Source organism: Metopolophium dirhodum, chromosome 1 (genome assembly GCF_019925205.1).
Source record: "Metopolophium dirhodum isolate CAU chromosome 1, ASM1992520v1, whole genome shotgun sequence".
Lineage (NCBI taxonomy): Eukaryota > Metazoa > Arthropoda > Insecta > Hemiptera > Aphididae > Metopolophium > Metopolophium dirhodum.
Window position 1 is genome coordinate 69723809 of NC_083560.1, and position 72089 is coordinate 69795897.

General features: G+C 31.3%; 7 protein-coding genes across 8 annotated transcripts in view; 4 read left to right on the forward strand and 3 right to left on the reverse strand.

The window, feature by feature from the left end:
- Positions 1 to 5321, reverse strand: part of LOC132935051 (eukaryotic initiation factor 4A-III) — a 7738-nt gene extending 2417 nt beyond the window's left edge. The window contains exons 1-10 of the mRNA XM_061001502.1: positions 5006 to 5321; positions 4372 to 4574; positions 3418 to 3550; positions 3229 to 3362; positions 2126 to 2214; positions 1923 to 2061; positions 1738 to 1853; positions 1559 to 1666; positions 1268 to 1395; positions 1 to 849 (exon numbers count right to left, since the gene is read on the reverse strand). The exon at positions 1 to 849 is cut by the window's left edge and continues 2417 nt beyond it. Of these exons, the coding sequence (XP_060857485.1) occupies positions 833 to 849; positions 1268 to 1395; positions 1559 to 1666; positions 1738 to 1853; positions 1923 to 2061; positions 2126 to 2214; positions 3229 to 3362; positions 3418 to 3550; positions 4372 to 4574; positions 5006 to 5144 (1206 nt within the window). The 5' untranslated portion in view covers positions 5145 to 5321 and the 3' untranslated portion in view covers positions 1 to 832. The remainder of the gene's footprint in view (positions 850 to 1267; positions 1396 to 1558; positions 1667 to 1737; positions 1854 to 1922; positions 2062 to 2125; positions 2215 to 3228; positions 3363 to 3417; positions 3551 to 4371; positions 4575 to 5005) is intronic.
- A 6433-nt stretch (positions 5322 to 11754) lies between these two features.
- LOC132933509 (uncharacterized) lies at positions 11755 to 13045 on the forward strand. The gene is made up of 2 exons (XM_060999782.1): positions 11755 to 12237; positions 12615 to 13045. Exons 1-2 carry the CDS (start codon positions 11755 to 11757, stop codon positions 13041 to 13043), a joined length of 912 nt encoding a protein of 303 aa, XP_060855765.1. The 3' UTR covers positions 13044 to 13045.
- A 1313-nt stretch (positions 13046 to 14358) lies between these two features.
- LOC132942160 (uncharacterized) lies at positions 14359 to 24240 on the reverse strand. Its single transcript, XM_061010479.1, has 3 exons — positions 23413 to 24240; positions 18083 to 18392; positions 14359 to 17479 (listed from the first exon to the last, which is right to left on the reverse strand). Exons 2-3 carry the CDS (start codon positions 18342 to 18344, stop codon positions 15657 to 15659), a joined length of 2085 nt encoding a protein of 694 aa, XP_060866462.1. The 5' UTR covers positions 18345 to 18392; positions 23413 to 24240; the 3' UTR covers positions 14359 to 15656.
- Positions 24241 to 24304: 64 nt separating this feature from the next.
- Positions 24305 to 30325, forward strand: LOC132942169 (zinc transporter 7-A). The gene is made up of 2 exons (XM_061010490.1): positions 24305 to 24956; positions 27967 to 30325. Exon 2 carries the CDS (start codon positions 28206 to 28208, stop codon positions 29727 to 29729), a length of 1524 nt encoding a protein of 507 aa, XP_060866473.1. The 5' UTR covers positions 24305 to 24956; positions 27967 to 28205; the 3' UTR covers positions 29730 to 30325.
- A 5019-nt stretch (positions 30326 to 35344) lies between these two features.
- Positions 35345 to 42830, reverse strand: LOC132937490 (trichohyalin-like). Its single transcript, XM_061004313.1, has 5 exons — positions 42255 to 42830; positions 41171 to 41961; positions 36814 to 38529; positions 36583 to 36690; positions 35345 to 36362 (listed from the first exon to the last, which is right to left on the reverse strand). The coding sequence occupies exons 2-5, from the start codon at positions 41942 to 41944 to the stop codon at positions 36147 to 36149; spliced, it is 2814 nt and encodes a 937-aa protein (XP_060860296.1). The 5' UTR covers positions 41945 to 41961; positions 42255 to 42830; the 3' UTR covers positions 35345 to 36146.
- A 113-nt stretch (positions 42831 to 42943) lies between these two features.
- Positions 42944 to 53637, forward strand: LOC132937491 (uncharacterized). Of its 2 annotated transcripts, none has more exons than XM_061004314.1 (8): positions 42944 to 43433; positions 43515 to 43854; positions 46346 to 46758; positions 50530 to 51599; positions 51824 to 52106; positions 52349 to 52560; positions 52656 to 53067; positions 53207 to 53637. In XM_061004314.1, exons 2-8 carry the CDS (start codon positions 43752 to 43754, stop codon positions 53378 to 53380), a joined length of 2667 nt encoding a protein of 888 aa, XP_060860297.1. In that variant the 5' UTR covers positions 42944 to 43433; positions 43515 to 43751; the 3' UTR covers positions 53381 to 53637. The 2 variants fall into 2 exon arrangements, with proteins under 2 accessions (XP_060860297.1, XP_060860298.1); XM_061004315.1 differs by having other exon boundaries at positions 43518 to 43854.
- Positions 53638 to 67697: 14060 nt separating this feature from the next.
- LOC132934210 (uncharacterized) overlaps positions 67698 to 72089 on the forward strand; it is an 11639-nt gene continuing 7247 nt past the window's right edge. Inside the window, exons 1-3 of the mRNA XM_061000486.1 lie at positions 67698 to 68594; positions 70508 to 70768; positions 71435 to 71801. Coding sequence (XP_060856469.1) covers positions 68334 to 68594; positions 70508 to 70768; positions 71435 to 71801 — 889 coding nt within the window. The 5' untranslated portion in view covers positions 67698 to 68333. The remainder of the gene's footprint in view (positions 68595 to 70507; positions 70769 to 71434; positions 71802 to 72089) is intronic.

The following is a 72089-nucleotide window of genomic DNA, read 5'->3' on the forward strand; positions in this document are numbered from 1 at the left end:
TTTGTTTACTGTAATCTTGAGCTAAAAATAATTTGCCTCCTTTTATCATATTTCCTAGCAATAAACACAGGGACTCGTATTTGTTAGCTTATCTACTAAACAACCAAATTTATCAAATCTATTAGAAGTATAATAAAGGAGTTTAAATGTTTTCAAAAAGGCTAAAAGTTTTTGAATTTTTTAGACAGCATTTTTTTTTATGTCTTAAGTATAAAAATTAAATGATGATATAGAAAAAAATGTTTGATAATTTTTGTCTTGCTTTTTTTGATTATTTTAATATTTTTAAGTGCTTATAGTGAAGGATTAAGTGTTATTTAATTTGTTGATTTCATAATTGCTATAAGTCCCAAACCCTGATTATGACAAATCTGAATTTAAAAAAAATTATTTATTTTTAGTCACTGAGCAGTGGGATTACCTATCAAGATGGCCATTTTGGATTACCCCTAATTATTGTTGTTTTGGGGAATAAAAATGACTCAAAATGTTCAAGCTTGCATTGTATGATTTCACTCCTTTACTGTCTCATTCAATATGATTGATTTTAACTTATCACTAAAATAGAAATTATTATATTTAACAACATTATTCTTTTAGATTGTCAATGAAAAGATTTTTATTCTGTAATAGTTTTAATAATGAAAAATTAATTATGTGTTACATTTCAAATCATAATTATGAAAAATTTACATTAAGAATATAATTGGTAAATATCATATAAGTTCTAAAAATTAAAATACAAAATCTCCTTTAGTGAATATTTAATTATAATATAGTAAAAGTTGTAATGTTATTGAAAAAGATTTAATGCTAATTTTTTTCCATGTCTTCATATCAAATCAGCAACTGAAAAATATAAACAATATTTTATTATAAACTTTATACTATAATTAGTTATTCAATAAAATTATGTTATTATGTATACTTTAATAATTAATATGGTTTTTATAAAAATAGAAACTAAAGGTACTTTCAAAAGTTATGTATTTAAAATAATAAACCTTAACCCTCTCACTGTTACACTATTTATGCATTGCAACCTGTGGATGCTAGGTAAAAATATGATTTAAGTATTTAAGTTTGAAATAATGCGTAATAAGGTTTCCTTAAGTTGTAAGATTACCGACAAATGAGAATATTATAAAATACAGGAACATAATAGTATGTCTGGAGCAGTGAAAGGGTTAATTTCAGTAGATTTTACATTAATATTAGAGCATATTATATCATAATGAATAATACAATAACTATTAGTAAGCTTTACCATTCATGGGCATTTCATCAATTTGTGTCGAGTAATATTGTTCAATATCACGTAAGATCCTTATGTCATCACTTTTAACAAAATTTATTGCAACACCTTTGCGTCCAAATCTTCCAGAACGGCCAATCCTAAAAATAAAATTATTGTTATTTCATTTCTTAATAAATTAGATTCAATAATATGCATAAACATTCATATTAAAATGGTGGAGGGAATACACTGGTAAATAGATTTTTTATTATAAGTATTAATTGTATTTTAGATGTTTAGTTCTCTAAGAAAATAAATTACCTGTGTATATACAACTCACGGTTGTTTGGCAAATCATAATTTATAACCAAAGAAACCTGTTGTACGTCAATTCCACGAGCCCAAATATCGGTTGTAATCAAAACTCTCCTGCATAACAGCATTATTGTATAAGTTATCCAGTCAATAAAAATATTCTAAAAAATACATGGAACACTTACGTTTGTCCAGCACGAAATTCTTTCATTATAGCATCCCTTTCTTTTTGTGGCATGTCTCCATGCATCGAACTTACTGTGAAATTTGACTCCCTCATTTTTTCTGTCAACCAGTCCACCTAAGTAATTCAATGTTTCGATTAATTATGATTAATATTTTTATATTATTTTAATGATCAATCTCTAACCTTCCTCTTAGTACTGCAGAAAATAACGGCTTGAGTTATAGTAAGTGTATCATACAAGTCACACAAAGTGTCGAATTTCCATTCTTCCCGTTCGACAGCTACAAAGAACTGTTTAATTCCCTCAAGTGTCAATTCATCACTATAAAATGTATTAATTAGTTAAAAATTAAAAACAACGCATTTAGAATCAAATATTTACAAACCGTTTTACTAAGATTCTTATTGGATCAGTCATAAATTTGTTTGTCATTTCTAATATTTCATGCGGTAAAGTAGCTGATATTAGAATAACCTATATAATTGTGAAAAATATTTAATTAGTTAGTAATATAATAATAATATATCAGTGGTCACCCAAAATATTATATTAAAATTATTAGATACCTATAGTAAATTATAATTGGTTATTAATTACTATGCACATGGTCTGTAATAAAAAAAACTATTTACTAAATAAAAGTTTTGCCGCTTTTTTGGGTTGAGAAGTAACGATTAAATAAATCGCTTGCGGCCATACAACCATCCATATATTCATGCCTCTAAACGTCGATTAGTAATATATTATGGTCGTTTAGAGCAAATTTAATTTTTGAAAAGATAACGCACTACAGTACATTCGCCTTTAATTTCCACAATTAAATTTAGATAAGTATATTATTTTGCGTATGTTACAATAACAAAATTAATATATGTTTTTCCAGCCTACATAGGTAGGTACATTATAAACTATTTATGTACCCCCTTATGTGAACCTCACAATCCACACAGCATAAAAATATTTCCTAACTATGGTAAAAATATTATCAGGAAAATAATAGTTGTCAAAATATTTTTAAAAGTTACGTAAATAATTGGGAATTATTTTAGTTATATTCTTTGGGCAATAGATTCATATTTTTCAAAATATTTTATAAAAAACATTTATGAAATATTTTAATCATAACTTTCAAAAAACATTTTTAGGCAATCATATAATACAATATTTTGTTATAATAAGAGGAAAATAATTTATAAAATATTATTATTCAAATATTAATTATTCAACCACTTTAATATTCATTATTTACCACTTTAAAACATTCACAAAATATTATCATTTCCCAAATGCTGTATGAGAAGCGGACACTGTTAATTAGAATAAATTATAAAAGTTAGAAGTAGGACTTAAATTGATCATAAAATTATAATTAAAGTAATAATAATTTCATTGTTTTAAAATAAAAATGTTATTTAAAATTATTGTTTTTAGTTATAAAATACAAAATATGCAACTACATTATTGTACTTAATAATAATTTAATCATACTTGAGTAGCAGGAGGCAAGAAACGATAAACATCATATATTTGTTCTTTGAATCCTTTATTTAACATTTCATCAGCTTCGTCCAACACCAATGTCTTAATATTGCGAGTACGCAATGCTTTGCGTCTAATCATATCTATTACATTTTAATAAATTAACAAGAATTCAAGAATAAAATCTTTATTACATACCAAACACACGTCCAGGAGTACCAGAAACAATATGTTGCCCAAAGTCCAATTTCCTTAAGTCTTCCCCAAGGTTAGTACCACCAATGCAAGCATGGCATTGAACATTAAGATAATCGCCCAATGCTAGAACAACCTGAAATATTTCAAGTTTTATTTTAAATTAAATAATAGCGATTTAAACTTGTTTAATTGTTATTTTTAGATTTTAAACATCTGCTGTCGTCGTCACTGTTTGGTGGGAAGTTTTCGTTTTCTCGCGGCATGATCTCTCGTGGGACAGAGTATAAGATAATATCATTATGAATAATAATCAAAGATGTCATTCATTTTAAATACAAAAATTGAAAAATTCATATATTCATAAAATAATTCCTATCAATGTTATACATAATATGTATTAATATCTAAATTAATAACATAACAAGTGATGATGAATGATTATTAATATGCAAAAAAATATGCATTCTCTTCTAAACAAATCTTGAACTTTCTTATACTTACTGAACTGCATACACTCAAAATCAAATATAAAAATGCATACAAATAAGGATTTTAAATATGATATATCAATTGAATTAAAAGATCATTTTTTTGACTTATTAAATTATGAAAGTGACCTTATCTTAAATAGAAAATTTACTTAGTTATGTCTGTAAATTGCATAATATTGATATAATACTAATAATTATTTCATATCAAGACTGTCATTTAGGTTATATTAAATGTAACTTTGGTTCAATTTGGACATTTTTGGTAATTTCACTGATTATGTTCTCATATTTTTATTGCATACCTATTATACTATTTAGTATTTTATATTCCATGATAGTTCTACAAATGTATATTGATATAGACATATTAATGATAAATTATTAGGTTAAACCCTATGTAATAGAATAATAATACTGAATGCACAAATAAAATATTTACTAATAAAAAATATATAGTTGGTACCTTTTGGATTTGTACAGCAAGCTCTCGGGTTGGCGACAAACATAACACTTGAGTGTCTCTTAACTGGCTGTCTATAGATTGTAACATCGCAATAGAAAATGTAGCCGTTTTACCAGTACCTGACTGAGCCTGGGCAATGACATCGCGCCCCTTGATCATTGGCTTGATGGCTCTTTGTTGGATAGCTGATGGGCGTTCAAAACCTAAAAGAACACAATTCAATAAATATAGAACCATAATAATAGTAGTGCACAGTGGTCGGGAGTAGCGCAATAATTGTAGCGACGCTACTTAATTTGTAGCGATTGACATAGCGTCGCTACATTACGCCTTAGATAGCGAAATACAATAGCGCGCTAAACATTCCCGGTTAGCGTAGCGAAAATTATCATAATCTTGTTGCGACCTACAATCTAATTGGTGATTATTAAAATATCAATTATGATTATATTTGTTTATTTATATTATGATAATTATGAGTGTATTAGTGAAGTTTTTGTACTGGATCCTGTCCAGTGATCAAATGTCAAATCGGTACAAACTAAAAAACAATAGTTTTCAATAGCGTCCCGACTACTGGTAGTGCATTACAATGTTGATGAGCAATGGCCATAAATGTTAACGAGCAACTTACCGTACGAGTATATCCCACGAACCAAATCTTCCCGAAGCTTCATATTATCGAACGTCGTGAGTACTTCGACATCTTCGCTGGTTTCGAACTCGACGTGCGATAAATCTTCGGTCAGAAGTCCTGTACGTCTGACGGCCATTTTGTAAGTTATAGTATTTACTTACTGTATTCACGGATCAAAAATCAATGACCAGTCATCTGCTGGAAGAACGTATCGTCAACGAAAAGTCGAAAAGCGTCGGAGACAATTCTAAACGTTACACAGTGAATGACATTAATTCAATCAATTGTTTGGCGACGGGAAAATGAGGTATTGTTAACAACAACATTTTAGCGTGTGTTCAAGGAGATAAGAGGTAACAAAGATTGGACCAGGTTACCGGTTAAAACGGCCGATGGCTTGTATACCAATGCTATTTGCCGCTAAAATTTTGATATTCAAATATAATATGTACGATAATATGAAAAATGAAAGCATAGTGTATAACTACTGAAAGTCTGTAGGTAAACTACAATTTACCAGAAATACAAAATATCATTACTATTTAATGTAACGAATTGTCAAGATATTATAAAATATACAGTTTGTCCCGTATTACTCTAATAAGTATTTCAGACTTCCAAGATAAATCAATATATTTAAAACTGTTTTTCAACAGTTATCATCATAATATTATTTTCAAACTATATACATTTCAAAAAACATTTTATATAATTTAATTTTTTAAATAATAAAATCACTATTTTTATTATGTTTTAAAAAAAATATATTATATACCAACCTATCTACTTTTGTTTATATTTATATTTTTGATAACAATTAGTATAACTAATTATTCTCATGAAATATGAAAATCAAAAATTTAACATGGTTTAACTTGGACAGTTTTTATTAAACTTGAATATATTTATTTTTTTAATTGTATGAATATTTTAAAAATTAATTTGCATAAGTCAGTTTCTACTGTTCTAGGTTATTTTGTACCTATACAATTAAATCTATTATTGTTCAGAAAACAGAATTAAATAAATTGATATGTCACAGAACGTATATTGGGTGGTAATGAACTTTTGAGAAGGACTTATCCTAGGAAATTGAGGGAAAATTAAAAAACTAGAATGATTTTTAAAAAAAAAACTATTTGTTTAAACATAATTATTGTATAATTAGTATATTATTATAGGGTTGTTTACTTATATATTATAAGTACCTACTTACGTTTTATTCATATTATATTATAGTTTTAAGATACTTAAACATAATAAAACCTCCATTTTATACGTACCTACATATATTTTTTTATTTGAAAATCAAACAAACATATATTACAGTTTAGGTATGATTCTTAATAACATATTTGATTAACTCACCTTATGTAAGCTTATGCAGCTTGTGTTGGTGATAGGGAATTAAGATTATTATTACATAATAAATATAAACATAATATAAATGGTAATATTACAATTATTGAATTACTGCAATACTGTTCTTATTATTTATTATTTCTTTATATAAAACAAAGTACAAGATGGATACATTTCTATAAGTAGAACAATAAAAATAAATAAAAATGGATACCATTAAATAGCGTAGTTTTCTAATAAATAAAATAAATATTCATATGGCTATAAGGTATAGGTAGATCTATATATTTACATATTATATTTATTTTTTCCTAGAATTATTTTAATTATTTAATTAAAAAGGCATAGAATTGAAATAAATTGGTCTCAAATAATCTACCAAAAGATTTATTGGTATTTTTAACCAGAAAATCATATTTTATAAATTCCTTATTTTTACTAAAATTCTTATGATAATTATCTAATTTAAAATTCTTAACCAAGTACAAGATAACATTTATATAAATATATAAATAAAATAGTTATTTTAGATTCAAGAATCTAGTCTATTATATTTTTTTAATTATCATTAATATAATGTACACAATAGTAACAAAAATTAAGTAGGTAGTATTTTTGCAATATAAATATTATAAAAATTAAAATTGTTTTGCTAATGTTGATAAAATGTAGGAGGATTTTTTGTAGATGATATACCATCTAACAAGTAACAACACACTTATATTGTAAGTTATAGTATTTCCCGTACAAATTTCAAATTGAGATCAGTGCCGAAAGTCACAGCTACATGTTACAAGGCTAGTGTGCAAACCTTAATTTGGTCCTAAATATTTTTAGCCGGCATTTATATTATGGAAAGTAGGCTAATCTTTTGTAGATCTTTTCTTTTGACCATCTTAAAATTTTTTATATACATCATTCTTATATTTTTTTCATTATTATAAAGTATAGTGTCATGAAAAACAATGGTATAGGCACAACTTTTTTTTATATATTTACCTTTGTAGACTTGAACATACTTTTAGATTCTGAGCGAAGCGATGAATGTATTGATTTTACAATGACGTGTTTTTTTTTATTTTTTTTTATTTTTTAGATTCTGAGCGAAGCGATGAATGTATTGATTTTACAATGATGTGTGTTTTTTTTTTTTATTTTTTTTATTTTTGTGTCTGTCATCACCTTTTAGGACAGTAAAAGTGCTTGGATTTTCTTCAACAGTAACTTTTCTGATAGGAAAGTGAATCTAGTTGGTATTTTGGGGGGTCAAAAGTAAAAATTTCCCAGTAGTTTTCACAAGTGACGTGAAAAACAAAAGAAAAATTAAGGAAAAACGGGAATTTTTACACAAAATATGTTTTCGAGAAAATCGATTTTGGTTTTTGGTGTAACTCTAAAACAAATGACCGTAGGGACATGAAATTTTGACTGAATGTTTATATTAGTATTTTCTATACACCATAAAATTTACAAAATATTATGACTCTTTTTGAGCTGTTTACGGACATTGTCAGTTTTCAATTTTTTTAGTTTTTTTTTCTATAAATATCAATAAAATTTTATCTGTTGAGTAAAAAAGCTTGAAAATTTAATAGAAGGCTCCTAGGTTATTGTTTCAAAGGCAGATGAAAAAAATTAAAAATCCTTAGTCACAGTTTTTATTTATAAGCATTTAAAGTTCAAATTTTGACAAAATACGGAAAAATCACGAAAAATAGCAAATTATTTTGAGTTGAGAATTCATAAAAATTTTTCTTTTTAAATCTAAGATTTGAAAATGTAATATAAGATTACTCATAAGTTTGTCTACCTTTATCAAAAAAAAAATGTCTAGAAGAAACTTAAATTAAATTTTTATGAGCGTCTGAAATATATATTTTTACAACATTTGATATTTACTCGATTTCTTGTGTAACAATTTTCTTATTTTATTGTAATTAAAAAACGAATGACTGTAGATACTTGAAAATTTCACTGAATGCTTATATTAGCATTTTCTATACACCATAAAATGTTGAAAATATTTTGACTCTTTTTGAGCTGTTTACGGACATTGTCAGTTTTCAATTTTTTTAGTTTTTTTTTCTATAGATATCAATAAATTTTTATTTGTTGGGTAAAAAGCGTGAAAATTTAATATAAGGCTCCTGATATATCGTTCTAATAGCAGTTGAAAAATATTAAAAATACATAGGCGCAATTTTTTTTTATAAGCATTTAAAGTTCAAATTTTGACAACATTTATCAAATTTATAATTTATTAATTATTTTGTGGTTAAAAATGTATACATTTTTAACTTTTATGGCTAAGGATTGAAAATTTAAAACAAGGCTCCACGTAAATAGGTTATATATAAATTACTTTATTCCCAATAATATCATCAAATATACTTGGTAAAATCATAGGCTGACTGACCGTTTTCGCTCAGAATCGTTTTTCTTATACAATGATATTATATCATTGAATTCAAATTTAACATCATCCATTACAGTGACCCACTTGTAACCTACTGTACAGCAGAGCGACATCCACTTATCCACCTTTTTTTATTTACTTTTCCAATAAAACTATTTCAAAAACTGAATAATGTAATTAATATTTTTGATCAAGCACTCACACTACAGTCAACAAGTATAGACAAATACATTTTACTGCAGCTGAAAATTATGAATGAATTGTTGTATTAATATAGCTATGTTATAATATTGGTTGATGACTTAAATATGAATATATTATGTTACTATGTAAGTGATTTTATGGACACACAGTATATTACTTTCCGTTTCCACTTCATGAAATGAACAACTTTTCATGAATAGATGGATTTCCTTTACGAGTAGTTTTATATACTGTTTTCGGTCAGACATCAAATTTATATTATAATAAATAAATATTAAATATGTTTGACTAGTAAAAGTAGGTATTCAACTGATACTTTAATTTTACAGTAAAATCTAGACAAATTTGTGACTTGGGGTCGTCCAAATTACCTTTCACTAAGTAAAAATAATTGAAGTGTTATTACTTTTTCTCGTCTAGATAATATTATTACTTTTTACTTATAACTATAAAATTGATAATTGTAGTAGGTAAATTACATTATTAAATATTACCTAATACTTTAGTTAAAAAATCATTTAAGATGTTAGGATTCATACACAGGAATACCGCTACGATTAATTTTAAAAATATCGACTCATTTACTGCACGCATATTTTATACTTCCCCAGACTTGGAAGAAAATCTAATATCATAGAAAAAAATGTTATTCCCATTACAATTATATAGGAATTTTACTGTTTCTGCCAAGTCTGGGGAAAATGCGCAGTGATAGGAAAAATTGGTTTTTGGTGATCATGCCTGTTTATTTAGTTATGATGTATTGTATATTATATAGTTCACAACACGTCGTACTCAAAGACAATATTTCAGATATATTATAAATCTACTATTTGAAACGAAATGTCTATTATAATACCCATTTTTCCCTCCTTCGAGCTTAATTGCGTAAATAATATTAAGGTACTATAGTCTAAATTATATTATTTTGTATATATTAGTAATTTAACTAGGTATACATAATAATTGATTTATTTGACCATTAATATTGGTCTTCGTTCTATAGTTATAGCAATATGGCAATATCGCTATTTTATAACTATCTCATTATTAATACATTTTATATTATTATTAAAGTAGGGACTTCTAGTACCTACAACCTACTTATAAGTTATAAACCTGAAAATATGTATGCACTATTATGCACTAAAAACACAACAAATGTGCGCTTAAAATATGCTCTAAAAAAATTATAATATGACTTTTGGTATTTAAATTATATAATTAAAACAATAATAGGTAATACAATTTGAAAACAAAAATATAAAATGATAGTTTGATTATACTTTATAAAAACTTGAAAAATTACCAATTAGCAATTAACACTACCTGTGTTGCATTGTTATCGGCCAGATAATCGACCGATATGCTGCGCTATTATAGTAGAACTATTTTTAAATATTCAATTTTCCAAATGTATAAGTACACAATATGCTCAGATGCTCTTAATTTGTCAATAACCAACATTTTATACTCAAAATTGTTCAAAATATTTTCTTATTTGTTCATACTGACTTTATATTTTAATCGAAAAACTTGCAAAATATGTTCTTATTTTTTCTAATAATATAAGAAGCATATTATGCTTAGATATGCATTTATATGCAAAAATGTGCAAAATAAAATTTTATTGATATTTATAGAAAAAATAACTAAAAAAATGGGAAACTGAATATGTCCGTAAACAGCTCAAAACAAGTCTAGATATTTATTAGATGTATAATAAATGCTGATACAAACAATGAGTGAAAATTTCATGTATTACGGTCATTTGTTTTAGAATTACACCAATAACCAAAATCGATCTTTTTGAAAACCAATTTTGTGTAAAATTTCCTGTTTTCCTTAATTTTTTTTTGTTTTTTTCTGGCACTTTTGAAAACTACTGAGAAATTAAACCTATATTGACCTCCTAAATGCACTAATCAATCAAATAAGATACTGAAGTTTAAAATCAAAGCATTATTTCGACTTCGTATCGTGTAACAAATAATAAAAATTTAAAAAACACACATCATTGTAAAATGAGTACATATTTCATCGCTCCGCTCTGAATCTAAAATGTAATAATAAAATTAAAAATCATAATTATAGATCATATAGATCCACCGTTTCATTACACATAAAAAAAATTTTTAATCTCATGTGTAATAAAAATGAAAAGCTGCAGTTCATTGGTTAATCAATAACGGCTGAACCGATTTACCAGCTCATTTATTTTTAAATGTTTGTAGTTTTCCGTATGAGGTTTTTATAAAAAGAAAAATGGAAAAAGTTGGCTTGAAAATTTAAGTTCTTAAATACCTATAAATAGTGCAAAATCAACGCAAATATTTTGAAAAATATTTCATGTACATACCTACGGACATAATCATATGTTTGCTACTATGGCGACTATAGTAGTTGTGTACGTTTGTCGGTTAAATAATGACCGTTTAAACTTTATTATAACAAACTCGTACAATATGTTTAGACTTGTATGTTGTATGATACACAATAATATACAAGTAGACAGAAGTGCACAGATATTGTCCATCAATAATCTCGCCGGGGCAGTCATATACTAGTGCCAGCAGCCAGCAGTACTGCCGGATTTGTATGATATCACCATTCAATAATAAATACCTAATATTGTACAGTATAATGTCATACAGCACTGTCCCGTGACGCGTTCACGCAGGTCAGCTACATATTTTATAATATTTTAGCCTACTGAACAGAGGTATACAAGCAGGCTACACCGCGTACAGCCCCGAACATCATCATGACCGTGGACACCGACACCGACGATTGCGATGCGACCCAATTACCGCCGACGGGCCTGATGCGCGATATATTCCGGTCGGTTAATAGTTTGATGCCGGTTCCATTCACTGGCTGCCGGATCCACATGCTTGCCAAGGCAGAACGGCTAGGATGGCCGATCACGACAGTGTTAAAGATGGACACGAACGGCCCCAAGCCAACCGGCGTGTGGGTGTCAGCTTTGTACGAAATGGCGCAGTGGCGGGGCCTGACGGCGTCCGCCATGACAGACCTGCACCCCAAGTCGGGCAGATGGAACTTCGAGGCGATCAGCCGGTTGGAAATCGGTAAGAACTGGCTGGACGCATCCTTGACCGGACAGGTGTGTGGATGGAGCCATCCGGTAAAAGTACATGTCAACATAGACTACTGGTTTCCGACCAGAACGCTATCCTTCTCCATCGACCCGCTGTTCAAGCACTGTGCCTTCCAAGTCTTGCAAGTAAACTCCTAATCATACATACCTATTATATATTTAGGTAAATTTACTTAGGTAGTACAAGTCTGTGTATAAGAAGACATTGAATTTAAGTTCACTAACAAACGAATCATTTTTAAAGAGTTGAATCTTGAATAGATATATAGGACATTTTTTGTTACACGGATTGTCCTCATGAAAGTAATAAATAATGCAAAAAAAATATATATTTTTTAATTTTTAAAATACTTAATAGTAATATTGCATTTTTAAGTATATTATTTTTTTAAAAATATTGTAGATAGAATTGTTAATATTTACTACCGTAAAATAGACTCATCCCTAATAATTAATAATAAATTGTATTATTTTATATTTACGTTTATTGTATTTGTTGGCAGTCAGTAACGGATCGGCTGTCGTTGGGCGTAAATTTGGCGTTTAAAAGGGACACCACGTGCGGCTTCAGTGAGTCTCAGTTACGGCCGAATCTGGTGGCCAAGTATGCCGGGCCCAATTACCTGATCAGCGGTAGATTGAATACAACAAGCTGGGCCCCCAAGCTGGCGCTCTATCATCATTGCACCGACTGGCTGCAAACGGGCACCATAGTCGAACTGAACCCGACCAGCTTGGTGGCTACTACCCGGTTGGCGTTTCGCATTCTGTCCGACACGTCCGTGTTTCGGGCGGCCATCGACACCAACGGCATCGTCAGTAGCCTGTGGGAGAAGCGGCTGGGCGATCGGATGGCCGTGTCGCTGAGTGCGTTCCTGAACCACGCGGTGCAGGACCACTACGGAGTGGGCATAGGTCTGTCATTCGAATAACATTATAATGATATGATTATTATCGTACGCAATCACGCCTATACATTATTCTACGGTTGATGGTAATTTTGTCGTTGTTACCATTACAATTGAATTATATATTAATAAAATATGTACATAATATAAATATATATAATGTGCCATGACCTATTTCGACAAACGAGTCGTAAATCATGTGAAAAACCCTTTAAAAGAATTAAGTTGAGACATTTTTGAAAAACATCGTACGCAGACACGCATTGTCATTTTACACGGAGGGGATGTGGGGAGTCAGATCTCCCCATAGGCCTATTTTAAAAAATGTTTATAAATTAGTGTTCTTAGTGTTAGCGTATTACAAGGAAACATAAAAAAAAAATAGGTAAATTGTGTACTTATTATAATTGTTTGGTTTAGGCTTTAGGGGCGTCATTTGAACTTTTTTAAAGGTATAATAACAACTATAGGTAGGTAGGCCTAAACAATTTCAGCAGACCTATATATTATATTGTACTATAGTTGTCAAAAAAAAATCTTTTTCTCACTCGGCTCCAAAATTAGAATATTTATATTTTAAATGTACCTACTTAATAATCTAATATATCAGGAATATTATACCTATAATAACACTAAGTTTGTGCTTAAATTATTTAAACTCTTTAATATTTATAGAAACGCTGTTGTACCTAATTATATAAATATAATACCTATATTTTGTTATTTATTGTTTTAATGTGCAGGTACCTAGGTTTTAATTTTTTTTTACGTAACTAGGTATTGTTTTACTGTATTGTACCTAAATTTATTACTTTAGTATAAATGTAGTTTATTTCCCATTTGATTTTTCAATTGTTTTATCATTATCTGCGAGAATTATGAGTGTATCATTGACAGAATGACATGTCACCACAACACTTTTGTACTAAAATTAATCTCAAAAATAGCGATCATCAATAAAAAAAAAAAAACAATCATTAGTATGTTAAGGATCGCCAAAATTAAAATGTTTTCTTAAAAATGGTTGAAACCTCTGAACTAGTAGATACACAGAATAAAGTTTGAATACCGTAATACATTATAATAATAAAAATCAGAAAAACCTATTAAAAAAAGATTATACCTGTAAATTATAAAGAAAATGCTCCAATTCTTTATTTTTGACTAACATTATTCCAAGGATGCCAGGAAGAAATGGTTCCAATGAATAACAAAGACTAAAATATTTTTGACAGTATAAAAATGTTGCCTTTTTAGTTAAGACTATATTTAGTAATACTTTTTGTTAAACTGATAGCAGAGTTATTAAAAATAACCAAAATATACATAAATCATGATGTATTATTATAAATGTTATGTATTTAGTTTTCAAAAAATAAAAATATAAATATTTATTTTTCCTACAAATATTACAACCTAACTCGTGAGAAGCACACAATACAATATATATATAATTTACAAATTAATACAGATTCAATGAACAAGTAAAATATAAATATAAGTTTGTATTTAGTTTTTCTTTAAACATTTAAACTATTTTATTATAGTTATAAATACAGTCGAACGTGGTTAGCTCAAAGCTGAAGGAACCAGCCAGAAAGTTCGAGTTATCCACAGATAATACAATTATAGGGTATTCTAGGGACTGGGGAAAAAGTTTGATGTACCAATGATTTTGAGTAAGAGAAGTTTGAGTTAACCATACTGTTCGACTGTAATAAGTTTGATTATCGCGACCATTTTCATATTATTTATTGCTTATACAAATTATACATCTCAGTAAGACATACCATGTGTATATATTTAATCTATAAAATAAATTTTGTTACAAATTGTCAACTATATAAATATAAATATGTAATATATTATATAAAATAAAAAAATTTAACATAAAATAATAATGCTATCACGGGTGGTGGGTCCTGACGCTAGTACAACAAAAAGTAGGAGTAGATATAAAAAAGAAATATGTATAAACAATAAACATAATAGTATATCATTGTTTGTACAAATTATTTTGTGTCATGGCATAAGTCTTAAATTTAAAAAAAAAAATGATTAGTCAGAGGACCAAAAAGGATAGTACTTAATGATAACAATGAAAAATATAATATATTATACTATATATATTTATGATTATGTTACAACAATAATACTTTAGTACACAGAACTGAATACATAGTAATATAGTATGAAAATGAGTAAATCTTATGGGATATTAAGATCAATCCATATTATCATAATCATAATTAGGAATCAAAATGAGTGTCTAATCAGTTATAATTTATGAATAAAGGTTCTTTGCATTCAGTACTGTGCTCACACACATATAAAAACAAAAATAATACATAATTTGTAAAAATAGTACCTAATAGTTTAGGTTTAATTATTTAGCACGTAGGTATAAATATTTTTTACCGACAGCTGTTGTAAATGTAAGTAGCGGTAAAAAAATTTATGGAAGGGATAATGTTAAAGTCATCAATACAAAAATAAATATTGAGGAAATCGCGAGCTGAAAAAAGAATAATCTAGGCGACTATTTAAACGCTGCATTTATATTATACACAGAAGCTGGTTAAACGGTTGCCTTGCAGTAAAAAAAATAAAAATTCACAAATTCTTAGAAGTAGAACGTTAAGACGTACACTTAGTCCTGCCGTCCATTAGCCGGCGCCATAGATCAAACTGCTCGTAATACTTAACCATGTGCAAAGAAATTACTCCTTGATCTTTTTTCTTTTTTTTTAAATCCTTATCCAAAGCTGTATCACCCCAATACCATCGAAACCAACTAAAACCACTACTCCCACTAGTACCGACAGTATCGCTGGAACTAAGACCATTGCACACGGCTCGATCCAATGCTCGGCCAGTGATTTTCTTATTTGCAAATTGATCATCATGGATGCGTCGCACCTTCACAATTATATCTGTCATCTTTAGTTTCATATTTTTACCATCAAGGTGGTCATGGTCTTCCACCACTTGACCATCACTTGATTTTTGGTTATGATCACTGTCACTTGCAGAGATCTTTTCTTTTTTCTTAAGCTCCCTGCGCGCCTGTCGCTCTGTTGCTCGGCGCGTTAGTCGCTCCGCCACTACTCCAGTCAAGTATACATCCTCAAGTTTCAAGTATGGCACTGTATTTTTGCTGACATATACACTTGATGTTGCTTTATCATCACTAGCGTCTAACGTCTGATTACCATTACCACATTCTTTCCCAAGATATGTTTTGACTTCCAAATCTTCTTCATTAGTATTTTTTTTGTTTTCCTGATTACCATCTTCGTCTTCATCATCAACCACGTCAAAATCTTTGCCCAGTGCCGCCTCGTATAGTGGGCCAACAGCCGATCGAGTCATAAGGTATGCTGGTCCTGTGCAGAAATCAGGATACACTCGACCAGTGTATTGTGAACGGGAAACATAATATTTACTATTATGTTGTCGTATAGGGCGCCAACCATGTGCTAGCCGTCCCCATATGGTAGGCGGCAGTTCAATATCAAAACTAGGAGTGGCTACAGACTCAAACATATCTGCACCTATGGTGAATAATTCGTACGGGTCATGTATGGGTTCAATGGGGCGAGGATAAAGGCCAGTGGATTCTGTAGCACTTTCGGTTTCCACTTTGTTGATGAACCGCAGTAATCTGCGTACGTCGATGAACATGTCATCGTCTGTTTTTAATAGGTACCGAGCCCATGGACAATATTGACGAGTCCATTCGAGAGCAGCGATAGATTTCAGTGTCAAGTTGGTGTAAGTATCTCGAGATTGGCACTGTACCAAGTCACCGTACCGACCATATTCTCGCCCTAATACTCGTTGCACCGCCCGTTCTGCTTCGTTCAGTCCATGCATAGCATGCGCATCTAAGCCTTCTCCAGGATTTGGTTTATGGTCTTTCAAAATTCGGTACCGCCCAGGATCCCCATCCAGTGGTTCCACAACCACATTGGCCGCTGCTGAAGGCTTGAATTTGACTTTTTCTTTTGGTTTGATGTTATTATTGATATCATGCCGATTTAGACGGATCTTTAGCGCTTGTTCTTCTGCCTCCAGAACTCGAGCCACTGGGTCTGTCTCAGACATCTGTGGCGTACCTACTAGGAATGCCATGCTCACACTCGGACCATATCGGTTCATCCATGTCATACGAATGGCTTGTCGGTTTTGAGAGTGCTCTGGTGCTGCTGCTGAAGTGATCAGCACTAATAAACGAGTGCTAGTGGAACAGAGGCCTGCATTCCGTATCCGGAATCCGGGTTCGTACATATCAGCTGCCGTCACCACACCACTAGGTGGTTTTATCTTAAGCTGTTTTCTCCGCCTCTTCTTACCATTAATACCACCACAATCAAGGTTTGTGTGTGCGTTTCCTCCAGTCATCGTTGCTATGTCCGCAATTGCCTCTGGTTGCACTCCGATCATCAATTCACTGTTTCCTGAAAACGATAAATCAATAATAAAATAATAATTGTACTAAGAAATAACATAATAATATTAGCAATAAATTTCTTGAGAGGAGTACATAAAACACTGACAATAATCTGAGTAGAAACCTTGTAGACTTGCAGCATAAATAATAAGCATGGGATAATTTTCTCCAAAAAAAGGATGTTTATGTGTAACCTAGGGTTTTACACGATCTCTCTATACCTGAGTTAAGACACTATCCTATTTATGTGCTATGTCAATAGTAACCTAACTAAATTTATTTGTTTAATAATAAAGTATAATTTAATTTAATACAAAAACTCGTTAAGAATGGCATATTCAAATAGTTATAATATTGAGCAAAATATGTTGTTATATATTATACAGTTCATAGTAAAAACATTAAATTTTTTTGTTTAATAATAATTATTTATTTAATTTTTTGTTATAGATTAATAGATTATTATTTGAACTGAAACCCTCAAGTATAAAAATAACAAATTTATATTTATCTTAATAACCATTTTAATTGATCTTCAAAATTAAAACTCAACTTTCAAAAATATTTAACACTTCATCTTGTGTACTAAATTATTAAAGAATGTACATACCTAATGATTGTTGGCTATATGCCACAGGTGTCACTGTACCACTTGTACTGCCACCAGTACCATATAGACAGTATAGGGCACCCATGATGAATAGAAGAGCTGTAGTGACAGCAGCTTTAAAGCCACCACCGCTACTATTGGCTGTTCTAGTTAGCTTCCTAATATAACAGCCAGCAACTATATTAGGGTTATATCGATTACAACCACAAAGTGACACACCAGACAGGGCGTTAGAAACGCAACGCCGGGCCGCCGTAAACATAACAATGTTGATGATTAATGTTGGACGACCAAATATAGTTTTATATCACTGAAACAAACAGATATTATAAAATTAATTTTTACTGTATATTTTTTCATAATTATAAAAAAAATCTTTCCAACATTTAATTAAATACATACATATTAGTTGAAATATTTATTAACAATAAAAAAATTAAACAAATGGAATATTTGAATATAAGCACCTAACTAAATATAAATTGGTAGTTTTATAAATGTTGAAATATCATCAAAAATAATCTATTACTATGTAGTCTTGTTGAATTTATATGGATAGGTCAATGTCTCATTTTAAAATAACTAAATAAAACTGTTATTTAATAATGAAAACTTTTTATTAAACAGTGAATTTCAATCAACTGCTGACTCAATATTGAATTATGCCTACATTTAGTGTCTTTTGAACCCTCTTATAAAGTTAATCACTATATGTATATAGCATTAATAAATATAATTTTAAATGTCATTAGGGTACAGTGATACACATCATGTCGATTGGTACTTCACCGGTAGAAAACCACGACCCTAGGCCATCTACCATAAATTAAGCAATAGACAAAACTTTTTGTAAATACATTTAAATTTTATTTTGATTAATTCACGCAGTGATATAAAATAACCAGTTTAAATATTTTTAGTGTACTTATTACCCAGTATTATAAACTAGTACTGTTTAAATTAAAGCTAGTATTATTCTCAGTGTTTGGAAGGAATGAGTTTCAAAAGGAACGGATTCCTGGAACAAATTCCCTTTTATAAAAAAAAAAACAATAAGACAGTCGACATACGTCAGCCAACAATTTAATTTTGAAGAAAATCTCAAACTAGAATGATAAAATATGAAGGTACTTTTAGTACCTACTTGTACAATGTAGGTATATATTATAATTTGCTTATTGAAAAATTAATAGTTATTAAAAATTAAAAAGTATGCATATGAAAAAAAAACATTAATGATTAAATAAGAATTTTTATTTTATTTGGAACTCGTTCATTTTCCAAAGGAACAAATTCTTTTTTTTTTAAGGAACAAGGAACAGAACGAATTCCTTTTTATAAGGAACTTGCCATACACTGAATTTATTCTTAATAATCTTATTAAATCATACTATAAATAGTAGTCTGCAATGTTTAAGATTTCATGTGAAATCATTTTTATATTAATTATTATTCAAAATAAACCAGTATTTAAAAAACTTAATAGATGACTGATGAGTGCTCCACCTAGTTATTAAACTTTTGTTTTTTCATTATTAAATACATTTTTAGAAAGAAAATGTGTTATATTAGTATATTTATAACAAAAAAATAATTTTACTTTGGTTACCCTTAAAAAAAAAATAATAGTAAAATTTAAATAATCAAAAATATAATTTCAATTTGTTATACATATAGTCTAGTCCTATACGGCTTCCTTTAAACAATGTTTTTCAGTAGCAGGCAGCCTAAAATTTAGTAATAATTAATCAACTTTATATAGTAGTATGGCAGTATAGTAATACCTATATATTGGAACAAAATATTGTTTATTTACATGGTTTCTACTTTCTTACTTCACAGTATTCACATTCACATATTTAGTAAGTAGGTGATATGATATTCGATAGATATTAATAGTTTAGATTTAAATAAAAAAACTACAGCGAGTAATCAGTGCAGTAAAAGTCATTAATCCGGACTTCGCTGAATTCGGACAGTCGTTTAATAACATGTAAACGTGTAGTTTGAGCCACAGACTAAAATAAACATGAAATGGAATTAAAAAAATGTCCCATATATGCACGTATTTCCTACAAAATACCAATAACAAATTGCCATTCACGTTATCCAATTGTTAATTACATAATACATATTCTTAAATCTATAATACATTAACATATTTTGGTTATTTTGTTTAATCCGGATTATTGAGGTACTACTGTAATGACATATTTAATAAATTACCTGAACAATTTAATAACAATTTACCTTAGAATTTTTTTTTTTTTTTGATCATATTGTAATAATTATATTTGAAAAAAACTATATTTGTTTTTAGGTAGGTAATTTTTTAGGTATGTATAAGATGTAAAAATAAAATATTTAATGTATAAAAATATATGTATATTATGTGAACATATTAGTAATACACTTTAAGGATTATTGTATAAGCAGATTTAACCAACTATGTACTTATCTTAGAAATATTAAAAAATTAAGAGTAAAAAAATACTTCTGTACAATTTTTAATACTTTTAATAATATTTATTGCAACTATTAATACACATTAAATTAAGTTAATTCGGGAGTTAGATGCATATAAAAATGTTTAGTTCAAATTTGTGTAATGTGACTGACAAACTTAATACAAATTAGGAAATCAAATAAACTCTAATGCACATTCAAATTTTCATACAAATTGAGTGCCTACATATTACTATTCATGTACCAATTTTTATTAATCTATACTAATATTATAAAGAGGAAAGATTTGATTGTTTGTATTGAATAGGCTCCGAAACTACAGAACCAATTTAAATGAAATTTGGTACATAGATAGTTTAGACACTGAGAAAAAACATAGGCTACTTTTTATTACTACAAAAGGGCTGTAAGGGGCTGAAATGGGCTTAAAGGGGCTGTAAGGGGCTATACTGGTTCGAATTGAAAAATTTTTTTTTTGTTGGATAGTCCATTCATTGAGGAAAGTCATAGACTATATAACATCACGCTACATTCAATTAATAGAAGTGCTCAAACAGGGATTTTGAGATTTATGATGGAAATATTTGTTTATAAATGATTGCTATTGGTTATAGGAGAAATAAAAGGAGTTGAACAATCACAATTTGTTTATGAGTTGTCATTTTTTACGGGCTACAAAGTATGCAGGATCAGCTATAGCCTATATTAAAATATATATACGTTTGTGTGCAGATCTCTGTGAAGAAGATAGGCTAATTTAAAAAGAGTTAAATTTGGTTTTTATTCGTCGGAATTTAGTATGTTTAGGTTAGGTTAGGACTATGTATTAATTGATTACATTAATCCACCTTATTATATCAAAATAAACTTGGTATAACTTTGATACTTTAGAGTTAAATCATACACTTACGTACAAACCGCACTGGGTCTGCGATCTATCGCAGGTAGATTGCCTACCTGATAATATACTGCTGCGAATCAGAATTTTCATTCCAGGCATCAGAAACGTTAAGATAAATTTTGAACACCGTACACCGAATATTAAATAACGAATTGAACAAAGTTTGAGTCATATAGAGTTGGTACATTTAACGGGCAACGAAGTGCACAGGAACAGCTAGCAACTTTCATAAATATAATACAACTATAATACTAATGGTTGCATATAGAGATAACTTAGATCTAAACAAATACAATTTGATTTCTAACATTTTATAGTAATAATTGTTGTTTAGTATTTTCTCAATAGAATAAAATAATAAAATAATATTACCAAATAATATAAGATTGGAAAACTATGAAAAATAATTGGAAAAAGTTAGGTACCTCCTGACTGTACCAAATGAACATGTTAAATCCAAAAATTGCATTTTTAGAAAACTTACATTAAATTAAGTTGTTTTTGGTTTATAATATTCTACCATTAAATACAACACATTTCAGTTAGTAATATAAGTGTTTATGTAAGATGATTGGTATGGATGAGTGTGGATGTGTCAGTACTATTAGAAATTAGAAGTGCCCAAATGTATGATTTAGTATATGATTATTATCTTTTTTGTATCTATTGCCTACTCTAAACAAATAGTCATAAGTAGATAATATAGGTACTTGGAATGTTGATTATGTAGCAGTTGTTTGTGAGAATTTAGATAGCAATTAATGTACATAGTCAAATTAACAATATAATATTGAGATAATACATTTTTTTATGATGTACCTAATAGTTTTGAGAGAACCTCGGAGAGAACTTAACAGGCATCATATAATTTTAAACAATATTTTTAGTTTTTCAATAATAAGGTTAAGTTATTAATTACTAGGACCCAAAATTTGATGCATTTGCATCTTTTTTCCTAATTTTTACATTCGAGTCTAGTCTTTACAGAAATTTGATTCATGGAATACAGATTTTAATGGTACAATTTTACTTTGCATTTTTTGGGGAATTTTTTGCTTTACGGCCATTTTTTAGTATTTTTGGTGAATTTTTGTATTTGTTTAACATATATTTGGCTTTTTCTTGTTGAAAGTTACACTTTATTGTTACACATTCAGTTTCTATTAGCTTGTCGATCAACGACGTTCATTATCTTTATGGTTTGTTGTCACAATCAACGATTATTTTTAAAAAAGTCATTTTAACTTTTTTTAAAGATTTTTAGGTTATCAAGTTCCAGACCCAATTAATTACTTAGATAGTTAAATTTTAACAACTAGAGCATGGATTTATATGTAAGTAAATACATATTTTGATTTAACTTGATAAATTTGTTTAAAGTAATTTTCAATTAAAAAATTTATATTTGATTTACATATTTTGTCACATAAATTTATATATTTTACAATAATTCTATTTTTCTCACAATTATATTTGAAAAAATATTTAAAAAAAAGGTTTTTTACATCAAAACAATTTTTATGAATCCCGCTACACCCCAGCACTATTATAGTGCCATGGAAAAATTGATAATGCAAAACCATAATCATTTACAGCCGCCGGCGGTCATATGACATATAAATAATAACAAGGTGTGACTGTCGGCATCCGTAAAAATACTGTTGTATCCTAGTACGCCGGCGGCCGCATGGCAGACATGTTAATATTTTTATGGTCAGAACTCTTAAATTCTTGGATACCTAGGTACTTGATGATAATAATTTCAAAATAGTTACCTAACTTTAGTTACGACATCAGTGTTAGCAGTGATAAAAACTTTGGAAACCATTTTTAGGAAACAAAGTTTAGAAATTAAATAATCACCAAAACAATTTTTAGTAAACTTTATACAGTCAGTGGCATGCTGTTCCGTAGGTGGACACACCATATTTATGTAATTAATAGACCTGGACGGTAATGTTACCTGCTCAAATGCAGTAATATCCAGAGTATAGTTGACCGTTCATCCACGGCCGACATTCAACGGATGGAAAATAACAGGCACCAAGTAATACAGCGCAGTTACACCAGAGAGAGAGAGGGTTGGTCCACGTTGTCACGAAGCCGATGTCGACGTCGAAGCCGACACCGCCGCCGCGCCGCACAACTCCTGGGTCTGTTAGTCGCTCGCCACCGACGAATGAGATGTGCAACGACCACTAGCTCAGACAATCGCGACCATCGTCTATACTATGCCAGTCACAGGTTACGCGGAGAACGTGCTACGTTATGAGTGACTTGCTAACCGTCTAAAAATCTATGAAGACTACACAAGTTTGCCTTGAACCAGTGATGTCGACGTTATTTTACTGGACGGGCGAGCTCGACACTCGGAAACGGAACGACCGTGTCATGAACGCGCGCGGCGACGGTCGTAACGACAACTAACGAGTAACGAACGATCTTCAAAAAAAAATCACGACGATATTATTGTCGTCGTAGGTTGTTGTTTTTGTTGCACTGTTTGCATAATATTTCCGCGAATGATGCACACAGCGCCACAGTCCTACCGATTCGCTATTACTGACGACTCTCCGTCATTGACGGACATCATTGATGACTGCACGGCGCACGGTTACCTCCTAACGATACGCTGGGCTGACAGCTCGATCGTGTGTCCAGTGCAGTGGTGTGTGTGTGACCGTGAAGTCCAGAGAGCCCGTTTGCGCGTGCGTGCGTGCGTTTGCCGCTTCTACGCGAACGTGATACTATAGTACGAGTGTCGGAGTGTAGTAGTAGTACAACAATAATATAATAATAACAACACTCGTCACGATCACGGACCAACTATATAGTGATAACGGCTGCGGTGTCAGCACGCAGGCCGGGCCCAGAGCGATGTTTCCCGGCTCGCTTGGCCACCGCGACGCGTTCCCACCACTTGCACAGCACCATAGAGTAATATTACGCACATAGTTGTCGCTGTGCTTGCCGCTGGTAAGTGATAACGGGAGCGGTGATAAGCTAACAATCACACCGCTTATCGGCTATCGCTAACGCAGGCTCGGCTACCGCTTGCGCCGAGTCCACGTATACACACGGCGCGCATGGGGCTACGAATCGCGACGCTTTAGAGTATAAGTTCACTACAACGTAACTACGTAAGATAAGTAAGCCGCTGTCACTTGAAGTAGTGACTTTCAATTCTCGTGTTGTGTGTTTATTGGATCGGGTGCGGGGAGTACTAACTCGCCGGCCGGCCGTCATCGTTTACACGCCCTCGTTAGCGTCGACCATCTTCACTCCGTCTTATTCTCTTCTCTCCACGAGGCGGACGTTTCTGTTTTCCGTTTTGCATCCCTGACCATCCTGCCAAAGTCTGAGCATCAGCAGCAGTGATGAATACCTTGAAGGTCTTCGCCGGAACCACAATGAGCACACCAATCGCCACTACAGCGACCACCGTCAAATAGTCGCACTGTGTATTATACATTTGTACTCGACCACGTTAACTTTTCTTGCGTACAGGTTTGTGTTTCTATCGTGAATTTACCTAATATCACTGTATATTATGAATAATTAGAGAATAAGTGTACATTTCAATTTATATAGGTTATATAATTTTTATAGTGTCGTAACTATTATACTACCATTTTTGGGAGGAGTGTTGATATGAATATTTGTCATTGATAGGTAGCAGGAAAAACATATATTTTTGGTATAACTTAAATCATTAAGCATTTATAACAAAATTTCAAGTTTCCGTAGTTTTTTGATATTAGGGAAAAAAGTCCCCCAAAACATTACCACAGTATTTTGACGAAAACTATATTGGTGGTACATTTAGGAAAGTTGGAAAATCAATGGAACTGTAGCGTACACACGCTTACAAGAGACTATGACAGGATAAGATGATGGGTGGTTGAATACTCAAACCATACTGATTGAAATGTTGACTGGATTTTTCCGATTATTAATACTTGCACAAAGATGTTACAACAATTTACAAGATAAAGTAAATTAGACTACCTACCTGGACCAAGAATGTTGCTGGCTGTTAGAAAATATGCAATTGCTTGGATATTTAAGTCCCGAAAAACGCCGTTGATCGAAATAATATAAGTCCGAAAATGTTAGTTCTTTAGAGGTCTGGCGCGGTGGTGCTCGTCCTGATGTGGAATCACGCCTCTACTATATAGTGCAAACCCTCTACTCTACTTGTCCCTGCGACTCGTGCCGCCGTTCCCACCATCCATGTGGTTGATCACCCAAATTAGCTAGTCTTTGCTATATCCATAGTGTCTGTATGAGTATGTATCCATGGGTCTGCAGAAATGTTTGTGGCTGGCCAATTTTATGTTAGATGTGGGATTTTGCTAACTACGTAGTTTGTCATAGCTATATTGCTAAGATTTTATTAAACCCACGGAGTTCTGACTATACTTTTTATTACCATAATTCTGTGCGTTGGCCCTTCTCCCTCATGTGGCCTATGCTAATTGTTACGAACATTAATTAATAGTTATTGCTTTTCCTGGGTCTCGTCGCAACGCTAAAATCATCCCATTGTGTGTTAAGTAATATACTAATATTATATAGTATATTATAGTTATATGTAGGAACGGAGTAGGGTCTGTACGCAGCAGAACATTGTATGCCAACGTTTTAATGAAGGCTAATCAGATATTCCTAATTTCTTAAAACAAATAGGTCAAAATATATAAATGCGTTCTTTTATATATTTGAGTAAATACATTTTTCAATTTTTTTTTATCAAAATATTTGTAAAATTATTAGGTATATATTTTGTACTATTACTTATATTATGTAGGTAATTTATTTTAATTAATATTATATTTTATATGTTTTTTTGGGGGGACTTTTTCTGTTTACCAAATTGTTGCTAGTTTATCAATAATTGCATTGATATACAACAAAATATATCCATTTATAGACATAGCAGCTAATCCATTAAGTGTTGCCGTCTAGTCTAATATAATAAAAAAAATGCATTAATTTCTTGTAAAATATTAAATTGAGTTAGGTAACAATTAAAACTAGTGAATTACTGACATAACTAAGTCTTAAACAACTTACAACTCAAAAATGTACGTTCTGGTACATTTAATTACCTTCACAATGTGTATAAAAAATATCTAAAAAATAAAAATTCAAATTATTTGATGACATTTTTTTACCACATTTTGAACTTTGCTGGTACCTACCAAATTCTAGTCTCTCATGAGTAAAACTTGATAATGACTTAATACTAATTGTGTTGTTAAAAAATTGTGAAGTATCTTATAAACTAACAATAACTAACTTCATGAAAAAATGGTCTGGGGGTGATATATCACCCACATCTCCCCACCCCCTAGGTATGCAACTGAATATGTAGGTACCTACCTATTTTTATGATATAAAGTATTAAGTAATAAATAAGTAACTATAACTGCCTAAGTAGGTACCTATATTAGTTCTATCAGATAATAATTAAATTAAATTAAATTAGCTTGTAAGCCCATAAACAACTTTTACCTAATCCTACCTACCTGATTACATTTTTAAAAAACCACCGATCACCCCAAATATGTGTACTGGTAGTATTTACATACCAAGAAGTTTTAAGAACCTGGTAACTACTAATTACTATCAGTGCCCTAGCTGGAAATATTGGATAGGGGTAGAAGCACATCCAATAAGACACTAAATGCATTGCTACATTTAAATATAATATATATTATTTACATTATAATACAAAAAATAGTTACAATATATAACATAATAATTCAATAATACCTATTTATTATTATTAAAAATATTAAGTTATGTCTAAAATGTTGACTAGTTTTGTAGTAGCATTCTTCTTGCAGAACAGCTGTAATAGATATATCATTTTTTATTATTTTATTTCCATTTATAAAATATACTTCATTAATTATACAACATTTCCTTGCCTACCCACCATAAATAAACAATTGATAATTATTATAATTCAATTTATACTAAAACTCAATTATTTTTAAACTAACAAAAGAAAATGTTTAATAAATAATCATAATACTCTGATAGTCGAATAGGTAGATATGTATTAGTAATTGTCCATCAAATATGTTTGTGTAGATCAGTTTTTACCAGGGTTCGAAAACATTTTTAAGATACGTTACTAAATACAAAAAATTAAAAAACAACTAAAAAGATACCAAAAATCGAAAAAATATTAAAATAAAATGAAAATAAATTATACCTACAACGAACAAAAAAAAAAAATAATAATAAATATGTTATTAAAAAATTAGTAAACCTGATAACTAATTGTTAAGTAATAGTCAAGGTAATGCGTAAGAACAACTTTTTGATTTTTGGATGTATTTTATATAATTGTATGTTAAACTTCTGGATAAAGGTTAGATTTTATTTTAGAACTAGTGTTTCAATTTACTTACACTTTAAAAATTTAAGCTCATTTTAATTTTTAAGCATATTACAATATTTTATTATGTTTTAAAATAATCATATTCTTGTTCTTTCTTTTTAGATTGATTGTAAAGAAATTTTAAAACTCAACTTAGTTTGTCGTAGACAACTACTATTGGAACAACAATACACCGTAGTCAGAATTATACACAATACATCTCTGTTTCTTCTATTATTACAATCTCAATACTATTATTGTGCACTGTCAATATTCACTTATAATCATCCAGCATCAACAGACACATCTCTACCACCAACATTGTGACTACACCAAAATCTAGAGATTATAGCTAGAGTACAATGATTCCGCTATCATCTTCAGCGTCACAGAGGAAATCAAGCGTGGCAGCAAAAATGACAAGCGGCAGCTCCGCCGGCATGCCTTCACCAACCAGCCTCATAACGAAGCTCAAGGGAGCTGTGCGTTCAGTTGTATCGGACTCAAATGCCCGAAACTTGATGGGTTTCCTGGTTCTAAACTTTGTGTTTGCTTTCGTGGAACTCGCATACGGAATGTGGACAAACAGCTTGGGCTTGATATCTGACTCATTTCACATGTTCTTTGATTGCACTGGCCTAATAGCCGGGCTGGCTGCCCAAGTCGTCAGTCGGTGGCCAGCTGACGATTCGTTCGCCTATGGTTATAAGCGCGCCGAAGTCCTAGCCGGATTCGTCAACGCACTGTTTTTGTTGTTCATAGCGTTTTTCATACTGACGGAAGCCGTGGAACGGGCCATCGAACCGCCCGAGGTGCACCACGACCGCCTGTTCGTTGTCAGTGTTCTGGGGCTACTCGTTAACCTGGTCGGTATATACGTGTTCCAACACGGTGGTAGCCATGGGCACAGCCACGGCGGCTCAGGTGGTGGTCACGGGCATAGCCACGGTGGTGGTCACGGGCACAGTCAGGAAGGCGGTCACGGACACAGCCACGATGGGGGTAACCACGCGCACGAAGACGATCCATACAACCAGCACAACCAAGTGTCCATATCGATGGGTGGCGGTGGCGGTCACCAGCAGAACAACGCGTCGGTACCACCAGCTGGAACTGGCCAGAGTAGCCACAATCAGAACCATCTGATGAAAGGCGTTCTACTGCATATCTTGGCTGACACTCTGGGCAGCGTGGGCGTGGTCATCTCCGCGCTGTTGATGCGAGCTTTCGGGTGGATGCGTGCAGACCCTGTGTGCTCGATATTCATAGCTGTGCTCGTGGCAGCCTCCGTGTGGGGCCTGCTTCGCGACTCTGCCCGCGTCCTCATGATGCGCACGCCCGTTGAGCTGGACGACGAGCGGCGCGTGTTAGACGCGTGCTACTCCCGACTTCACCGGTACCATCCGGCCGTCATGGGAATCCAGGAGCCGCGGTTCTGGACGTTGTGCGCGGACGCCTACGCGGGCAGCATCAAGATCGAAGTGCGGTCCGGACTCGCCGGGATCGTGGGTGGCGGCCCTGGCACCATCGATTATGCCGCATCCTTGTCGCAAATGCAATTCGCGGGCCAATCGAGCCTTCAGCCCGCGGACGCCGCCCGACTATTGCACGACCGCGACCAATTCGCCAACGGTCTGGTGCGATACGCGCAACAGGTATTCGGCGCCGTCGGTGTCCGAAACTTGTACGTGCAGATTGACTACGCTGGTGACGATACAGTCCACAATCATCCACATCACCACGTCAACGACGTGCAGCGACAAAACAACTATGCAGCAGTCGGCAGCCTGCTTGATCAGCCGCAACAGCAATTCCAAACGCACTATCAACAGCAGCAGCAGCAGCAGCAACAGCAACAGTACACCAATCCGCTGTTAATGATGTAATATAATGACCGATAGCGTCTCGCCATCGCCACCGTCCGCGCGAGTCCAAAGGATTACGGCCACCACCAACCTCCAAAAACTGTTTTTGGTGGCAGTTTCAACGACAATGTAAAAAAAAAAATCCTTCACATTTTAATTATACTACTATTTTTATTATATTAATGATACCCATTCTGTACCATTCGTGTGAACGTGTTACATAAAATATTGTATCGAAAATAAACAAGTTATTTTTATTTGTACATTAAACATAAGAATTTGTATTTGTTTAGGTACTGATTATTATTGCATTGTTTCATATTTTCTTGCTACATTCGGATAATGAAGTGAACAATTAGAAAAACTGTCAATTTTCCAATGAAACAAGAAAACAGTTGAACAATGCGAACACTATTATTTTAAATAATAAATACTATTTTGTATTAATATATTTAAAAATGTTTGATATTGTCATTATATATTCTCGTTTTTATTGAGACAAATAATGTTAATATCAATTAAAAATAATATCTGTTGTATTGAATATTATTTTTGCAAGCTAGGATATAAATCTCAAATATAGTTTGTTACTAATACAGTAATACATTATACATTCATTGATTTTAAATACTATTATTTATAATTGTTGCTTGGAACTTACTATTCTTAAACATACCTGCGAAGCAAATTAAATTTGAAAAACTGCAAAATGTATCTAATCAAAAATAATTTAAATTAAATTGTGAAATACTGAAATATATTGTGCAAATACCTACGTCCAGGTCTTCTGCGGCTATACCCGTTGTCCCGATAAAGTATTTCGGGACGGCCAATTTACCGGGAATCAAACTTAAAATATTTAAATATAATTTATGTTAACATACTTGTCTCCGCGGACTAAGATAGAATCCATCTTAGTCCATGTGTGTCTCTTACTAAACATTTTTAGTAGAAAAACGATATTGTTTTGATAAATGATAAAATTATAAAGTTAATTATTTTATTGACTGACGAAATCTATTTTTAAATCATATTCCTGACTATTAATGATGAATATATGCGTTTTTTTTGTTTCCTCACAACAATTTTAGATTCTTAGCGAAACGATGAATGTATTGTTTTTTTAATGATGAGTGTTTTTTTTTTTGTGTCTGTCATCACCTTTTAGGCCAGTAAAAGTGCTTGGATTTTCGTCAACAGTAACTTTTCTGATAGGAAAGAGAATCTAGTTGGTACTTTTGGGGGTCAAAAGTAAAAATTTCCCAGTAGTTTTTAAAAGCGACATGAAAAACAAAAGAAAAATTAAGGAAAAACGGGAATTTTTACGCAAAATCTGTTATGAAATTTGACTGAATGTTTTTATTAGCATTTTCTATTCACCATAATATTTTCTAAATATTTTGATTTATTTTGAGCTATTTACGGACATTTTCAGTTTCCATTTTTCTTGGTTTTTTTTTTATATAAATATCAATAAAATTTTATTTGTTTATTAAAAAATCTTGAAAATTTAATAGGAGGCTCCTAGGTTATTGTTTCGAAGGCAGATGAAAAGAATTAAAAATCCAGTCACTATTTTTTTTTTATAAGCATCTTAAGTTCAAATATTGACAAATTACGTAAAAATGACGAAAATTTGCAAATTATTTTTCTTTTTGAATCTAAGCTTTGAAAATGTAATTCAAGATTCTTCATAAGTTTGTCTACCTTTATCAAAAAAAAAATGTCTACAAGAAAGTCAAATTAAATTTTTATGAGTATTTGAAATTCATATTTTTACAAAATTTGGTATTCACTCGATTCCTCATGTAACGATTTTCTTATTTTGTTGTAATTAAAAAACGAATGACTGTAGATACTTGAAAATTTCACTGAATATGTATATTAGCATTTTCTATACACTTTAAAATTTTGAAAATAATTCAACTCTTTTTGAGCTGTTGACGGACATTGTCAGTTTTCAATTTTTTCTATAATTATCAATAAAATTTTATTTGTTGGGGAAAAAATCGTGAACATTTAATGCAAGGCTCCTGATATAATGTTACAAAAGCAGTTGAAAAATTTTAAAAATACATAGGCACAATTTTTTTTTATAAGCATTTAAAGTTCGAATTTTGACAAAATTTATCAAATTTAAAATTTAATAATTATTTTATAGTTGAAAATTTATAAAATGTTCAACTTTTATACCTAAGGATTGAAAATTTAAAACAAGGTTCCTCGTTAATAGGTTATATTATATAAATTACTTTATTCACAATAATATCATCAAATATACTTGGTAATATTATAGGCTAACTGACCGTTTTCGCTCAGAATCGTTTTTCTTATACAATGATATTATATCATTGAGTTCAAATTTAACACCATCCATTACAGTGACCCAATTGTCACCTACTGTACAACAGAGCGACATCCACTTAGCCACCTTTTTATTATCACTTATCGTTAGTTGATAATTTTGTGTTATTCATTTAAATTTGTTATGTTAAGGTAGTTTTTGCTCTACCAACGAATCCTTGACCCTTGCCCTGGATATAGTCAGCACTATATTGTGTGTGGTATTCTACTACCTACCTATTTTAGTTATAAAAAATAGTGTGTTGAAATTGGTGGTCGACCGACGACCGTGGAGGAGAGGTACGATTTTTTTTCCATAAAAATTGTACAAAATATGTTTGTTTTGGTTTAAGTAAATTCAAATATGGCGACCCTACAACACGTACCAACTGACACAATAAACTGGTCTACCTGTAGCCCGAAGACTCTCTTGTTAAGAATACTTTTCAAATGTATTCAGAATACGTCTTTAAATTCTTTGTGTCATTTACATTTTAAATACGTATTCTAATACTGTTCTCTAAAAGTATTCAAAATACTTAACAAGTAATTTTTTGTAGTTTATTAAAATGTGTGTATGTTTATCACTGCAAATATACCTATACTTAAAATTATTAATAAATACATTCTTTCATTGATTCAATAATTTCAAGTGTAACATACCAATTTTATTTTCAAGTTAAACTTCAGCGGGTTAGATATGAATTTTAGGTTTTGTGTCATCTGATTATTTAAGTAAATCTTAAATATTCTTAAAAGTATAAAATATTATTTTTTAAATTATAATATACCAAACAAAAATATTGTTTGTTGAAATACGCGACGGTAAATGCAACAGTGCTGCCATTTATCCAACAAATCTATATAATAAAAATGAAAAGCTTTGTTCATTTTGTGTTCGTAATTGTCAAGACAAGGTTTGTATAAAATAAATGTTCAGAAAAATCCACCAAAGAAGTAAGAAATCTGGATGACAAAAACACAACAGTGGCGCTATTTGTCCAACGAATTAAAATAAAAATCCACCAACTGTTGTAACCACGGTAGATTATATAATCTACCGTGGTTGTAACAAATTTGTATACTCAACTTGGCATCTGCCAACAATAGATGACCACAAATGCCAACACTAAACTAAGTTAAGTTGGTAAAAATGATATTCCCAACGCTTATTGTTCACCAGTTGTCCGCTAAAAGCTGGTGGCGGTGCGGTTGCCCGACCAATGAGAACACTATATAATTTCGGCGGGGATCTCAACATCATATTATAATTATTAATATTAAACCTGGTACCTAGTAATTATATAACAGTGGCATGTATGTTTATTTAGTGTGTGTGCATGTATTATATAAAATCGAATGTAAGTCTGTTTATCGCTTATGCATTCCATTACATAAATATATATATATGTAATATATGAAATATTTAATTTATCCGGCTCATGAAAAGTATCCTTTTAATAAAATATAATTAATATATTTTTTTTGCACAATATTGAATATAGACAATATTTTTTTTACATTTAATAATAAATAACAACATTGAGAGTTTTTCTTACATAATATGCACAACTTTTTACGGAATGAACACATTTTTTTTTAATTTGAATTTGCATAGTTATTAATTGATTTTTATTGATTAATAGAACTATATTGCCTTTTTTCTTATAATACATAATATTTCAGTTACTTATCAACAAACCTAATTTGTGCATATTGGTGCATCATGGATTGTAACTTTTATTAAGTAAGTTACTTTTTCTTTAATTAATCTATATTATGAATTTAACATTAGGTAATAAAATTGTATGATTCAAAATAGTATTATGTTATTACCTTTAGTAATACCTTTGATTTTATTATAGACCATAGGCGCAAATCACCCAAAAATATCAGGGGGGCTTAAGCACCAAAATGTTTTGAATTTGTTTTTGAATTTTTAATACATTTAGTTGTAATGGAAATATTATGGTGGTAGTACTATAAGTTATAATCACAGGATTTGGGGTGCTAAAATAAAATTCAGGATGCTAAGCACCCTTAGCACCCCTGCGATTTGCGCCAATGTTATGGACAGATATCATGAGCCAGAGGGCCTTTATTATCTCTAGCATTTGCTATCTGTATATTATTATAAAATCTATAACATACTATTATGAATACGCTAAAATTAAGAAATACAATCTATGTTCAATGATATTACTCATATAATGATAATTTATATTGTGTATAGATTATTAATATACATTTTATTACAAAACATTATTAATCGACATTTATTAAAGAATAACAATAACATAAAAAAAGTACTCATATAATACATTAGGTTTAATGTATTTCAGATAATACTGAAGGGCAAATAAAGTATAAACAGTATAATACACAGCTGTGGTGCAGAATGTTTATATTTATAATGTGATTCATCAATTTACCACTTTTATGATTTATTTATATTTAAATTTGTTATAAGTATTTTTTATTATTAAATACAGATATATAATTTTATTGAAAACTTTTAATAAATATATAGGTAGGTATTTAATAATTGTCCTCATATAATATTATTTTAATTAACAATATTATTAAATTAATGTGGCATTATGTTTAATTTACCAAAAGATAAAATTTATGTGATTTTCAAATATTTATTTTTATCTCATTTTATAACATTGAGTATCATTATTAAGCTTAACATCAACAATAATTTGTTTAAATAGTGCATTGTTTTTACAGTTATTATAAACATTATATCAAATAATAATGTTTTAAGTTGTATTATTAACGAATGTGATACGTTCATTCAGTTTAGATAATATTATACAATAATATGATAAAATTGAATATCAACATATGGTATGAAAATAATATATCAATTTTAGTAAAATATAAACATAATATCATATTATTTTCCATATAAAAATTAATATATTTCTGATAAATATTAAAAATAATATATTATTAATATTGTAATGAGTAATGTGAAAAAGTAATACACATTACTGCGAGTATATCAGTTAATATATTAAATTTAACAATGTTACATTTATTTGTATCGTAACTAGAAGTTTGTTTTTCTTTGATGTCATTATTATATAATTATATCATAAAATAATTACCACTAAAATGATTTTAGACATAAAGAATGATTGGAGAAAATAAAAACAGTTCTTTAAAATACACTGTGACAACATACTAAATGTAAGTGCATTGCGCATTCTTCAATAAAAATAGCTGTTTTACCCATAGTAGTAATATATTAAACAATAATAGTATAATAAATAAATAATAATATATAAAAAAAGTAGTTGTAATATTTTACATACCAAAGGTAATGGTATACATAGAAATAATACAAATAATAACTAATAAGTAAACAAGAATACATATTGTTACTGGAAATAAATAATACTAATAAGTAATAGGTAAATAATTAAGTGAGTGAATGATACATGGATATAAAATTACCGCACAACGTTTGTAAGTAATGCACAAGGCGATAATGATAAACATATTGTCACTACATGTACATAATAATGTAATAGCAGTTAATGTAATAATATAAACAGGTACACGCACAAACATAACCAGATGAGAGTGGCTGTAATACACAACAATTGATTTGGAAGTTGTGTCTTGTACCTAATACAATAAATTATATAATAATAAAAAAAAAATAAGTAAAAAAAAAACAAATACATTTATAGATAATAGGCAATAACTACTACCACTAGTGAAAAACGGAGGATAAATACGTTGACTCACAAAGTGGTAGTAGTTAGCAAATTAAGAAAAAAAATTTATGTACAATATTGAAATAGCAGTTTATTAGACACAATATTATGTATGGTAAATAATATTATTGTATAATAAAGTATTTATATTAAATAATTACTATTTTATTATCATTTACAATTTTTTAAAAAAGTTATGATATATGCGACCTACGCATGAGCGTGGTTTATTGTCTTTTTTACAATCATTATTATTTAACACTGTCCCAGTCTGAAATTCAGCTGCGGGCGATAAAATCAAAAATAATTATGCATAAAAATTAATAATATTTAATCGCTATCGCTTCTGCTGTAGCATATATAATCATTTCGCTGTCACTGCCTCAACTTCACTTTTATCCCCGGAGCTCTTTTTTTCATTTTCTCTGTTGTCTTGACTCTTTTGTCTATTCCTTAGTAGGTTGCGGGTATTCAACTTATTTAGCGCTAAGTCTAACTGTAGCTGCAGGTTTTCCACATAAGATGACCACCTTGTATTTTCGAGTTCCACGTGTCTATGCAACAGGCTTACCATTCGTTCCTATACAAGTTTAAGAAATGTTATTACGAGTGTAAATGATGAAAAGATCTTCTATTGATTAGAAGAGATTCATTTAGAATCTAATGGTATTGTATTGAACTTTGATTAAGTACTATGTATTATGCAATCCTCACCATGACACAGACATTGTACCATGTAATTTATAAGATCTAATATTTCTAATGTATCCCAAAGTATTGTGTATACTGTAAAAACATACCGTATCAGTAATGATCTGCTTGTAATGAATTACTTTAGATTCTAGACTATTGCTTTGCGTATTTAAATTTTCTATGGTACCGCTATGACTGTTTGATGTTTGCGGGCGCTGATAAAACAGGAAAATTCAAGGTTATTTATTTGAAATAATACAAAATTTATTACATATTAGATTTAAATATCTTAGTATTGTGTAGTACACTCATACTCAGATATTATATTAGGTACTTACCGCTGCTTTAGTGTTACGGCATTGCTCCTCCTCAGAAAGCAGAAACTTGAGCCTCTCGACTTCGGTTCGATGTTGCTCACGCAATTCCTCAATCACTGCTACATCATTCTGGGTGAGACGACTTGCTATTTCTGCTGCAGCCTCGTACTCATCCCGTAACACCTTCATAGCGGTCTCGTGCTCAGCTCGCAGACTTTTTATCGTGGTTTCGAGCTCCGTATGTAAATCTTTGTTTTGTTTAAGCAAAACCTCATTTTTCTCTCGCAATTCTTGAACTGCTGTCTCGTACTTAGTATGGAGAAGTTTTTTTTCCTCATTTAGACTAAGGATTGCGATCTCGTGTTCTTTGACCATATTCTCATTTTTTACACGCATACCACGGACTTCATTTTGGTGCTCAGTACGCATATGATCTTTGAGCTCCCGCATACTTTGCATAGTAGTTTCTTGTCGTTTGCGCAGTCCATCATTTTCATTGCGTAATTTCCGGACCAAGGTTTCGTGCTCAGTTTGTAAAGCTCCAACCCTTGCCTCATGATCCGCTCGTAGACTTTGCATGGCGGATCGCTGGACAGTTTCGTTTTCTGCACGCACACCTTCAATTACGGTTTCATGCTCAGTCCAGAGATTCTTCATTGAAGTCTCATGTTTCGTGCGCAGGTTCTCGTTTTCCTCGCGTAGACCTCGAATTACAGCCTCGTGGTCTTTGCGAAGATTCTCATTTTCCTCACGTAGCACCCGAATCTCTGCCTCCTGCTCCTTGCAAAGTTTATCGTTTTTCTCATAGAGATCCCGGAACGCATTGGCCTCGTTGTCTGAGCCCTTTAGATTCTCATTGTTCTCGCCAGAATCTTGGATTGCCATCACATCATCAATGTGTGTCGCTTCCACAACCTTGTGAGCCACTTGCGAACTCTGAGACACGGTCTGCCGCAGGTTCTCGAGTTCCATGCGCAATGCATTCATCATAGTATCATGCTTGGCCTGCAATGCTGCCAGCTGGACGTCACGGTCCGCGTTCAATGCTTTTACCGCTGCATCGTGCTCCAATCGCAGTCGTTTCGTCACCGCTGTCTCGCGTTCTGCGGTACGCAAACGCTCGGCTACCGAACTATTTTTGGCTCGTAAATTCTCGTTTTCCACACGCAGACGTTTGGTCGTAGTTTCATGTTCTGCTCGCAAAACCTTTGACTCTTTATCATGTTCAGCTTGTAACATTTTCATTGAAGCGTCGTACTCTGCACGCAACCGTTTTTCTGCTCCGTCGATTTCAGCCTTGAAATCATTATCTCTGCGGCTCTGCGGTTGTTTATCTGTCGCAACCGCTGCCTTTGCTGATGCAGTTGTTGCAGCGACAATGTCGTTAATAGCAGGAGCAGCGATTTGCAGCTGCGATGGCTTATCACGTCGCCGTTGAGGTGGTTGCTGTTGCGGTAGCTGCTTGTCACGCCGTTGTTGATGTTTCTCTTTTTGCGGTTGCTTCTCTGGTTGATGTTCCTTTTCTTGATTTTGTTGCTTATCTTGCCGCTGTTGCTTTTCTTGTCGCTGTTTTTCATGTTGCTGCTCTTTCTCATGTTGAAGCCGTCGACGTTCAAGTTTAGTTGAAACGGATATAACTATGTTTTCCTCCCGCCGTTGATTCTGTTTTTTCTTATTTGAATCACTGCTACTATTGTTAATAACAGTGACAGAATTGGCACCACTGCTGCCGCTAGTCTACAATAAACAACAAAAAAATTTTTTATACTAAATATTTTATCTTATTTAAGTGTCAATATTTATATTTATAATTTAAATATATTTTTTATATTTCAGCAGTTACCATTGTGAGCAGCAAAATTTCATTCGTTGTCACGATTCATGCTACACTAATACTACTAATAGATAATAGTAATACTTATTAAATATAATATGAATAGTTAATTAAATAGAATGAGGATAAAAAATAAAATAATAAAAACGATATGATAGATTTACAAATAAGAATAGAATAGTTCCAATGCTATTATATCATAATTAAAAGCAATAATGAAAAAACTACTTAAAAACAATTAAAAAAAAATTATTTTTAACAAATGTTTGTGGATTTTCAAATTCTTGAAAAAACCATTTCAAAGTTTTTAAATATGTATTTCCTATTTGACTTGTAATAATTTGTATAACGTTTTTATAAGATTTTAAGTTGTAATACAATGCAATTGTGTGTATATATGCAATTCAACAAATCAAACATTGTCTAAAAATTATAAATCTAATACCTAATTTATTCATATTTTAAATAATCCAAGAGAATTATTTAGTAAAAAAACCTCCTGATCAATGAATATAGTATTAAAATTAAAAAGCCAATACATATTTTATTATAAATATACATTATTTAATTTATAATGAAGGAATAACCTAGGTAAATGTATCAAAATAAATCAATTTATTTGTACACTATACAGTACATACAAAAAGTTTTAAAAAAAAGTTAATTTATTTATTTCATTGCACTAGATTTACCCCACTCAGATTCCTTCTATTTATAATTGATGAAAAGTTATTAAAAAATAAAAATTCGAAGTTCGTGATATTATTATTTTTATCAGAATTAATATTCTATTTTATTTAACATTTTTTTTTTATTGTAATGTATTTTGAGATTTCAAACCCATACCAATATATTTGTTTTTGGGTGGACTAAAATAAAAATGAACAATGATTTATAAAAAATGTGTCTTCAAAAACCCAATTTCTACAAACAATATAACAAAATATCCACCAGTTATATAAAATAATAATTAAATAAATTCAAACATTATTTCTTGAATACAAAAATAAAATATATTAATCAAGTTTCTTTTCAGCAGTAATATGCTTGAATGAGCTATTTTAATGTATTATTAACACCCATATAATAAATTGTATTTTCACAAAAATAACGAGAAAAAAAGCATTGAATTTGAATCAATTAATTAAATATTAATATAATGGTTGGTAAATATGTATAAATATTTGGTCGAAAATCAAATCATATTATACCAGCACTATACGCAGCAAATTAAGGAATTCATATTCAATAAACACTAAAATATTTTACAATCTTTATGTAAATACCTGATATCTGAAAACACAATGGCAAAAAAATTGTACCTAGTGCCCACCAAATAGCAATTGTTTTCTCGATTTATAAAAATAAATAATTCAAATCTAGGCATTAACATAAATAATTCAGTGAATAAAAAAAAATTATAGGTAGAATCAAAAATATTTGAGGGACTGAATTGTATCTTTTTTATAAACATAAAAAAAACGTCGGGAATGTATCAATTAATTGAATATTAACATAATTATGGAAAAGAATGTATTGAGCCGAAATTAAAATCAAATTATCAACAGCTTATACAGAAACTTAGGAATTCGTATTTACGAAAATGTTTTACGACCTCTATAAATACCCAATGTCCACATTTCCAATAAAAATTATATCCAGTGTACACCAAATATCAATAATTTCCTTGAATTATAAAAATAAATATAATTCTTAAATCTATAATAATTCAAATCTATTAAAATATATTATTTAAATAAAAAACTCGTAAGTATTATCAAAACTCGGGTCAAAAATGATTGTTTGTCTGGAACTCCTGATTAATGATTGATTAAAAAGAAATAAAATATTTTAATACCCCTATCGCCCGTATAGTTTAATGAAGTGCCGCGGGCAAAATGAAAAACGTCAAAACAGAAACAAAAAAAAAATATTAGTTAAATATGCAAATAAAAGAAGTACCCGAAATTGATACAAAAAAAATGACCAAAAGGTATTATTTCCTAACAAAAATAAGGAATATACAAAAATGTACAACGTAATAGGTATATATTATTATAGTTGGGTTAAAAATAATATCGAAATTTACTCATTACGAATAAATCCATTCGTATTAATTTATATCCGTCTACACGCTATTGTGTACAAAATAAGTACTTGTTTTAAACCAAACAGGACACGTCATAATATGATATTTCATTAAAATAATTTCGTAGAACATTTCTGTACCCACACATACACAATATATTATTAGGTACATGGTACCTACTTATAGTAAAAACTCTAATAAGTCACGTACTGCCGTATTTTACAACATTGATTGTAGGTAGACGGCTGACTAATCAGTGATCCGACTGTGCCACATGTCGTATAATATACACAAAAAGAGTAACACAACATCGTAAAAACTGATCTCAACGAACTACTGAAATAGTACTTAGATTGTATTTACGTCCCAAACGTACATAATAAATAATAATATTATATTGTATTGTTTGTATGTACTTATGAAAATTAAATTAATGCCCATAGAATATAAGTTACCATTGTGATCCATTCGCCCTGATCCTCGTCATCGTTGTACGTGGCTGCAGAGTCGTCCACGACCAGGTTTTCTTCGTCGGCGTGCAGGCTGTGCGACGACCAGGACGACGAGCGTCGACGATGGTCGTCGTTTTCAGTGGCGGCTGTTGTCCCTGGCGCCAAGTTGTAATCGCCACTGTGGGTCGAACTCTCGCCGCCACTACGAGACTGCTCCTGTTGCTGCCGTTGGCGCCGAGCCCGGCGGTTTCGCTCGTTGGAACGGTCTGCAACGGCCGTGTGACCGTTGCCAGCGACCACCGCCGCAGTTTCTGACGCCTTGTTGGCACCACGGTGACCGGCGGACGTTGTCGTCGTATTGTCAGTGGCGCAAACGTCACCGTCGTCCTTTTTCTTCTTCTTGTCGCCGTTTTTACCGTTCGCTGTATTGCCGGAACCGGTCTGGCCGGTAGCACCCGCGATCGCAGTGGTGTTAGTGCTAGCGGACGCCTGCAGACGGATAGCGACATTTTTGCTGCTGTTGTTTTTCTTCTTTGGTTGAACGGCGGCCGACGTTGACTTTTTTTGCTTGGATGCTGGTGTGAAACCGTCGCCATCATTTCCGCGTTGGTGACGCGTTGACCTCCGCCGCCGTTCGGCAGACGACGCCGACGCTGCCCAACGCATCATGTAGAAAAATGCGCAGCTGAACGCAACTGTGACGAGCAGTGCCAGGGCCACTGCCCGCACGCCTGCTGCTTCAGTGGCAGCCGCCGCAGTCTCGACGAAATTGCTCATATTGTATTCGTGCCTAACTGGTAGGGTGCAAAAGAAAAAACAAAAAAATAAATCTATTACTATTATGAATTCTAAATCTGTGCGTACGATATCGTTATATATCATCATGGTGACGGGTCATTGCAGTAGTCACTAGTTCGCTACTGTCGTTACCACTGCCGACCCTCAAAATGCAAGTGGTAGCAGCAGTGGCCATCAGGATCATTATGACGATTGTAAATTGTAATATTGGTAGGTAGGTATTATGGTATTAGTTGGTCTTGAGTAAGTAACAATATAGAAATATCATATAAAATAATCGTGTGCTCACCAGCGATGGCCGCAGCCCCGACGACGACAACCTTATGATTTCTGCCCCGTCTGCTGCAGTGTCCGCCGTGATAATATTATTGTACAGGTAGGCAGGTGAGTAACTGCTGCTGCTACTGACGCCGCCGCCGCCGCCGCCGCCCTAAAATTCGACGCGATCAATTCCTGACGGTGTCCCGCGGTAAAAGGTGCTGTACTGCTGTGATGTACCGGTGGACGTGCCGGCCGTGGAAATGTGAAATGACAAGGATCAACAACGCGCCGCGACACTACCGCTCGGTCGAACCATACGACGATATAACATTGTCATCAGACCTGTCTATGGGCTGTAAGCGCGTACCGAACACGACGATGACGAGACGACTTCAAGAGTGCGTATGGTACGTACGGCGTGCGTCGTACCGGTAGTGGCGGCCGGTCGCTGGATGTACGCCGCAGGATTCGAACCGTCGTCACCGTCGGTGCGCTGCCGCGATGGTGACGTGGACACTGCCGGTACTCGGTAGTGGTGGTCGCGGTCGACGAAATCGTGGTGGTGTCGGCGGCGGCGCTGTTGTCGTTGTCGGCCTATCTGATAGCTCGTGAGATAGTGGCGAACGTCCGTACTACCCCCACGCGTGCGCCTGCGTGACTACTGGCTGCGCGTCGCCGCACCGACCGAAACATGGTCACGGACGGACACGTCTGGTTTGCGGCATTACGGTTGTGTGGGTGGGGGACGCTGCGACAACACCGATCGTCTACTACCTCCACTGCGTAGCCGCCGCCGCATTCCACGACGGCGCCCGCCACGGCCCGCCCCACCATAGTCGTAGTGTGCCGTGCCGCCGACTCGTTGTGACCATAGAACAAACAATACTTTGTGTCGCTTGTGACAATATTTAACCTATCGTGCGTGCAAGTATTACGACGGCGGCATAATAATAATAATAATAATAATAATAATAATAATAATAATAATAATTACAATAATAATTATACAGTATATTATACACGATGATCACTCGCACACGCGCATATACAGTATTCACTATTCAGTACAGCCAGTACACTCCTCGACGCTAAACGTTGAGTACTTGTTCCCTGTACACGGATCGTGACAAAAACGACGACTACACGAACGAGCGGACAGCGTTGGTGGATGGTTTGCACCATATTCATTTCTCACCCGACACAAAAAGTGCGTAACGAATCGTTTTGGTGCTCTGTAAGTGCATTATTGTAATATAATTTTGTTACATCATGTTTTATAATATAATAGCAGTTGACGGATATGGCTCTTGCATTTGGCTCCCTATTTCGTGGCCGACTGTTTACACAGTGGCGATGACTGTTGGAACTGACGACTAAATGCTACTGTGCCGTTACTTTAAGTGCTGAATGCTAACGCAAACATCAACAATCGCAATGTCTGCTATGACCGGTATGACGGTACAACCAAGGCCACTGCTACTGCATTAAAGGCTGTTGACAGAAACTGCAAAGGATACACACAACAATGACTGCTATAGTAAAGTTATTTCGCAAAGAAATGGTCGCAACGACTGTCACGTTAGTGCTGATGCTGTTAGTCACCACCGCAGCTGCATCTGTATTACCAAGTAATATATATATATATTTTTTTCTCGAAAATTGGTGCACAGATGTTAATTATTTTGCTTTTTTTTAGTAGAAGGTTACCTACTATTTATTTTACACTCAATTGATTTATTTAGGTTTTCTCCGAATCATACTGATTGCCATTAAAGAAATAAAATATGTTATACCACTTAGGTATACCTAATTTTATTTTACTGTATGTTGACATAAATATTGCCTACTATGAACAAATTTCATAAAAATAATTTTATAATAAGATACTGGTCTACCTATCAAATTCAGGCATCAGTCATTAATAACATCTATAAGTAGTGGCGGATCCAGTAGGGGGGGCAAATGGGCCATTTTCCCCAAAATCACCGTAGTTTCCCTTTGTTTTAGACTGTGTTTAGACAATTTTGTAGCAACATTTTGTAATTTTTATACTTCCCCCCCCCCAAAAAAAAAAATTAAGCCCTGGATCCGCCACTGACTACAACTAAGAAAAATCTAAAATATTCACTTTTTCTCAAAGAAAATAAAAACTACATTTTTTATGTTCTAAATTATAATATGGTTTGTTTTAGATGTAAGAAACCGTCTTAGATTTTAATCTTATCATAATATTGTATTGACTTAATTTGATAACACATAATAATTTCAAGATTATTAATTACCTATGTTCTACTTCTATAACTAATTCAATTTTTAATTTAAATTAATTGATCATAGTTTATCTGAGAAATTAGAGTTATTTTATTAGGCATACGTTTATCAGTAATCCAGGTGCCTAATACATCATCATGTTTATTTACTGAAAAGGCATTCAGAATCCAGTGTTTGGTAATTTCCCATTCAAAAAGTTCCTGTTAAAAAAAGAAACGTGTTCCCATTCTTTTAATTTTTTTTTACGATCTGAGCGGTTGTCAATAGTGTTTTTTGCAGACAACTTTTAAACCAGAAATAATCAGTTAATTTTTATATTCATTACCTTTTCTGATAGAGTAGTTAATTGAACCCAGATTCTATAATATATTCTTGAAAATAATAATCTTAAAAATAACATGCGTTTAATACTTTCATTTTTTTTCTTCATAATTTGAGAAACGGAAATTTTGTTCAGGTTCCTTAAAAATAGGAACTCATTCCTATAATTTAAAAAGAACACGCTCCAAGTTTTGTTCCTATATTTTAAAAATAACACGTTCCAAGCTTGGTTTTTATAAAAGGAATGTGTTCCTTTCCAACACTGTCATAATCATATTTCTATTTTGTATACAGTGTAAATTCTGATTTATATAGATACTACCTACTTCAGTTAGCATAATATATTTAATACCTACTTACTCTATAATTGATATTATTGCCTCTAATACTGTGATCTTTTACAAGTACTTTTTATAAATGAATGAAACAATTTATAACTGTTAATTAGGCATAATTTGGATTATTATACCTATAAAGATTATTTTTTCATCTCATTTTTCTTATATAGTGTCACTTAGAAAAATCATAATTTTAATATTTTTCAATTTTACCTACATATTACATATTATATGTTTATATTCTAGGAATTTGGTATTTATTTACACTTATTAAAGGTATTGGCATTAAAATCTAAAATAATTAATTATCTACTAAGTACCTATAATGGCCTAAATGTATTTACATTAGTATTTGGAATATTGTCATTTAGTATATATTTTATATATGATGGCGTTAAAACGGTTTTGGATCCATGAATACTTGTAGGTACTTGTATTTTTACTAGTAAATTAAATAACTTAAATTATCAGTAAGAAACCTGTATCCATAGATTACCAACCATTTTACCCCATCATATAAATAAATATATATTATGTATTTATTTCAATAAACAATAAAATAGAGTCGTGTAAATAATATTCAATTTGAACTCATACATATTATGATATAGTTATTAAAAAATATGTTTTTCTGTGATCAAATGTTATTCTATATCTGATAAAGTTAAGCACTCAAAACCAGTCTTTTATAAATTATTATCATTTGTTTATTTTTATAATTTCCATAGTATCTTGTAACAACTCTGTTTAACTATATTTTTGAGTTAGGCATGAAGTAAACATTTTTGATTTCTTACCTAAAGAACTAAATAATCTATAAAGTATTTATTTGTTAAACTTTTTAAATTTCAAAGTTTTCCTTAAATGGTAAAAATCATAAAAATGTGTAATTGTTATACCAATAGTATAGTGTTCTACTAAGATTCCAAAATTAAAGTGATGATAACATTTATTACTTACCTAATGCTTATATAACAAGAAATTGATGGTTAGAATTTTGATATAATATTATTATTATATTTTTATACTTGAAATAAAATTATTTTTCAATAATATTGTTTCAGAAATATTTTGATACAAAATTATAGTACCTACTTAGTAACTATTATATTATAACTCTGCCTTAGTTTTGATTCCTGTTTATGGATGTATTGGTGATGTTTATCTGACGTTGTGTCTTGTAATATAGGCGAACCGGTGGCGACCGCAGAAAAAGAGCCTGCCGGACAGCAGAAAAAACTTGGAGGGGTTATGTCGTCTAAGGATCTGTACCACTCGATGGAGATGGGCGAACAGGAAAGGCTTGAAAGCCTCGGTGGCAACGCCGACGAGGAGGACGATAGCGAAAAAGATAGCGGTGACTCGCTGCTGTCCATGACGGGCGGTGGTGACGACAACAATGATATTGACCAGGAGAATCTGACCGAGTTGCTGACTTGCATGTCATGTTCTGGCGAGTTGCCTGCGCAGTGGGACGAGCGAAACGCTCACTTCAACGAGCAGTCGTACTGTTTGTCTGATGGAGCCCAGCCACTGAAGCAAGACAACGGTACCTTGGATAAGGTGGACGAAGAAATAAACTTGTGTTCAGGGGCTGTGCGCGTGAGTATTTAATTTATTATGATATTATTGACCAAAATATGTACCTAACTGTCGTCCGACCCATCTGCCCCTCAGGCTGACATAACACAACATATGCCTGCCCATAACCGTCTGTTAATTGGCATAGTGATTCATAGGCTCTTATTGTGTCTTCGATACAGGTACAAGCACGCAACTTCCACCTCAGAGCCCACTGTTTTTTGGATATTTATTTTTGCACCATCGTTCTTAACTGTTTATAATAACACATGGGTGTACGAAAAAAAAAATTTAAAAATTAGCGTGGGTGCTAAACAAAGTTTACAATGCTAAATTTAACAAATATTTTGTTGGAAAGAAATTTCTTACTAACCCCATCCAAAATTTCTGTGCACTCCTCTGGACATCAAGAAATGATTCTATAAGAATCGTTTTAAATTTTTTATCAGATCAAAGGATGAATTAAGAAGTCGGTGGTGTAATAATAACTTTAATACCTTTTTATACGGAAATAGTGTTATAAGGTTATAACCAACCTACCTTAATTAGAACATAAACACAAATGTTACTTTAGAATGGCAGTTTTTATAATCTCCGCTCCAAGTATAATTACAATGCTAATTTAATCATACCATATAGTGCCTAATTATGATAATTAAAGAAAGTAGAACATAGTAAAACTTAAGACTTGTATTGAAAAATTTCAAAAACGTCATAATGTTCTAAGAATCGAATTTCGGGTAATAGCATAAAAATATTTTTTAATTGGGAATTGGTGAAAATTACCAAGGTAGCTTTTTTATTAAAAAAAAATGTCTAAGAAAGTCAAATTAAATTTTTATGAGCGTGTGAAGTTCAAATTTTTACAACATTGGATATTCATTCGATTTCTTAAGTACCGATTTTCTTATTTTGTTGTAATTCAAAAACGAATAACTGTAGACACTTGATATTTATATTATATGATTATTTTATCAATTCCTATACTTACAAAATATTTTGACTGTTTTCGAGCTGCTTACAAAGTTTTATTTGTTGGGTCAAAAGGCGTAAAAAGGCTACTAATATATTGTTACAACGACAGTTAAAAAATATTTTTCTCGCTTTCCATATCTTCTGACATCCTAAACATGAAATAATGCATTTCTTTTCCGCTGTACTTGATGAGCTCACTTGGTATTCCATCTGATCCTGGTGATTTACAATTCTTAAAGAAACCTATTGCTTTGTAGGTTTCTTCTTCAGTCACTTCACTTATCATTGGTTCAGCTCCATAGTGTTTTCCCTTTTCGTAATATTGTCTGGGATACCTGCATTTAATAGTTAAATAAAATATTCTTTCTATCTTGCCGCTCTTTCTTTAGAATCCATGATTAGATCATTATTACGATTTTTGATGATTTTCAGGCTTGGATTGAAAGATTTGTACTGTTATATCGTCCTGAAAAAATGTCTAGCTTTACCCTGTGAGTTAGGTTAGGTAGTGACTTTTCTCCGCTTCTTTTAATATCTCATTGAAATACTCCTCTTCTCTCTCTGAATAATTTGTTTGCAGTTTTTCATCTCAAAGGTATAAAGCTCTTTTGTGTCTATACTATCTTCATTGATGGCTATCCTTCGTCTCTCTACTGCTTGTCGGCATTCTTCGTTATACCATTTTTTTCTTAGAACATTTTATTTTTTCTACATATTCCATTGCAATTTCTGTAACTGCTTTGCTAACTCTGACCCAGTCTTCATCTATGTCATTTAGTTTTACATTTTTTACATACTCTCCCGCATATTTAGTATATTTCTATTGTACTTCTTCGTCCTTTAGTATCTCTTGGTTAATTTTTGTACTATTCCTATTCACTAAACTCCTGTGACTCTGGATCTTTAACATAAACTTTGCTACCACTATGAAGTGATCTGAGTTACAATCAGTTCCTCTGAAACTACATATGTCTTTAAAGCATGACCAAAATCTTTTTTGAATAAGTATATGATCTATCTGGTTGCAAGTTGTCCCGTCAAGTGATTTCCAAGTGGCCTTATATATGGTTTTGTGTAGTAATGTTGTGCTGCTTATTATCATATCTTTTGCAGCTGCGAAGGATATAAGTCTAAGTCCATTTCCATTACTTGTTTCATGTAAACTTTCTCTCCCTATCATTGGCATAAAATGTGTTTCTCTTCCGCACTTGGCATTCAGGTCATTCACCTATTACCAGTTTGATTACATTTCCTGGAAGTTTATCATATATTTGCTACAGATCTTCATAAAAAATATCCTTTGTGTTCTCTTCCCCCGTTTCCGTTGGTGCGTGTACGCATACTAATATTATATTCAGTGGTTTCGTGTCTACTCCAAGTAAGGTTATTCTTTCTGATATAGAATTAAATTCTTTTACGTATGGTTCCAGAGTCTCATGCACAACATAGCCACATCCAAAGGAGTGTCTTTCTTCCATGCCAGAGAAATACACTATGTACTTCCCTATACTTCCCATACAGCATAAAAATATTTCCTAACTATGGTAAAAATATTTTCAGAAAATGAGAAGACTTTTTTTGCAATTTATAATATATTAGCATGTGTCAGTCACTACTAATTAATAATTATTCTAAAAAGTAAATTTATTATATTTTAAAGCAATTTAATTTTACAAGAATATAATATTTTTTAAAGATCATTGTATTTTTAAATTTTGTAATAATAGTGATGTTTTTTTGGATTTGTGACATTTCCCACATAGCATAAAAATATTTCCTAACTATGGTAAAATTATTTTCATGAAAATAATATAGTTGTCAAAATATTTTAAAGAGTTGCGTAAATAGTCAGGAAATATTTTAGTTACATTCTTTGGCCCAAAAGTTCATATATTTGAAAATATTTTAATCATATATTTTCAAAAAACATTTTTACGGAAACTTAATAAAAATATTAAGTCAACATTTGTATGGAATCATATAGTACAATATTTTTTTATCATGAGAAGAAAATATTTATTATTCAACCACTTTATTAAGATATTCACAAAATATTATCATTTCCCAAATGCTGTGTGGGTCTTAACTGACCTTTTCCTGGCCATCTTATCTCTTGAAGGGCTATTATCTGTATTCCATACGTTTCTAACACATCAGTAAGATTTTGACAGGCTCCAGTTCTATAAAGGCTTAGTGTGTTCCAGGTCTCGATCTTTAGTCCAGCTTTCCGAATTCCGTGGCCATTCTTAATTCCATTTATCTGTGTCCTAGGCTGATTCCGTGATTGTCTCATAACGAGTTTTTTTTACAAGGCAGGGTTGTTAGCCCTGTGCCCAACCCCGACCTTAAGGACCAGATCACAACAACCATTTCTGGTCGAAGTGATACCTATTGCAATGCACATTGATGCACTGGGTGATGGGGGCGCCTCTTTCCCAACACCAGGAAATTACATATTTAATAACCAAAAATAACAATTTTAGTAATTTTATTTTAATTTAAAAATATTATTCATGGATAGGTTGCAACTTTTAAAGTATATTATTATATACAAATATGATAATAATTTTAATTCAACTTACCGTATTAATGATAACAATATACCTAAATATAATATTAAATATCCTAGGCTGACAAACTGTCTCCGCTCAAAATCGTTTTTCGTATAGGTACAATATCATATCATTGAATTCAAACTTAAAACCATTCATTTCAGTGATTCACTTGTAACCTACTATACAGCAGAGTGTCACCCAGTATTTATTATTTGAATTAAAATTTGATCACACTTATTTTTCCCATTATCGTTTTATATAGTGCTGGAAAGCAAAAGTACGCGAAAACGGTGGCGTCGTGCGCATCAGTCGTGGCTGTATGGGCGGTGGACATGGTGGCGGCCACCGACACTCAACCCGAACCAAAGCAGAACTGCATCCTTGCATGGGTGCTATTAGTAATGATTCGACGACAAAAAATAATGATAGCTCAAAGCAACCTAGGTCCATGGTTTGGACGTCGTCGCATACTTATTCATCCGCGTCCGCCGGCCAGCCACAACCACCTAGCTATACAATCGAATGTTGCAACGGTCGTGATCGCTGCAACGACGGCCCGTTTCCATCGTTATCGGGCGGTAGCTTTTCAGCGATAGACGACAAAGGTTCTCTGCTCGCGGCTGTGGCTTGGTGGCGATGGTCATCCATCTCCGTGGCAGCGTTACTGATCATCGTTGTTATCGTGGCCACATTCACTTTGAGGAAGAGGAAACGGCGAAATAAAAGCAGTAGAAGAAGCAAACGGCGAAATCGGAGTACTCGCCATGACGACGATGGTAACAGTGATGACAGTGATAAAAAGAGACCCCGACATTTGTCGCTTTCGTCAATGTCGTCGTCGTTGTCATCAGTGGTGTCATCATCGTCTTGTTGCGAAGGGAAGAAGAGAGGTAGGAGGAAACAACACAACATGACCGCTTTAACCATGGTCGACTTGCTCAAGGGCGTCGTGGTAACTAACGAGAAGACAGCTGGTGATGAAAATACATGTGGCAGTAGCAGCAACCGACCGTCTTACACAACAGAGTACTCACCGGCTGCCATGACCGAATTCACAGTCGATGATGATGTTTTGCCGCCACCGTACCAACGACGGAACGACAACCTTCCAAAAGATTTCCAAGAAGATACCAGTGGCAGCGGGTATGGTATGCCCGTGCTAGTTCAACGTACTATGGCTAAGCAGATACAACTCGGGCAACTCGTTGGCAAAGGCCGTTATGGTGAGGTTTGGCGAGCCACTTACTGGAACGGTGGTCACGAGCACGTGGCTGTCAAAATATTCTTATCGAAAGACGAACCATCGTGGAAGCGAGAGACAGAAATCTACAGGTTTTTGATCTGTTAATTTTTCTATGTGTAGAGTATGTCCTGCTAGAAATTCGGTCGGCCAAACCAGTATTAAAAATAATTCACCGGAATGTTTGTTCCATTGACATGGTTCATTATCCCGGTGCGGGATAATTTTCTACTGGTATTGACAAACGAATTTCTAGCTGATATACAACACCGACTATAACGTTAATATTAATTATTTGATTCTTATCAAATTACAGCACGGTCCTGATGAGGCACGACAATATATTAGGCTTTATTGGTTCTGACATCATGACTTCAAGCAACTCATACACTCAGTTACTACTCATTACCCACTATCATGAGTATGGATCATTATACGATTTTCTGCAGACCCCTGCCGCCGTAGCTGCTGGTGCTACGTGCAATGGATATGACATCGACCGCGACAGACCGCCGCTCACAGTGGACCAAATGTTAAACGTGCTGTACACTGTGGCCTGCGGGTTGAATCACCTGCACAATCAAATTCACGCCACGCAGGTAATATTTATGCTAATATTCTCATTAATATCAATTATCTGCGTTATATCATATATGTTATAAATTATACATCACGGCACCCCATTTACACCTTGTTTATTGATTTGTGCTGAAACATGAGTACATATGACAACCCCTAAACTCCGCAACTGACGTGGGGAAATATTATCTTATCTAGATATCGATGTAATCTTTCAATCTGTTTACGTATACATTAAATATTTGTATTATTTTATGAATAGGGTAAACCAGGAATCGCGCACCGGGACATAAAGAGTAAAAACGTACTGGTAAAATGTGCAAAGACGGGTGCATGTTGTGTAGCTGATTTTGGAATGGCCGTCACTAGCCAGGATGCGACGCTCCCAATTCAATTAACGGCAGCCGCGGGTGCTAACCAAAATACGAGAGTGGGCACAAAGCGGTATATGGCGCCTGAGGTTTTAGATGACAGGTGAGATAGTGTTATATCCTGCTGTAGTGTGACTAAATGTTATCAATACAATAGTTGAAACCGTATTATTTTAATTGCATGTATTTTGTTTTCAGTATATCCACCTCGATTGCATTGGCATTGGCTTCTGCGTCCACTACGGCAACGGTGGCGCCTTTGACCTCTTCCACTGCTGAATCTATCGCCGCTGCCGATTCTTCTTCACCGGCGTATCTGTGCTTCAGGGCATATTGCAGATGTGACATGTACTCGTACGGACTTGTCATGTGGGAAGTCCTGTCCAGGACGCTCATCGCGTCTGACGTTGGACACTTAACACAACCACCAAATGAAAATCAACAACAACCTTGCACAGATAACAGATACAACCCTTACATGTACCGAGCACCGTACCAAGACCGTGGCGTTGGCTGGGACCCCGGATTTGATGACATGCGCCGTGTTGTATGCTCTGCTGATCCTGAACAGAATCGTCCTGGCGTGGCGGCTGAGTGGTGTGCAGACCCGGTACGTTTTGTTTTGTTTTCTTAACATTTGCACCATCTATTTTTAATTAAAATTCGGTATTACCTATTTTCTAGTAATGAATATTGATTAATGGCTTAGAATTATGATTGTTTTATTTACTGTTGTTTGTTTCATATAGATATTAAAGACTGTAGTGCTGACAATGAAAGAATGCTGGTCAAGCCGTGTTAACACTCGCCTGGAATCGATGCGTGCTAAAAAGACTCTAGCTAAGCTCATTGAGCAATATTCCGCCACAGAGACTGAACGGCAGCGTAAATCAGAGCTTGAACCGGTTAATAATGACAACTAGGACAACAAATCAGTTGTTATATTAAATACATAAATGTGAACAATGATTACTATTGATTTGCAGTAATAAATGGCAGTGGCTGCAGTGAAAACTACTATAATCAAGAAAATATATTGTATTTTCTGTAATCCCTCCTACACTTGTTCATTTGTACAATGTAATTTTTAACATGTAAATTTTTTTTAACATTTACATGCTGTTATATAATATTATGTACATTACAATTTTTTAACAATAATAATTATAAAACTACTTAAGTACCTATTTTTTTTTTTTTACAAAGGACTTGCCTCCAATAACAGTTTTTTATTTATCATACATTTTTTAATTTCAAGTAATAATATTTTTTAATATTCAATTAGAGACAAATTAATCAAAACCCTAAATCATTAATATACCCTCAATACAAAAAAGTTAGGTTAGCTTATATTTATAAATAAAAATTACTAACAAAATTATAAATTATAACAGAAAACTTAATGTATATATTAATATACTTATTACAGATTTTAATAAGTACAATTAATATTAGTGATGCAGTACAATATTTTTTTATATTGATATTGTAATATTTAAAATAAATTAATTGGTGTTTTTTTTTGCACTTTAAATAAAATATTTAATATACTTATTATCTTATATATAAGTAATATGAATGATAATGAATAATATTTGGTTACTTATATTTGCTAAATAATTTTTGATATCTTATTGAATTGTCACATTAGTTTCCTACCAAATATAAATAAATAGAATGTATAATTTCTAACATATTTATTTTCACATTGTACTTAGTTTTATTAATATCGGAAACTGTGTTCGATGTCAAAATCTGTATCACTAATGAATTGTACGTTAATGAAAACATAATGTCTCTTCATGCACCTTTCGGCTTTCATAAGAGCACAATAATTACGATGACTATATACTTTGTTAGTGAAAGACTAATCAAAAATTAATAAATTTAAATAAATACATAATTTAATAACTGTTCGAAAGAGGTTATGTCAAATAAACTTTTACATCTTATCATCTAATACATAACCAATACAATCTAACATAAATTTCAATGAAATAATCATTGGTTATAATGTTATACTAACTAAAAAAAATTTGTTTAAATTAAATCTATTATTTCATTATACCACATGGATATTTTTGTGTTTTAAGGATAGCTATGTATTTTCTAGTAATAAAAAACAGATTGCCTTTGTTTTTTATAAATCCTAAATTATTAAATTTAATTGAAATGTTTACTAAACTTTAGTTAAGTATACAATTGAACAATGTCTGAAGTCTCAAAGTATCCATTAACTATTAGATATTGAAATAATATAACAAATTTCCAAGCCTAGTTGTCTATAAATATAAATCTTAATAAACAATACAACATTTATTAATACATTGTTGGACAAAATTTCTTGTTGAGAATAAATGTCTATGGACTTAACAATTACATAACATAAAAACTTAAATAAAGTTTAGACGAAACTAAACAATAAACTTTCATCATAAAACTTAATACATTGAAGCCATAAAATGTATAAAGACTAGCTAAATGTAAGTTTGCAACTGCTAATAATTTATTGAAAGTAGCAATATTTGAAAGTGTTATACCTACTAATATTATGAAAGGTAATATTCTTTCTTTTTAGTTTTTCTTATTTTTCATATTAGTTTAGATAAAAAATAATATGTTTAATAAATAAATAATCCATGGTTAATGATTTGGTTTTTTTTAAATCATCACTAATATCCAGATTTGTGGGCATTTCATTAATAAAGTACCACTGTCTGTTAATTGTAAATTTAAAAAATAATTCTAAGCCCATCAAGTATTAAAGTTTAAAATACAATAAACATAAGGTATATTATGTTCTACAGTTCCTAATTTATATTTATTATTATTGATCTCACATAATTTTGGCAAAGATAAGGTTATTATAAATTGTAAGTTATAATAACATATTGCCATTGATTATATTAACCATATATAATCAGTGGACAGTGGTATTACTAAAGAAATTATTAATTATAATTTATAGGTACGCGTATTTACTGATAAAAAATATAATAGTTATTTATCATTACTGTGATAAAAAATATACAAGAAAAACATGTATAATTACCAAAAAATAATTATATTTCCTAAGCATTTTGTAATAAATAAAACAGACATGGTGTATAATATAATAGGTACTATATAGTAAAACTAGGTGAACCCGTACACTTCGTTGTCCGTTAAATGTACTAACTCTATACGACTCAAACTTTGTTCAATTCGTTATTTAATATTCGGTGTATGGTGTTCAAAATTAATTTTAACTTTTCCGTTGTCCAAAATAAAAATTCTGATTCGCAGCAGTATATTATCAGGTAGGCAATCTACCTGCGGTAGATCGCGGACATCATGCTGTTTGCACGTAACTATATGATTTAACTCTAAAGTATAAAAGTTATACCAAGTTTGTCATATTCTACCTGTAGTGGATTAATATAATCAATTAATACAAAATCCTAGCCTAACCATACTAAAATCAGATTAATAAAAAAAACCAAATTTATCCATTTTTAAATTAGCCTATCTTCTTCCCAGAGATCTAATCTACACACAAACATTAAATCATATATATATATTGACAAAAAATAATAATACAAATCAACAAACATGCCCGTAATCAATAGCAAACAATATACAATACACTATTATTATTTTAATCTGCAACTAAATTTTTTATTATTTAGTTTATTTTTTTCTGGACAGATGACGCCACTATTGTTGTTTTTTTCATCCATATTTCCTACTTTTACGGTTAAGTTTCCTAAAATTGTATTACATAAGAACCTTCTCCTTACAATTACGAACTCAACAAAAAAAGAATTAGCAAAATCAGTCCAGCCGTTCACGTGTGATGCGACGATCAAGGAATAGACGTTGTTGTTATTGGACATGTCGCCAGGTGTGCACTTAAGAGGCCATAACTCCGGAACCACTTTTCGCACAGCGTACCAACTTCACAGAAACCATCTACATATCAATCTTAATTTTTATCGAAATCGGTTTGGTGGATCTTGAGTTATAAAATGTATTCAAAATGTACACTTATTTATATATATATAGATTAGATTACGATCGAGATAAATATCGATCAGTAAATAACCTAAATATAGATCCACGTAAATGATAGAAGTTTCTATAAACTAGAAAATACTATAAACGTTTCAGGGGCACTATATAGTCTACCCTACGAACTTCTATGTTAATGTAAAAAGGCCTTACGAAGTACGAACTATCAGATTTTGTTAGGTTGCAATGACTAATTTAACGTAGGTCGTAGGTATGTACTCCACTTTGTGTTAGTTAATCTAATTTTCATAAAATCAGATGGACTGAGGTGTTCTCATAGACAAAACTAAGCCATAACGTAATAAATAATCAACAGAATGCGCTATGAATTTGAAATATTTTTTCACAAAAATAGATTTTGCCAAATTGAAACCAAATTGTTTTGAAATTGTTATAAAACACCAAATGCTCACAGTTTATAGAGACTAACCTATATGTACCTATCTATATAATGTATGTAAATTATGTGAGGGTAGTAGGGTACACATAATATGACGTGTACCTATCGACTATCGGACTATGATGTATACTAGTATATTACTCAGTATAATTACATAGAATATATTATATAAGTAGGTAATTATAGAAACTATTTAGAAATGTTTTGATTTATATAAATTAAATTTACCAAAAAACGAATTAGAAAAGAAATCAATAACCTCTTTAAAGTAGGCATAACAAGATGCATTATTTTATAGATAATTATGTAACTTGGCCATTTTAAAGTACTTCTTACCAGGAATTATGTTCAGATAGATTCAATCATTTCATATAAGTTACAAATAACACAAAAATTATCTACTTTATTGTATAATAAATTTATAAATAATTAAATTTAACATTCAAGCATTTTCGATACACTATAAAATGTCCAAAATATTTTGAATTAGGTATATTGAGCTATTTATAGGCATATAGCATTTTTATTAGTTTTTTTTTAATTATTGTGAATAAAAAAATTGAAAATGTAATAGGTACAAAGTTTCTTATAATTTGTTGTAATTGGAAATTAAAAAGAAAGTTGAGCGTAAATCCACAATAATTTTTTTTATGAGTCCGAGGATGACAAATTTGACGTTTTTAATTTTTAAAAGTCACGAAAAATGTAAATTATTTTAAATGAGAAGTTCATAAAAAATGTTCTTTTCATACCTAAGATTTGAAAATGTAATGAAAGATTTCTCATAAGTTTGCCCTAAGGTTGTACCTTGGTCAAAAATAAATTGCCTACCGGAAAATAAAATACAATTTTTATGGGCATTATTGAAGATGAAATTTTTACAACATTGTTATTCGCTCGATTTCTCATAGAACAATTTGTACGTAATATATAATACACTATATATAAATATAATATATTACTAGCTGAACCTGCGATGAATTACAGACCCCGCGTGAGGCGTACGTAATTACGAATGTTTTATTAAGACGTTGTTTATGATGTGTATGTGTAGGTTCCCGCCAACAGTCGACAAATTAACCCTGGGAATAGCATTTTTACTAAGTTATATAGTTTTGACCAATTATAATATAGGTACAGGTCTAAAATTATATTTAATCATAACCAATAGCAACCTTAAAATAAACAAAAATATATAAATATAAAAAATAAAATATATTCGATTCAGTTTCCAACTTTTCCTGTGGATTTTCATCAAATGTTCTTTAATACAAACCTGACCATTCCAAATACAGCAGAAAAAAAATCAGTCAAATCGGTCGAACAAAAATAACAATACATATAGTTATAGCACATAGGTATCTAGTACCTATGTAAAGACTACGTCTGCCCATAAAGTATAATATTAAGACTACGTCTCTGGTCTGTCTATAGAGTATATAAATTATAAAGACAACGGTATCGAGTTCAAATATGAGATATCATTACAATTTTTTTACTTATTCCGTAGATTTTTCAAAATGTTATTTCATACAAATCTTGCCTTGACAATTACGACCAGAACAAAAAAAATTATTCAAATCGGTCGAGCCGTTTTTGAGTTTTAGCGATACTAACGGGCAGCAATTCATTTATGTATTATATAGAATTGATATACCTCCATGGCAACCTACATACATATAATTTTTAATTGTAGAAAATAACGTAAAAACAAATAAAAGTATTTCATAATATAGCTAGGTTAGTGTAGTGTATATAAAGAGGAAAGATTTGTTTGTTTGTAACGAATAAATTTAAAAACTACTGGACTGATTTCATACGTTAAGTCGTACATTTAATAAATAATTAGTTATTACTTATTAGTTATTATTAAAATGAACGTGTAAATTGTATACCTATATACGGCACGACGGCCGGTGGGTTTCAAGCTACTTGCAACCTGACCTTTTTTCTTTTGTGTGTTTTATCGGCGTGTAGATATGAATTGTTCCGAGGAGTAAAATTCGACCATCTATATCTATATGTATAAATCAACGTAGGTATAATGTAAAATATTTTTTTAATTAAATTTTTAATTTTGGTATTTAATGTCTAAGTTGTTTGAAACGTGTACTAATCCTATCACGAACTAAATCACTATTGTTAATTATGAAAAAATATTGGAAAACAATTCGTACAATATCGTACAATTCGTTTTTAATATAGGTAATCTCTAAACTATTATAGCATTGGGAATATTTAATTAAAAATTAAATTGTATTCTAAAACTTATCATTAGACATTATAATAACTAATAAGTTAACCACTACTGCAATATGTACGCTTATATTATTTTTTTTGTTACCTACTCAAATGTCTTAGTTTTAAAAACACATAATATAAGTTTCTGATAATGACTAGTTAATCATGATTATTAAATATAAATATATTATATTATAATTATTACTGTTCACTGTCTAACGTGAGTCAAAATAAAAATAAAAATATATATTCGTATTTTGTTTACTTCACAAGGTAGATATATTCTAAGTAATTAATTTGGTTCAAAGTACATGGTATGGTTAAGTCAAAATAATGCAATTTATTAAGTAGCTTTTGAATTTGTATCGTATTATACATCGTTTTTTGTATAATCTATCTATATCTCTATATAAAAATGGATCCTTATATATAGATAAATATGGTGTGAAATATGTATAGTAATAATTCATCAATTGAGAACGGCTAGGCTGATTTTGATGACATTTTTTGTGAGTGTTTGAGTGGTTCCTTGGATGCTTTAGATTCACAATTTGACCCGGTCTAACCCGAGGAGGAGCTCAAAAAGGAATTTCGAGATTTACGTTGGAAATTTTTATTTATAAATGGTTGCTTTTGGTTATAGGAGAAATAATTAGGTGGTAGAAATAAGTATTTATTATTTTATTAATTGCTATTGGTTATCAGGCAGATCAGGTACAAGCATGCATCAAATCGAATTTTCCCACATTGCCTGTATAAAGATGGCTGAGTTGCACTTATAGCCGTCGATCGGCGTGTCTTCAATCCACTGCAGGTGGATTACCTACTTGATATGCTGTTGCACATTGTTCGCGATCTGACATAGTTGGATTGTCTACCAGGGTGTCTGAGTTGCACTTACTGCAACGAGTTGCACCCAAAAAGAGTTAAATAATCACAATTTTTTTAAGAGTTGTCATTTTTTACGGGCAACGAAGTGCGTGGGATCAGCTAGTATACTATATATAGGATTTGCCACAAAAAAAAATTGCACGCGGCGAATCTGAGATATTCAGTTAGTTATTATTATAATCTTTTGTTAAAAGTAATCGTTACAGCTCAAAAATGTATATTCATCAACCGAAGGAGCTTTATTATAAACATAGCACCCACCATAAAAAAAAAAGGCCTAGATCCACCACAGAAGGCAGGTAAAGCAGATTTTGAAGACATTATCACTTTATTTTCAAAACTTCAATCTAGAAGAAAGTTATAAATATATGTATATCTAGACTATTATTATTAAAAAAATAATATCAGAAAATGTTCAATAATAATAAATAATAGATACATTTTTATTAGTTTATATTTTATTTTTATATTATATGGATTATAATTTATAGACATATTGTATAATAGTATATAATATATATACTATATACTATTTACAGAGCCGCATTTAGGGAGGGCACTGGCTACAACTGCCACAGCCCATGGATGCCAAAATGTTGTGGTCAGAAATTTGTTCCCCTGTGAATTATTAAAACTTTTAAAATTGAAATTATTTCGATAACAATATTATATAATATTAATGTATTATGCTGTTTGAAATTAAAACGACTAATGTATTTATAGCAATATAGCAATCAGCGTTCGAAAATTATTAATATATCTAATAATAGTTCCTTAAGAGGATGCTACACAGGAATTTGTTGTCTCCGTCTTACAAGTGCATAACATAGCAAATTTTATGCTCAGCAGACTATGTTAAACTCCGTTAGTTTAAAAGTTAGAGTGAATTGACCTCTTATAAAATTTAAGGGTGAGATTATTATCTAGGGCATCTCTTAGGCTTTTTATTGTATTTTAATTTTAAAGAGTGTTATGAGTATTTTAAAATTGTAAATTGTTTGTATATCTTAAATTTTATTTTATTGTTAATAAAGTAATTTAATAAAAAAAAAACTTGACGGGTGGGACTACGCGTTAAGCTCGCAGACTTCAAAAGGTTATAGTTTTGAAACTAAGTCCGACGGACAAATTCCCTTTTGGTATTTCAGATAAGAACCTACATGTTTTCAAGCAAATTGTGAATGGTGAATCAGACAATTTTCTGAAATTTTAACTTATTGTGATCGCAATTTGTACGAAAAGTTTCTGGGTTATTCTACTTTAAATACTATAAGAATAATAATCCTTAAAACTTAAAAGTATATTAATTACTTTTATTTTGAAAATTATTGAGTGCAATATTATTCCATAAGCACTATAATATTAAAAATTTGTCTGAGTATACTTGACTAAGTATAGGTAGTTAGTAATTATTAACAAATATTTTATGCCTACTTTATTATAATTAACGAGCTCGTATCGATTTACAAAATATTTATTCGAGTGTTATCCTTAGTATTTAAAGTAGGATAGATCTTAGAGAAACTTTTCATTCAAATTTCGATTTCTATACATCAATATTTTTGACATAATCAATGACAAAATTACCAAATTTAAAAATAATAAAAAGTGAAAAATACGGTATTAGGAAGGTAAGAACTTTTCATTTCTTTGGAGCAGATTAGCAGATAATATTTTACTTTATTTTATTAATTGTAAGTTTACAATAAGTGTCTGAGAAAAATAAATAGTCAAAACCAATAGATAAATTAATACTATTATTGGAATTAAAAAATGTTGATAATGTTTATTGTTATTTGTACAAACTTCACAATTACAATTATTTATTTTTATATTGATTTAAGATATTTTATTTTAAATAATTTCCTGTCTGTCTGAACTCAGCAAGTTAATGAATCTGGTCAGTTTTCGGACCAGCTATCAGTGCTATCAGTAGCTATATTTCACAGAGGTTTCCAAAAGTTTCATTTTTGAGATGAAATATCAACTTACAATTAATTTTTAAAAACCCTAATAAAAATTATATAATATATGGGTACTTAGGTAATTTATTTATATATGTTAATATTTTAAAAGTTAAATTACTTAATTATATTATTATTATAGATAATAGTATTCAAGTAGTTTTTAACAGAAAGAAAGGCCTGTTTATGAGTATTATGTATTATTTTGGCGATGTATATATATATATTATATATATGCAAATTATTTGATTGGTTATTTTCTTTTTAAAATATATAAGTAAAATGGAGCTTTATTTGTTGATCGTAAATACAAAGAAAATAATTTCAATTTGTACAATATAATTTTAGCTAAAGATTTACGTTAAGTAGGTCCTGAAGTCCTCGGATAAATACTATTACGATTCTAAGCGGAGTGATGAAAATTATAATGGTTTTACAATAATGTTTTTTTGTAGGTGTGTGTGTTTGACGTCACTATTAGAAAGAGTAAAAAATAAAAATGCTTAGATTTTCAATTTTCTGGTTGAAAAGTGGATCTAGTTGGTCCTTATAATGGTCAAAAAATGTTCAGTACTTTTCTTAATAATTGGATATTAATATTAGGAAAAAACCTGATTGTTTTTACGCAAAACCAGTTTTTTACAAACTCAATTCAAAAACGATTAATGGTAAATACTTAAAATTCTAATCAAATGTTTTGTATTGGCATTATGCCATTATTTATACAACTAATAGTATTTGAAAAACTTTTTGAATATTTTTGAACTATGAATAGACAATTTACTTTTGATGTTTATGTTTTTTTTTATAAATTTCGATAAAAATATTGATGCTCTGTTCAAAATGTTGGAAATTTAATACTAGGGTTTTTACTTTTTACAAACGATGCTTTCATAAGTTATAAAATAAGTTGAGAATAATTCCACAAATATTTTTAATGAAGGCCTGAAGTGTTAAGTTTGACAATATTGGATATTCATGGGTAAAATAAAACGATATCTCATCAAACAGTTTCTTTGTTGTAATTAAAAAAATGTATCTATGATCATAGAAATTTGAAACATTTTACTGTTATTTAAAGTTATTTTTTTAACTCAATCAAATTTTGGTTTTGGTTATTACCTACTTATTTTTTTGCAATTCATAAATATATATTATTCGTGAGGACTTAAAACTTTCACGTATATATCTTACTCTACATATTGATATTATCAAAATATTTAGATTGAGTGTAAGCTATTACTATAAGTTAGTAATATACCTATCTCTAAGTATATTTATATGCTGCAGACTGTGCTCTGCGCTCAGAATCGTTTTTTGTATTCAATGATTTAATGATTATTCAATGTTTTATTATTGAATTAAAATTTAACGATGTCATTACAGTTGATGGCTGCTCAATGACGAAGTAGGTACTTATAAGTTATAACACTCGATATGACGGTACCTATACTGTATAGAAGAACGGTTACCTACTTTTTCATATTTATATATAGTATAGGTATACCGTATACCTATAACAATAATATAATATATTTGTTATTGATACTTCGACAGTTCGACATTCATTATATGGGTGCAATTAAATTTTTTCTTTTCTAGGAGGGAGAGGAGCCGGGTAGGCTAAAAAAGTGTATGCCTAAGTTTGGCAGCCAAACATTACACGTATCTATTATAAAAAATATGTTTTAAAAATTATTATGTGATAATATAATTGTTTTAGTTTAAACAGTATTTACAAACAAATCCAGTGATTATTAGACACTTTATTATTAACTTATAACAATAACGAAGGTACATTTATAGGTAGGTAGGTATATTGACTATATGACTATATGTATATACATATAAAATGTAAATATTTTAAATTTTCACTGTTAGTTTTACTGAAATTAAAATATACTTTGTGCCTTTGTGGTTTACTAAATGTCCACGTAGGCCACAAGTCACAATCCAAGGTGAAATCACAGCTAGTTCGTTTTTTAACGCCGGAACACCCGCGAAATATTATTTGTTAAATCATTAGGTAGATTTAGGTATATAAATATAATATTATTAATTTAAGTTTATAATCTTGAGTTAGTATTTATATAATATTTGAATTGTAAATACTAAGTTTAAATCAATTATATTAGATTCTGAGCGAAGCGATGAATGTATTGATTTTACATTGATGCGTGTTGTTTTTTTTTTTTATTTATTTTTTTTTTGTGTGTCTGTCATCACCTTTTAGGCCAGTAAAAGTGCTTGGATTTTCTTCAACAGTAACTTTTCTTATAGGAAAGTGAATCTAGTTGGTACTTTGGGGGGGGGGGGGTCAAAAGTAAAAATTTCCCAGTAGTTTTTAAAAGCGACATAAAAAACAAAAGAAAAATTAAGGAAAAAACGGGAATTTTTACGCAAAATCTGTTTTTGAGAAAATCGATTTTGGTTTTCTGGTGTAACAAATGACCTTAGGTACATGAAATTTTGACTGAATGTTTATATTAGCATTTTCTATACACCATAACATTTTCCAAATAATTTGACTTATTTTGAGCTGTTTACAGACATTTTCAGTTTCTATTTTTTTTAGTTTTTTTTCTACAAATATCCATAAAATTTTATTTGTTGGGTAAAAAAGCTTGAGATTTTTTATACAAGGCTCCTACTATATTGTTACAATGACATTTGAAAAATATTAAAAATCCTTAGTTGCGGATTTTATTTATAAGCATTTAAAGTTCAAATATTGACAAAATACGAAAAAATCACGAAAATTAGCAAATTATTTTGAGTTGAGAATTCATAAAAATTTTTCTTTTTCAATCTAAGATTTGAAAATGTAATACAAAATTATCCATAAGTTTGTCTAGCTTTATCAAACAAAAAAATGTCTAAAAGAAAGTCAAATTAAATTTTTATTAGCGTTTAAAATTCATATTTTTACAACATTTGATATTCACTCGATTTCACATGTAACGATTTTCTTATTTTTTTGTAATTAAAAAACGAATGACTGTAAATACTTGAAAACTTTACTGAATGTTTATATTTTCATTTTCTATACACCATACAATTTTGAAAATAATTTGACTCTTTTTGAGCTGTTTACGGACATTGTAGTTCTTAATTTTTTTAATTTTTTTTTCTATAAATATCACTAAAAATTTATTTGTTGGGTAGAAAAGCGTGAAAAGGCTCCTTTTATGCAAGGCTCCTGATATATTGTTACAATGGCAGTTGAAAAATATTGAAAATACATAGCACAATTTTCTTTTTATAAACATTTAAAGTTCAAATTTTGACAAAATTTATCAAATTTAAAATTGAATAATTATTTTGTAGTTAAAAATTTATAAAATGTTCAACTTTTATAGCTAAGGATTGAAAATTTAAAACAAGGTTCCACGTAAATAAGTAAATATATAAATTACTTTATTCACAATAATATCATCAAATATACTTAATAATATCATAGGCTGACTGACCGTTTTCGCTCAGAATCGTTTTTCTTATACAATGATATTATATCATTGAATTCAAATTTAACACCATCCATTACAGTGAGCCACTTGTAACCTACTGTACAGCAGAGCGACATCCACTTACCCACCTTTTTTTTTAATTGCAATTTACCTACCTCGATGAACAAAGAAAAATATATTTAGGTAATAGGTACTATTTATCTATTCAATGGTATATAATATGCAATATGCTTAATAAAATTAGGTATAATTTTTAATTTATTCTTCATCATTTTAGATTGGAAATATTTTTATATATTTGTGTGCACTTGCTTGTGTATAATATTATATTATAACTTAGAAGTTTATATAGAATTAGAGTGTTTGAATAGGTGCCTTCGTTATCTAATTTATTATGTGTAGTCGATAATCGACATTAATTTATCTTCAAAAATTTAAACAATCGTGTAGACGTGTAGTATTAAGGTACCTATGTAAAATGTAATTATTTTAATCATGCAGACAATAAGTATAGGTATTAAACATTAAATATTAATTTATAGTATAGCTATACCTACATTATTAGTTGTTTTGTTATCTTTATATTTTGGATTAAGTAGTTTAAAATAATTTAATGATTACAATATTTGTTAAATATTATATTTTTGTATTAATACTTTCTAAATAAGTATAGTTACAAAACATTATAAATATGTTATGTGTAAAAATTATCTAATCCCTAGTTATTAGGTATAATATTTGTATTCGTTTTAATAGGTGGTTCCATTGTTCCAATAATATAGATACTGTATAATATTAGTTAGTTTATAATATATATTTTAATAATGTTTACATTACAATGTTAGTTTACTGTTGACAAATTCATCAATTTTTATTATCGTTATTCGTTAGTTCTCCGTAGAAAGGTACCGAATGGCGAATACTATATATGTATAAGTAACAGAAAACAGAACATATGGATATGTTTTATTGTAGGTAGGTGACAACTAATAATACATTCATTTACTAGCATAGTTGGTGTCAGTGATAACATAATATTGGCTCAGTTAATTAATTAGTAATTACCCATGTTTCCAATGGAAACTTTCCATATGTTCTATTATTCTCCCCCCCCCTACCTCCCTTGGCAAACACTTGACAGATAAATACCTCTCATTATATTTCATTTTCCAGTTTACCACCCTCAATGACCCAACATCTTACATTCTAATTGTAAACTAAAAATTGTTTTTACTACAAGCCACAAAGATATAATATGTTGGCATCAGACATAATACAATATAAATGTATACGTAGGATGGATTGCATTTTGCACGTTTGCACTTCTAGATGTAATATAATATGACAATAATAATACTATAATAGTATAGTAAACTTATTAACCTATTTGTATTGTAATAAATCCGTATTTAGGTGGCGATGAGTTGCCGAGTTGATAATAAGATATAATAATATAATATAAACGTGAGTTAATGTATTTGGATAATAATATTATTTACGATAGAAAAGCGAGAAACCCGCAATAATATATTATAGACACAAGACATAATATAGTATTGCCTAATAATTAATAAATTCGGTTTTTCGAAGGGTGTTGCAGTAACACCGCTGCCGCCACTGCACCAGACTTGTTCACGGCGCGGTAAGTGCAATGTGCATCGCCCCTTCCTACCACCCGCCAAGCGACCAACCCGTACAGTAAGCCGCAGCTGTAAGTTGTAACAATAATTTATTTTAATGTTGATAGATACCTCCTAACAATATTATTATAATATTACATATTATATTATGTCGTTTAGAACTACAGCGGTGGCGTCCTACGGCCTTGGCCGGGCTACTCAAATATTATTTTTGGGTAACTATGTCAACAATTATATTATTTTCAATAAAATAAAATCTTTTAGGTATTCATTGAATACACAGCTCTAGTCGTCGTCAGGCGTTTCGTAACACACGTCAAAGCTTTTAAAACGCATTTACACGAGCGTGCGATGCGTATTGCGTGTACGTAATAAGTCTATTTTTTTCCTACACATACCCGACGACGACTTACGAGTTACAACACCGCGGTCGGTGCTTTTATTTGTTCACGCGAACGCGCGCGCGCTCGCCCCTGGCACCACTTATTACTGTACGTGTGAGAAAAAACATATTAGATTAAATTATGTTTTTTTTTTTCATTATAGGAAATAGCGTCCGTCCGTCAGCAAACAAATTGCCAACGTTAAATACACTGTTTACCATCGCCTCAGCACCGACACCGTATCTATAGATAATAATATCATAGTCCAAGTGGTGGCCGGGCATCGGTAGGCGGAGGTGTTTGCGCGTGCGCGGTGTCGACGACGTATTATCACACGCACACACACGCACACACATGCACACTCGCACACCGACGGTATCATCAATCGTGTCTGTTTTTCTCCGTAAAAAAAACAAAATATAGGTATTGAAAAAATATCGTAAAGAGTTGTCGTAAACGGCCGACGGTTGCGCGCGTTGCTCTCCGCTTTCCAGGTACGGCAGGCGCGCGTTTGATTTGTGCGAGCTAGTAAATCGGACGGCCGTGCAGTTTTAATGGCAGTTGGGTAACCGACAGAGATTAGTCAATTTTTTTTCGATCCTCATTTTATTCTATTTGAGCCGTCCGTGGAATTCCTCGAGTCGGGTGTACGTCACTCGACGGTTAGCCCTTGGAACGCGAGTATCGATATCGATCGCTGTGTACACGTGATGAATGCAATTGTCGCGGACGGTTCCGAACAGACGACTCCTCTGCTGTTACCATCAGCTGCAAGACCGAGAAGCCGTGGTCGTCGGCCTACTAGCCGACATCTAGCAAGTTAGCCGCCAACTGGGTGTTATGCATCGAGTCAACGTTATCGGTAGTGGTGGTGGAAATGGTCGTCGCTCTACCGTGGTTGTTGAAGAATCCGATGTAACAGCGTCAACGACATTTGTGGGAGTAGACGGACATGATGATGACTTTGCCGTAGACGACGAGGCAACAACTACAACCCTTATTTATGTCAAAAAAGAAAGTATGGAGGACGACGATGAATCCAAACATCAGCTGATTCACTTGCAACATCAACAGCAACACGATACTAACGAAATAGAAGATGTGAGTATTGAATGAAATCATGGTAGGTATAAGATGTGATCTATATTTTTTTGCTGATAATTAATCAAGAGAAATTTTCTGGATACATTCATATATTAAATAGGTACATCATTATAGAAAATAACCGTCAATGAACAGTTTTTTTTAGTAGGTAGGTAAAATATATAAAAAAAAAATTAAATAAATTATGCTTAACGTTTTGAATGCCAGACCATAAATAACAAAACTGACCATTCTGACTGGAACATTTTTTTTTAATGTTACTCTAAGTCCTAAGACATCAATAATTTATTAAGCTTTAACAGTTTTTTGGGGGAAAAAAACATTCTAAGTATGTTTTTATGCGTGTATACAAATGTATAAAATAGTGTCACTAAAAATTTTCAACTTCTCCAGAATTCTTATAATTTTCTAAAATAAACGATTTTCCAATAGAAAATATGAGAAAATATGTGTATAATTATCAAATATCAATACATATGGCACAAAAAAATATGTTAATTGTATAATGAAATTGATACACCCGGCACTCTAAGTGTTAATCATATCTATTATAAATACACATGTTCTGTACTGTAAACAAATTTATCTAAAGTGTTTTATTAATAATTGTCACTTTTTCAACTAGTAATTCTCATCCAAAATGTTTTGTAATTAGTAATTTTAACAAATAAGAATAAGTACTTACATTAATCAGATTCAATTTTTGCAAATAATTTTCTTTCAACGTAGGTAAATCCATGAACTACCCATCAACTTAGATGTTTTAAATAGGTAGTAGGTAGGTATTATACTATTTTTGTAAATAATACATTTTTGATTAATGATAAATCATATAGGTATTGGACTATAAACTTGTTGTTAGATCACACCTATGAAAACACTAACACACAATGTACTAGTGTCTTGCTTAATTTAAATGTATTAAATAGCAAGGAAGTAGAAAACACTATGATGATCAGAGCCAGATTGAAATAAAAACTAATTTATTTAACCAGCTTGCTAAAAACCAAAATTGGTATCAAAGTTTTTAAGTCCAGGCTGATATTTTCTCATGATCTTTTAATTTTTAATAAAAGTACCTACTGACATATAATATATATTGAAATTAATGTTACCTTCACAAAAAGTAACAAAGTAAAAGTTATACTGATCTAGATTACAGACCTGTGGCCCACCATCTACAGTCCATTGGCGCAATTAAACCTAGATTTTTGGGGGTGCTAAAATTGTCAACAGCTAACAACTAGCCGACTAATACCTATCCAACCAATCCTAACCCAGGCTCTTTTAAATGAATTTTAAATTAAATATGAGATTGAGTGACTATTATTTATTTTATACATACTCCCAAGTATTTACTTTTTTGGTATATTTTCCCCTACTATATTACAAATATAGGCATTTATAAATACATTAATACAATCCTATATTAAATAGCAACAAAATATAAAAAATAAGCACATCCTGTACCTAGGTTCCAATATTTATTTTTACAATATTGAAATAATCAATAGTTGGTGACCCCCCTTCCTTCAACACCTGAAAAATAAGTAGTCACCCCTCAAAAATGTTCATGTATTTCCTCTTGTATTAAAAATATTAGGTATTTGTGCCAGAGCTGAGCATATTTTTCTAAGACTTCATTAACCATTAGGCTTAAAAAAAGTAAGGATTTTAAATTATAATTTTTGTCAATAGAATTCTCGTAGTTTTATGTTAAGCCAAAAAATAAATTAAATACTTTATTTCCTGAACCCACTTTTGTAATTAGTAATTACTAATTATTATATAAAGTAGGTACCTAGTACCCCTGTACTTAGAGATACTTTACACTAGATTTTTTTTTATATATTTACCAATATTCTGTACTAACTAGGTACCACTATTATTTTTTATTTATTTGCTTACAGATGTATCGTCGTCACCGCCGGCCTAGATTAACTGCTGCAGCCGCTAAACATCAACAACTCCAGATCCAACACAATCAGCAATTTGATAGCATCACATCATCATCGGCATCAACCACCACCAGTAATCGCCAAGAACGACTTATGCTAGTATCTGTTGATTCTGGTAGTGTTGGAAGCGGCCGACATCGCCAACCATCGTCATCGGTTGCTCAGTTCTGTTGTTCAAGCACCACTGCAGCAGCAGGGATACAACAGCAACAGGTAACATTTTTAAACAGTTAATTTTTTTTTAAAATTATTTTAAATATGCAGAATAATATTACCATTTAAAACACTGGACTCGAAATTTTTTTTTAAAAATAGGCGTATTTTTAAATAAGTGATTCAATTATGATATACCAATGCATACCAATTTTACTAGGTGTTTCGTAAAAGAATACTATTATTCACTATGTATTTCTTGCCAATATATATTCGCATGTACATTAAATTTTACATTTAAATAATACTTGCGGCTTTATTTGAATAATTCATAGTCCATATAAAATTGTTATTGCACTATACTGTTGTGTGGTAATAATAGTGGATCACAGATATCGTGATGCAAATGCACATATTTTTACAATTTTATCATTGTTATTATGTCGTCTGTGGCTGGTTATGTAATAATACTGACTTGTGCCGAGTTTGCGCTGTAATAAATCGGCTGTTTGTTGTCAATTGCGATGTGTACTGATACAATTATTAGACGTGCATCACTCACAAAATCTAGGTACCTAAAAAATTAACTGTTACCGTGCATAATTGTAATAAACTAATTATTAATAACTTTACCTTAGTATAAATCACTTATTACAATTACTAAGGTTTAATAAACACTATTAAGCACTTACCCATTACCTTTTTATTGTTTTATTTTTTTCTTAGCATCAACACCATCATAACCAACAGCAGCAGCAGCAACAAATTCCGCCTTCTACTACCGTCGTAATGATCAAAGAAGAAGATGTCTCTATGTCAGCCGTGGTCGGTGGTGATAGCTTGCATCACCATCATCATCATCATCAACAACACCAGCACCAGCACCATCATCAACAACAACAGCACAATATGACAGCGGCAGCAGCCGTGACAATCGTCACTAACAATAACAACACCAGCACCAATGCCACTTCCTCGTCACCACCTCCACCACGACGTCTGTGTCTGGTATGCGGCGATGTTGCTTCAGGCTTTCATTATGGTGTAGCATCGTGTGAAGCTTGCAAGGCGTTCTTCAAGCGCACCATACAGGGTTTGTACAAGCCCATATTCTGTATTTTTTAAACCTATTTTCTTATGATTTACCTACATGACACTCTCATCACTCGTATTTAACCGGTCCTCCGAATTCCCTAGCATCAGGACATGATATTCCTTTACGTTATCATTTCAGCAACAATCTGTTGTTACTACCATTATCACTACCACCAATTTCCTTGCCATAAAAAATTGTAGAGTATACAATGGCACCTAATTGGTAGTAACAAACTTTAATACATGCTGTATTGATGTAATAAATTGTATTAGGTATATGTAAATT

Excerpts from the sequence above, each read along its gene's own strand:
- LOC132933509 (XM_060999782.1), top strand. The coding sequence starts at position 11,755 with ATGACCGTGGACACCGACACCGACGATTGCGATGCGACCCAATTACCG. Across the intron at positions 12,238-12,614 it reads GTGCCTTCCAAGTCTTGCAA|TCAGTAACGGATCGGCTGTC; the intron begins GTAAACTCCTAA and ends ATTTGTTGGCAG.
- LOC132942160 (XM_061010479.1), bottom strand. The coding sequence starts at position 18,344 with ATGTTTACGGCGGCCCGGCGTTGCGTTTCTAACGCCCTGTCTGGTGTG. Across the intron at positions 17,480-18,082 it reads ATATAGCCAACAATCATTAG|GAAACAGTGAATTGATGATC; the intron begins GTATGTACATTC and ends TATCGTTTTCAG.
- LOC132942169 (XM_061010490.1), top strand. The coding sequence starts at position 28,206 with ATGATTCCGCTATCATCTTCAGCGTCACAGAGGAAATCAAGCGTGGCA.
- LOC132937490 (XM_061004313.1), bottom strand. The coding sequence starts at position 41,944 with ATGAGCAATTTCGTCGAGACTGCGGCGGCTGCCACTGAAGCAGCAGGC. Across the intron at positions 36,691-36,813 it reads GCCGTAACACTAAAGCAGCG|CGCCCGCAAACATCAAACAG; the intron begins GTAAGTACCTAA and ends CTGTTTTATCAG. Across the intron at positions 36,363-36,582 it reads AGCAGATCATTACTGATACG|GAACGAATGGTAAGCCTGTT; the intron begins GTATGTTTTTAC and ends AAACTTGTATAG.
- LOC132937491 (XM_061004314.1), top strand. The coding sequence starts at position 43,752 with ATGACTGCTATAGTAAAGTTATTTCGCAAAGAAATGGTCGCAACGACT. Across the intron at positions 43,855-46,345 it reads AGCTGCATCTGTATTACCAA|GCGAACCGGTGGCGACCGCA; the intron begins GTAATATATATA and ends CTTGTAATATAG. Across the intron at positions 53,068-53,206 it reads CTGAGTGGTGTGCAGACCCG|ATATTAAAGACTGTAGTGCT; the intron begins GTACGTTTTGTT and ends TGTTTCATATAG.